Consider the following 72,089-nt stretch of genomic DNA (forward strand, 5'->3'; position numbering starts at 1 on the left):
TGGAAGCTCTTTCTGTGTCACTTCACCTCTTCGAGTATCTCTCGAGCTTGAGACGATCTGCAATGCTTGTCCTATTGTGATCGGAGGAAGAGAATTCTCTGCTTCCTTGATAGTGATTCCGGACCACATCATGCTGTGATTGAATGTTTTGACATGATAGTATTTTTTTCATGATCCCAGGGAGCCAGTTTTTCGTTATCGTTGTCTTAAGTCAGATAATGTCATGAGGACATGAGTCTTGGCACATATTGAGTATGTGGATAAGGAGGTAGTTATCGCATACATTGTTGTGGTGTCCGAGTAGTGAGGTGTTTCAGAAGATACCGGGTTTACCTCCTCAGAGAGTTGTTGATTTCTGCATTGATGTTGTACCTGGTACTCCACCTATGTCGAAGGCACCTTATCGAATGGGACAGAATGAACTTAAAGAGTTGAAGGTGCAGATGGATGGGTTATTGGACCAAGTGTTCATTAGACCTAGTGTCTCACCTTGGGGTGTGTCGGTGTTGTTCGTGAAGAAGAAAGATGGTTCACTACGGTTGTGTGTGGACTAGGGAATTGAACAAGGTGACCATCAAGAATAGGTCATGTGGTGTTCTCTAATATTGATCTGAGATCTGTTTACCATCAACTCAAGGTGGAGGAGGAGGATATCCCTAAGTCGGTTGTCAGGACTAGGTATGGACACTATGAGTTTGTCGTCATGCCATTTGATCTGAGAAATGCTTCTGCCATTTTTATGAGTTTGAGGAACCAAATCTTTAGTCAATACTTGGAGGAGTTTGTGGTAGTGTCCATTGATAATATCTTGATATACTCCAAGTCTTAAGAGGAGCATGTGATGCATCTGAAAATTGTGTTGCAAACACTAAAGGAAGCAAGGTTGTATGCCAAGCTTGAGAAGTGTGAGTTTTGGAAGGAAGAAGTTAAATTCCTTGGTCATGTGGTCTCGAAGGATGGCGTGTTAGTAGATCCATAAAAGGTGGAGGCAGTGAGGAGTTGGAGTCGTCATAAGACTCCTACCAAGATTCGTAGTTTCCTTGGGTTGACAGGTTACTACCGGAGCTTCATTGAAGGGTTTTCTAGTATTGCGTCGCCTTTGACCAAGTTAACCAAGAATGCTGTTCAGTTTGTGTGCACAGAAGAATGTGAGGAGGCCTTCACAAAGCTAAAGACTAAATTGACTACGGCTCCAGTGTTGACAATTCCCACAAGTGGGTGTGGTTTTGTCATTTATAGTGATGTTTCGCATCAAGGCTTGGGTGTGTGTTTATGCAGTATGGAGTCGTGGTTGCTTATGGCTCTAGACAGCTGAAGGTTCATGAGAAGAACTACCCCACTCACAATCTAGAGCTCGTTGTAGTTGTTTTTGCCTTCAAGATTTGGAGACATTACTTGTATAGTGAGAAATTTCAACTCTTTTATGATCATAAGAGTTTGAAGTACATGTTCTCACAGAAAGAATTGAATATGAGGCACATGAGATGGATGGAACTCCTTAAGGATTATGACTTCACCTTGGAGTATCACCCTGGAAAAGCAAACGTGGTTGCCGATGCCTTGAGCAGGAAACCGATGGCTATGATAGCTTCTCTAATGGTTCAAGAATGGCTTATACTCGAAACTACATCTGATCATGCAGGGTCAGGCACAAGATAGATTCTCACGAGCTAAGTTGGCAGATCTCGTGGTAGATTCACTTGATGAATGTCCATCCGAGTGGAGAGTTGGACCCGATGGAGGTTTGAGGTTCGGGACAAGATTGTGTGTTCTAGATTGTGCAGATCTCAAGGAGGAGGTCCTTCGTGCAGCACACATATCTCGTTATACAGTCCACTGAGGGAGCAACAAGATGTATAAAGACCTCTGTAGACAATTCTAGTGGAATGGGATGAAGAAAGACGTGGCAGAGTTCGTATTAAGGTGCCTTACTTGTCAACAAGTGAAGGCAGAACATCAGCGACCCGCTGGCATGTTGAAGCCATTGCATATTCCTCTTTAGAAGTGGGAGCGAATTTCTATGGACTTTGTGACGGGACTGCCTTAGTCCAGGAAAGGTCATGATGCAATATGGATAATTGTCGATCGATTGACAAAGTCGGCACACTTTCTTCCAGTATCGATGATGTACTCAGTGGATGTGTTAGGGAAGCTATATGTGGATGAGATAGTAAGACTTCATGGAGCTCCTGTTTCTATTGTTTCTGATCGAGATGCACGTTTCACTTCGAAGTTCTTGGGCAGTTTACAGAAGGTTTTGGGTACTACCTTGGATATGAGTACAACATTTTATACTCAAACAAAAAGGGTGAATCAGGCGATGGAGGATATGTTGAAAGATTGTATTCTTGATTTTAAAGGAAGTTGGGAGGATCACCTCAGGTTGATTGAGTTTGCCTACAACAATAGTTACCATTCTAACATCATTATGGCACCTTATAAGGCCCTTTACTGAAGCATTACTTGTATGGTGAGAAATTGCAACTCTTTTCTTATCATAACAGTTTGAAGTATTTGTACTCACAAAAGGAGTTGAACATCAGGCAGAGGAGATGGATGGAATTTCTTAAGGATTATGACTTCACTTTAGAGTATCATCTTGGAAAGGCAAATGTGGTTGTCGATGCCTTGAGTAAGAGACCGAGGGGTATGATAGCTTCTCTCGTAGTTCATGAATGGCTTATGCTCGAGACCGCATCTTAGTTTGATCTTGTGCAATCAAGAGGAGAACCAACGATCTTTTCTAGGTAGTGTTTCAATACAACCTACACTAATTTCAAGGATCATTTAGGGTCAAACACAAGATAGATTCTCACGAGCTAGGTTGGCAGATCTTGTGGTAGATTCGCTCGATGAATGTCCATCTGAGTGGGAAATTGGATTCGATGGAGGTTTGAGGTTTGGGACAAGGTTGTGTGTTCCAGATTGGGCAGATCTCAAAGAGGATGTTCTTCATGTAGCACATCGATCTCGTTATACAGTGCACCCAGGGTGCACCAAAATGTATAAATACCTCCGTAGGGAATTCTGGTGGAATGGCATGAAGAAAGACGTGGCTGAGTTCTATCAAAGTGCCTTACTTAACAGAAGGTGAAGGCAGAGCATCAACGACCCGCTGACATATTGAAGCCATTGCCTATCCCTCTTTGGAAGTGGGAGCAAATTTCCATGGACTTTGTGATAGGATTGCCTAAGTCCGAGAGGGGTCACAATGCAGTGTGGGTGATTGTTGATCGATTGACGAAGTCGGCACACTTTCTTCTGATATCGATGAAGTACTCAGTGGATGTGTTAGGGAAGTTATATATGGATGAAATAGTGAGAATCCATGGTGCACATGTTTCCATTGTTTCGGATAGGGATGCACGTTTCACTTCGAAGTTCTGGGGTAGTTTACAAAAGGCTTTGGGTACTACCTTAGATATGAGTACAACATTTCATCCTCAAACTGTTGGGCAGACAGAACGGGTGAATCAGGTGATTGAGGATATGTTGAGAGCTTGTGTTCTTGATTATAAAAAAAGTTGGAAGGATCACCTAAGGTTGATTGAGTTTGCCTACAAAAATAGTTAACATTCTAGCATCGACATGACACCTTATGAGGTCCTTACGATAGACCATGTAGATCACCTATTTGTTGGGCCGAAGTTGTGATGAAGGGCTAACGGGTCCTGAGGTTGTTCAGGAGACTTCAGAAAAGATCTCGATTATTCGGGATAGGATCCGAACAGCCCAGAGTAGAGAGAAGAGCTATGCAGACTTAAAGAGGAGACATGTCGAGTTTGTGATTGGTGATCATGTATTCCTAAAAGTCTTTCCTATGAAGGGTGTGGTGAGATTTGGCAAGAAGGGAAAGTTAGCTCTAAAGTATGTGGGGCCTTTCGAGATTCTTGAGAAGGTAGGAGTCTTTCCTATCGGCTAGCTTTGCCTACGAACATGTCTAGTGTTCACAACGTCTTTCACATTTCCATGTTGAGGAAGTATGTACTAGATGAGTCACACGTGATTCACAGCTCCATTAAGGTGAAGGAGAACGCCACCTTTGTCGTCGAGCCAGTTCGTATCTTGGATAAGTCAACAAAGAAGCTTTGTGGGAAAGAGGTGGAGTTGGTTAAGGTTTTGTGGAGTCACCATGATGTAGGTGATGCCATATGGGAGCTAGAGTCGGATATGAGGACAAGGTATCCGTAGTTGTTTGTTGAGTAGAGTACTTGACTTTAGGGACGAAATTCCTTTAAGGGGGTAGAATGTAATAACCCGAATTTGCGAGTTTAATTTCTTATAATTCTTGTAAATTATTATGCTTGGTAATTCGAGTGAAATCACATTCTACACCTTCTCATCGATGTCTTTACGAAATAAAAGTGATTTCGGAAATTAAGGTTGAAAAACGTTACATTTTCGGTGGCTCAAGAGTTGACTTTTAATCTGTCGCTCATCTCTGAAAACATCTTTCATGAAAGTCGTAGAGCGCGTCGTTATGACTTTGGAAGAAACCAACCCGTTTGCAAGTTGCTAACAACGGAAGTTTGGTTGCTGTTTTTGGAAAGAGTATAAAGGGCCATTTTTCGAAAGACAACTTTCCAAAATCAGTAACCAACCTGCAGCTTTCCTTTTTTCCCCGACCCCCGTTTATGCACCGAGCGCCTTCTCTGGCGATCTCCCTACTCGACCGGTGGGAGCAGCACCGTACCCCGCGCCGTGTTTCAACTCCACCGAGGGCACACAGCTATTGAGCTCGACGTCGCGCGGCAAGGTTGGGGCACGAGGAGGCGATTGAAAGTCTTCCCTCCTCCGTCTAGACACGAATCCACCGGAAGAGGTGCTCCAATCGAGCTGTTTCATCTCTGATCTTCAACCTTAAATCCGGGTTCTTGCGGCAGCGTTTCCGGCGGTCTCCGGCTGAATTGGAGCTAAATACAAGTATGGTTACGATCTACTCCTTGTGATCTACGTTTTTATATTGGAAGTTTTGTGATTTGTTGAAGTTTGGGAGGAGGTAGTTGTGGTTCACGGAGGAGGTGCAGCGGCAGAGAGTGGGTATTAGCCCTAGGACGGTGGTAGGAAGAAATTGGTTGGTTTTGATGGCTGCAAAGGAGGTCACGCGCGGCTGCTTTGCGTCGCGTGATCACCACGCGCTGCTGTCGATGGCGGTGCATGAACAGTATTTCGTAACCAGTGTTTCATAAACATTAATTCGTGAACAGTGTTTCATAAAAACCGTGAACAGTGTTTTACCTGTAATTATTATTCTCTTGTTTTCTTGTTATATATTGTTGTGTAAGAATCGCTTGGTTTTAGTACATAAACTTGTGTGGAATGTTATATTGTACATGGTTTTAACATTGAGTCTTATTAAAACGTATTCTGGTCTTCGGACTTGGTGATGACATTTAATTGGGAACCAAGCCTTAGTCGGGTGTTGTACCGCATGAGGGGTAACCAGATGAGCTGCCCGGGTCTCATGATTACACATGTTTTAAAAATGATATTTATTGCATTTCCTTGTATAATGTATATTTAAATGTTGGTGTACTTATACGGGTTGAAAAGTTTACCAAGTTTGTGTTTACAATCCCGGTACACCAAATCGATGGTGTAGGGGATAATATTGCAGGTGGAGATTAGCAGGTTCGGAGAGCTTACATGGAGGATTTTCTGAGGGTTTCTCTATTCTGTTTTTGGTGAGGATCGAGTGAATATTACATTTTCAATTGTTTTAATACTCGTGTGTATAAATTGGTGATGTATTATTCAAATTGATAGAGTCATCGTTTGAACTCAGTTTGGATACACTGTTGTTGTAAGATGATTTCAATATATTTGAGATTATTTTAGAATTTTCATTACTCGAATTCAAGTTTTAATCATTCGAAATTTCGGAATCGTGACATTTGGTCGATCTGACGTCAGAGATTAAAATTTCATAAGCAACATTAGAGAAGGCTTTACAAAGAGTAAGGCTCAAAGCAATTGCCTTGGTTGCCTAATTACGTGTAGTTTTTATACACATAATTACTACTTAAATATATTAATTAAGTTAATATTCAAGTCGATTAGTATGTAATTAATCCATTTTCATTTATCTTATAGAAATAAGCGGAGTTTGAAAATTACAAGAAACGGCACAAAAATGGAGCGTTAAGGATGAAAGAAGAAATTAACTTGTTTTGAATTAATTAATCTATTAAATGATTAATTAATCTTGATTAAGAAGTAGTTGAGTTGCCCGGCCACTATGCACGTGAGCATTATTCATCAATTAAACAGTTCTTTGATTTCTTCAGCCAGTCACGGACTGCCATGTGGCATACCATTATGTGACCACACAAAAATCCACTCCTAATCTGTCCGGTGCGGGTATGTAGAAGTGTATAAATGATTTTTTGAATTTTTTGAGAAGTGAGTACGTTTTGGAAACGTCATAATAAAATAATATATGTTTATATCTAAAAATATATTATATAAAACAGTAAATTAATTACTAATATTATAAAAGAACAGTATGATAGAAAAAAAACTCAATAAACATTTCAATAATTAACATGATACTAGTAGTGTAGCTAACTACAAATGATACGCCTCACCTCTCAGTCAATCCATCATACATCTAGCGATGAGTTGCGCACTCCAAATCTGAATGACTTTGCACACACTCTCTCTCTACGCTTCATCCTAGTCTAGCCCCAAAATGCATAACACTGATTTTTCACTCATCTAGTTTCAATTAGTATCTTGTTCCAAATCAAACTCATCTATAATCTTATATGCCCTTGTTGTCTCATACAAAACTAAAAGCTTAAATAAATCCTCAAATCTCATTCAACTTACTTGAACGAGGCTTCAACTGTATGTTTTCTGGGTTTTCATTCAATTTTAAATTTGATTTATGTTCATGAATTATCGAGTTCTTAGAATATGGAGATTTTAAGAGGGATTTATATTAGAGCTGAAAAATAAAATTAAAAAAAAACTATAAAAACCCAATAACCCTCGTGCTTCCAAAATCTTCTTTTTCGGGAGCGCACTTCTGATTCCGATTCTAAAGCGGGAATCAGACCTCTGGTGAAACTTCCATGCATCTCTCTCTCTCTCTCTCTCTCTCTCTCTCTCTCTCTCTCTCCACATTTTATAGGGGTGCTGATTTTTGCACACTATGTACTGATTTTACTTAATCACCCCTAAACTTAATTGTTTCTACCTCTGTACCTGACATGCTTTTTCGAGACATAAACTAAACTTCTATCTCCAAACAGTTTTAAAAATCCAGTTGATCCCAGACGTGACGATCTTCCTTTTCCTATCGTAGGTGGCGAATTCTCTCTCCCTCTCGACTATTAGAGTCAGTGTTGAGTTGATCACGTTCCTACCCAGGTCGTCCTCGTTTAGTGATGCTTATCCATATTCTCTATGGGTTGCGGGGATCTGCCAATACTATGTTGGACTTGTTTGGTTTTGAAGAAAATGTGACTAATGAAGTGAGCAATCCTTTGGGTCGACTAGGTGTGATTAGATTGGTTTGTAGGTCTGCAAATTGAGTGCTCTGTGAAATATGAATTATGAGAATGAGGGCCAAGAAGGAAAACAAAGTCATTGAGTTCTAGGTTTCAAAGTGGAGATTGAACAAGATAGAATCGAGTATGAGACGCGATGGAGTTGTAGACTCACAGTGCATGTTTTGTTGATTAAATTCATTTTATTTTCAAAGGGATTTCTCTCTTAATTTAAGGAAGTGGATTTACAAATCGATAGATCTAATTTAATAGTGTAAGCATAATTTGGGGTTGGTGTTGAATTCATTTTGGTTGGTATTATGTCTGCATCATATTTCTTATGTCATCTATAAAAAAAATCGAATTGGATGGTTGCAGAACCAGAGAGAAGAATAAATCCCAGAATGAATGCAAGATGAGTATTACTGATGATCATGAACCATGCAATTCATTATTATGTATGATTATATCTCTTTACTGTGCTTTTCGGCTGTTTGTTTGCCTCCTAGATACTAATAGTAATTTCCCCAACATCACTCGTTCATTCATTCCCTGGAAAACTCGATATGGAATTGCATAGGCATAGGAGGAAAGTGTGAGAGAGCAAGGAACAAAATCTCCCCGATATTTCCGATATATCCTCCGATATCTCCTTTTTTCAAAAAAGCGATATATCTTAGGGGTAAATATCTTATTTTTTCCCGAATCTACGATATTTCTCCGATAACATAAAATATCTCCGATATTTCTCTGATATTTACAATATATCCGATATATCTTCGATATTTTAGAGAAATATTTGAAAATTTTCACTTAAAAAATTTTTAACTCAATTTGAGGATGTCTCGGACTCTCCTTGACCTGGAGTTTTTGATTAATTAATCACCTTGAACCTCGAGGAATATAAAAAAAAAACTAGAAGAGTAGTCATTCAATCGGCTAATTTTTAATTTTTCGTAAAAGATATCGAGATGAGGAGTAAAAGTTCAAGTCTTAAATCTCAAAAGTCAAGCCATATCAGTGACCAGTGCTCTCTTTAACCTTGAGAGAATCCAAAATAAAATGTCACAACGTAGTCTCACACTCTCATGAAGGTCATAAGAGAATATCCAGAATTTTAGTAACAAGTGTTCTCCTCGAGAAATATAGAAAGAGTAGTAATTTTTATCTCCTTGACGTCCGCTCAAATGATATATAGATAAGGAGTGTGCTCCTCGAGCACTATTAGGGAAAGTAAGAAAACATGAGTCACATTGTAGTCTTTGTCTCCTAGAAGTTCCCTCATACCTTCATAGATTGCTAGCAACCCGTGAACCCATCATGGAAGGATGATAATACTGAAATTTGCCATGTGTATTTTAGCACAAACGGCTTTCTCTTCTGCTTGTGAAAGAAAGTAGAGTACTTTTGTTTTTATTCATATAAAGCAAAGGAACCGTCTTGTATATCAGAAGTTGGAAAAACTCGTATACTACTACTACAACATGAAGTTACGACTACGTGATAAACAAGCAAAGGATAATGTGATCAATGAAAACAACTATATCGATCTACTTCATGTTGCTAGTGAACCACTTCAGAATGACATTGATCCTCTTCATGATTGGATTATGCATGCACACCTCGATGATGAAAATGACAACCCTCCTGCACAAGTCGTAAAAAAAGGCAACTGATTTTGAAATTGATGTAAACAAGGTATTATCTGATGAAGTTGGAGACCCGGGAGATGATTCTGATAATGCTAGTGTGTGGGGCGGTGTAGCAACTCTAGATAGTTCAGATAGTGACGATGATGGCGGTGGTGGTGGTAATGGTGATAATGGTGATGGTAGTGGTGGAAGTCGACAAGGTGGTAGAGATACAAGGTTTGAATATGGATAATTTTATGTAAGTGGAGAATTTGAGCAGTTTACTTGTGAAAGTAATTTTGATCATGTTACCCAAGATGAGAATCATGTATCTAGGTGCAGGAGGAGGACAAGAGGAGTCATTGATGATCAAAATATTGCATCTGATGTTAGTTCAGTTGCCTTAAATTTTGATTCTATCAGTTTAGACACATAGCACAGTGGGATGTCAAACGAATCACATGAAGTCAACTATCAATCTGGTCATCCTATTTACAATTATGGTCAGTTTGGAGACATTTATGATCAATTATCGGTTTGAGTTCATCCTTACTATCTCATTCTCGGAGAAACTGTTAGTAGCTCAAAAGAGATATATGACTATCATGTTAACCATTACAGTTCGTACTATATGGCTCGTATGTCTTGGGCAAAGTATTGTAGTTTTGTTGACCAACGTGCATCTTTTCAAGCACCTAGATAAAATTAATAATTGTATTTGTTTGTATGTAATTCAATAATAAATAAATAAATAATTTCAGAAAATAAACGATATTTTTTTCCAATATCCCCGATATATCCGATATCTTTTTTTTTTAAACGATATATCCCCCAATACCGATATTTTGAACCTTGTGAGAGAGAAGGATCGATATGGAAAAAACGTTTTGTCAGTGGATAAAGAAGTATAAAAAATGTAAAAGGTGTGTAAGATGTAAAACAGGGTGTACCAATATCAGCCCCTTTTATAGTTTACTTAATTTAGTTTGAGGGAATTCAAGACTATTCATCTAAGATCTTTAAGAAACACTAAAGTATCAAGATTTGAGATTTGGGTAAAGTGAGAAGCAATAAATCAAGGCTTTTCATAATTGCTCCGTAGCAATTTGTGACTTGTTCTTGTTGCTTCTCACTCCTCTATACCTTTACCTCTTTAATTGATGTATTGTCTTGTTAGATTTATGGGTAGTGAGTAGTTTCTTTTGGGAGCTAGGATTCTAACTCTAGCTCAATTTTGATGTAATGAACTTAATTCCAAGCAATATATATTGTATTTTCATATGGGTGCATTCTAATTACTATGCTTTTTATTGATTCTTAATGCATGAATTTTGAGAATTAACCACTCTCTTTATTATGTGTTAAAATTTATTATGTGTGATGCAATTGGTGGTTCTTTTGTACACTAGCTTCATGTAATTAGTGTAGTGTGTCAAGTAGTTATTTGATTTAGAACTAGTCATTACTTAAGTTTCTATTTCTTGTACTCTTCGCCTTTAATCATATTATTGTGGCCCTAACACGGCATGATAGTTAGAGTTAGAGAGTTCATTTTTGACACAATCCACCCCAAAAATTATCCTAATATCTGGAATAAGTTGTGCGGGGATCACTATTCAAGGGGTATACCAAACATTTCGGCATAGTCTCCCCTGAAAGTAGCCAACCCTACTTGCACAAAACGACACTCCCAATATCTTAAATCCAACCTCAACAACTAGAGCCACTGTGCTCCCCAAAATTTCCAAACTCCACAACCACATCCCATAAATATAATTCAAAAATACAACACAAGGTACATTACGGAGTATGCAATATTCGTTACTTAATATAATTAGACCACTGAAGCTCGTAGCTCGTCTTAAACCACAACCGCCCAACCCACTTTAAGACAACAATGGTCATTAATCAATGTAAAACATAATTCTCAAAAATCTCATTCCCGAAATAATTATTTAAATGACGGAACTATCTTAACAATTTCTGAGAAGCTCCATCTCAGATAAATATGTTCAAATCAGGCCATACAATGTGGACTAGCCCCGCTAGTTAAAATAATACTATCAAGCCATACAATGTGCCCCTCGAGAAAAATATATACTCTCATACTCCCAATACCATCACGTCGCGGTAACGGAGAGAGTACTGGGCTTTCGTGACATTGTCGGGATACCACATCGCCTCCCAGGTGGAAATGGCTTGTGTGCATTACTTGGGGGTAGCTACTGACACCATAAGGTGGAATATATATAAATGCTAGCATCATCATCATCTCACTGTATGGCCTCAATAACATCATCTCGTAAAATAAATTTCGGAACTCTCATCTCCAAATATATAAGTTGCCCATGTCTCGTTGATTTCAATAGAATTGCCGAGTTGATAGGGTTTTTTGCCTATACCTCGTTGATTCCAATGGTATAGATGAGTTGATAGGGCGTTGTCGAGAGGAATAAAGTGAACCAAAATAATATCAAATACTTAAACCTCAGCCAAGAACTCCCTTCACATGCTCATACGATAACCAACACACATAATTCATACTCTTTCCCAACAACTAACACCTCAATCACATTGCCAGAACTAATACAAATAACCCACAACATATCAATCATCAACAACATATGTAAATTAACCAATATTTAATCTAAAATAATGGTGGCTGCACCCAAACCTTGGTCAAGTTGCACCCAAACCTTGGTCAGGCTGCCTACGTACCATTTTAAAATGGATCAAGTCACTCGTAGTTCAACTAAATAATCAATAGAAATCATTATAGATAAATAAGATAATAACGTCATTAACACCGCAATCATTAGAATATAAATTCATGCATGCATTAATTTAAAATAAAAGTCCGCTGATGAATAAATTCTACCGGTAATTCTAATTCACTAAGACTAGTGTTCTAGAACGAAAACGGAAATAATCCAACGTGTGGATTCCACGATTTATAAACCGAAATCCGTATTTTTGGAAAATCCTAACGATCCTTAAATTTCATCAATTAGTTCTCATAATCTAACAATAAATTTCTTACACCGAAGGGGTTATTTTGAACCCCAAAACTCGGTCGGACAAAGCGACACGCGTCGCCGGCAGTGGCGGCACCAACACTGTTCTGGTGACGACCAATGGTTACCAAATTTCACCATCATAATCTAAACGACATTTTAACAACTTTCTAGTTCATAAAAAGTCCAAATCCAAGCCTAAGTAGTCAAATTTACATAAATATAAAATCGGCACTATTCACATACCCTAGAAATGGAAATTCTTGATTCGAGTACTTACACTTCGATTTGACTCAATTCCTTTTGTGGGAAGTTGGTATGACTGAGACAAGCAAAACCCCCTAAGAATCTCGAAGTATGGTGGGCGAAGGAGGAAGTTCTGTACAAAAAGAGGTTCGGTTGTTGCGAGGCTTCCCGACCTTCCTATAGCCTAACGGCGGCGATTCACGGCATGACACTGCCCCAGACTTGAAGAGGAGGGAACATGCTTTCAAACATGACTGGTGGCGCGCCAATCGGTAACCAGACGGTGGAGAAAGAGCGGTGGCGATTTTTCTGGGTTTTTCGGATGAACAGAAACCCGAGCTGATTTTTCCATTTTTTCTTCCCTTTTCTGATTTCTACCCCTTATTCATACTATTTTTTAAAATTGCCCCACTTCCTTTGTGATTCATAACTTTTTCATACGAACTCCGATTTGGGCGTGCTGCGTGTCTACAAACTCATATCGACGAACTCTATAACTTTCGTCAAGGAAGTTTTCACCAATACCACAAAGATTTAAAAATCAACCTTTGAGCTTACTAACCACTCAATTTACCGTCTTCTAAGTCGTAAAAAAATTGGAACGGCGGTAACACCTGTCATTTGGGTAGAAGTTAATTGACATATAGTGGTTGGTTCAGGATGTGACAATCTTGCCTTAATAGGAAGAGTGGATACCATATGAGAAATTTACCTAGTGACATTGACTGACATTGAGTATGAAACTAAGTAGCCATGACATTCTAGGCAGGAAAAACTATTACATGCTTAAATCCCTGATTTCTAGAACTCTTCGCCTTTAGTTCTTGTATTAGTAGCCCTCATAAGGTACTAGTTCATGAATTAGAGAGTCCACATTTGCCTTAGTCGGAAATGTGAATACCCTAAAGAACATTTGACTTAGTGGCCTTGATCGGTATTAAGTATGAGATTTGGTACTCATATACACACACACACACACACACACACATATATATATATATATATATATATATTTGCTTGAAATGTGTTCATTACATTGAAATTGCTAGATGAATCCCTAGTGCCCAAATCCCCCTCTCTTGTTTAGTTTCATTAATTTTTATTTATTTGTCTTTATTAGCTTTATTTAGTCTTTTCATCTAAACATTCAAATTCCCGAAACTTATCGACTCATTGTAAATAGTCATCACTAGGCTAAAGTTGTGATTAGGCTTTGGTGCGAACCGAGGCCGGGCATTACTAAGGTTTGGTGCCTAATAGCATTTTGTTTATTTTCTTTTCTTTTCCTTTATTTGCACTAGTGACTTTAGGTGCCGATTAACTTAAGATTATGGGTTAACCACTAATCCCCGAGGTACGATAATTTTTGGGCTTCCCTTACCAACGATACGTTCGCTTGCGTGATTTGTGTCCAACTCATTACCTTGACCACAAGCAAGCCCGTTACTGTTCTGTATAAAAACAGGCAATATATATAACTCCTATATCCAGCATTCCAGGTCTACTTCCTACACCCAATTATTATCAGTCTGCCCATGAAAAATACAGACACACACACAACAGAAGGTTGCAGAAAAATATTTTGAATTGGTGATACCAATGTAACCATATTGCCTCTTCAGAGTGATTCAACATCGTCCAGTTCCTACCAATTATTTTGTATATATCAAAGTCGATCAGGCACGCATTGACGCATATATCTCCATAATATGTTCTTCTGGTCATTTCCAATAAAAATATGTTCTTCTTTTGCTGGTAGTGAAATGACTTTTGATTCTATAGTATGTACTGTATTGTGAGTTCCCTTGCATGGTTTGGGGAAAAATGTACATCTAACACAGGTTATTGAGTACTGGATCGCCCATGGAATTTGAAATGTTTACATGAGGCAAGATATGCTACTGTAATCTACTTCTCTGTTTTTTTTCTTCTTTTTTTCCGAATGGAAGAAAATACTAGGCTTATCTATCATATGCTGCTGGTGCTACCATGTGAATCTCATATTTACATAATTAATATAAATACAATCATTTCATGTAAGCCTCATAGTGAGAACAAAAAGAAGGAACAGTTTCATCATCAGTATTGCAGAACCAAAAAAAAAAAAAGGCAGAGCAGATGTGTTTCGACTTTCGAGTCAAAAGAGTTGTATACATATTACTTTTGTATACACTCAATTCATTCATAACAAGTATGTATGTATCATCTCTTTTAAAATTGGATTCTGATGCATGATAGCTTTCTTGCCTAATAATGCTTCTATTAAACGCCGAAACAGGCACTCAACTGCTTCTAGAATATCTGGAATGCTCATCTCAAATTCCAGAATTGCGTTTTGCATATTCTCGACTTGCTTTGTGCAATCAAAGTTTCTTTAGCTTGTGAGTTGTGACTGCTAATGATCTTGATTGTACTGCAGAAACCACCTTCATGGTTCATTTCCACAACTTCATACCCTCACATGCTACTCTTTTGGAGTGCACCAGCTTGGAAAGTTATAGCCAAGGGCTTTACTTTGATCTCAAATTTGAATCAGCTATCTAGTAGAAAAATGAACGAACACAGTGGTGGTGAGTGGTGACTGCATCCATTCCTTTCAGACTGCTGACAACCAGTTGTCTGGTGGTTTTTGTTTGTGCATTTTCTTTCTGTAATTCTTCACATACTTCCTAGAAGCGAGGTACCTTCTTACCTCAGTCATGCATGAAGCTCATGTCATCTCCCTGTATTCTGCGCAAAATTGATCATAGTTCCTGTGTGTATTCCCTTGTTTGTACTAATATATACATTCTTAATGATACCACACACATGCAGTAGCCTCAGAAATTTGTCCAGCAGCTTACTGATCCATTTGCTACTGTATTCTTGAGCTAAAGCTTTCTTACTGAGTGGCAAAAGAAGAAACTTCCCAATGCAATCTTGCAAATCTCTGGACGCCACTGAGGTTCTGAATTACTGCTGATGATAATGAAGAGGTGATTTTCTGAAGCCTCAATCTGCACACATGCTCATAAATTCTGTAACAAATGGGTGTGATGCTGAAAGGCAAGCTGCTTGAACCTAGCATGATTACATGCGCAGCCATTTTAATTTCTTTTGTTGGAAGTGAATTCCTTGCTTGCAGGCAAGTGCTCAATGTGGAGTTCCTTCCTTCCCTTTTCCATCTGCTAATTATATATTACATGGTATTGAAGACAAGAGGAGTTCATCTTCCTCCAACTAAATGAATTTGAACATGAAATCAATCTGGATCCCAAAACTATGTTGACAATGTTTATGCATTGTCCCCCAACCGGCATGCCACCAATCCACCACCCAAGTGTATTATACTTCTGGTGTAGCATGAGTATCTTCAATAGGGTAACAGTATCATATGATTTAATGCAAAATTAACCATCAAATATTAAGGTCATGAGACTCATGACTCATGAGTGATATTGTACAGTTTGTATCTTCTGCACTATATTAAAAATCGTGCTTATAGCTCTTCTACACAGCATTCCAGCCATGCCTGTCTGCTTCCCTGGAAACGAATGCTGCATCACTCTGATTAGACTAATAATATTAGTTTGTAACAAAACGTTTACATTAATTTAACACAATCATGTGGTCTGTGTATTTCTGAATCATTCATCATTTTTTAAATCCAATCAAATCCCTACCAACTGGTTCTAAGTCATATGCATTTCCCATTGCTTCTGCTTGTATATATGCATTTTCCCATCTGCTACTTATTCTGTATATCTCACAAAGCATTTTAGACAACAACCTTACATAGATTAACAAGATGCCTATCAGCCGTGTGTGTTTGACTAGACAACTTGACGTACAGGTCTGAACAGATGCTCGGTTTCCAACAACAATGATGAAGATTATCTATAAGACAAGGTGATCAAAAATTAGCTGTGGATCTTGAACGATATATAGGTGTCTTGTACAGAAAAAGAAGAAGGTGTGAAACTAATGTTTTGGTTCATTTCTTGTAATACAAACGGTCAATGCCACTCGTGCTCTTGCAACACAAAATGGCTGGTAATCTGGAGAGTTGGTGATAAGGAAACAGGAGCAGGACATTGTTGAGAACTTAAGTTGGCTAAGATCCATGGTTTTCGCATCACCACGTTGTAATAAGCACTTAGTTAATGGCATTGCACAATCGCTGTCCAATAAATTAATTATGATGCATGATTAATGTTACACTATAATACCACACTGGTGAGATTATTCAGAAAAAATAAATCAGTTCTAATGAGTTGGCATGCTGGTGTGGCCAGAGACATTGCTAAACCATTTCTAGGGAATATTTTGATCTAAATCAAAACAACATTACCTCACACTGGTGATTGTTGTAGTAGATGAGATTCCTGTCCCCCTCCTCAACCAACACTATATATGAAGCAGATGCAGCAGGAAATAAACCATCAGTTTCAAATTTTACTCAAACTTAAATCATCTCATAAACCACAGAAAAGAAAATGTCTTACCACACTCGCTCAAACAGCGGCCCCTTAGGTCCACACCCCATCATTCAAGAGGTTGATGAACATTTGTGCAGATTGAGGTCTTCAGAAGCCACATCCACATCATCATCATCAATAAGCCACAAACTAAGTGCTCTCCAAGACTTGCATGAGTGTGTTGATAGGTTGGTTCAATTACCACTCACCCAACAAGCCTTGGCACAAGAGAAGCATCAGAAGTGGACTAATGAGCTATTAGATGGATCTCTTAGGCTCTTAGATATTTGTGGCATTGCCAAGGATTCACTGTTTCAAACCAAAGGATCCATTCAAGACCTTCAATCAATCATTCGACGGAGGCATGGAGATGAATCAGCAGTACTCACAAGCGAGGCTAGGAAATACTTAACCTCAAGGAAGATGGTGAAGAAAACAATCCGAAAGGCTTCGGCAAATCTTAAGGCAAACAGATCTACTTTTTCTTCGCTTGAAAACAACCAAAAAACCATCACTATTGCTAGCAAGCTTAGAGATGTTGAAGCAATCACTCTGACAGTGTTTGAATCAGTGCTCTCCTTCATTTATGGACCAAAGTCAAAGCCTAGCAGCTGGTCTTTCGTTTCCAGCATTGTGCATTCTAAGCGAATAGTTTGTGAAGAAGCAGAAGTAAATGAATTTGCAGAGGTGGATGCTGCTTTTAAGTCTCTAAAGAGTGTACATGTACAGAACCAGCTTAGCAATCTGGAGTCATGCATTGAAGACCAAGAAGAAGGACTCGAGTCCCTATTTAGGCAATTGATCAAAAATAGAGTCTCTCTTCTCAACATTCTCAACCACTAGATCTTAGCTCTCTTGGTCAATTCTGTACATGGAAATCAAATTACAAGTATACTACACCTGATATCAAATTGATATATTCTTTTGCCCAAATTATTAGCACTGCTCTTTCTCTCTTCGAAAGCATTCATAATCATGGTTCCTAAAATTATAGCTACACCCTAATGATCCTATGCATATTGTCTATCAGTGGGAAAATATATATATGTAATAACCCGAATTTTTTCGGAACTATTATCGAGTTGATTTCCAATTTATAAAGTTTGTGAAATGCATTTAAACGACTTTTGTTTGCTTAGCGAAGCGGTAAATCGAAAACGGAAACGTTATCGGAACGTTTATTTAGAAAAAAACATTACGTTCCGCGACTTGAATATCGACTTTTATTCCATCGCTCGATTGTGAAAACTTCCTTCACGAAAGTTGTAGAGCTCGTCGATACGAGTTTGTGGACGCATTATGCGTTCGAATCAGACGTCGAACGTGAAAGTTATTAACGTCGGAAGTTCGTTTCCGATTTTGGAAGTGAGTATAAATAGAATATTTTAGGGATTAGGGTTTCCATTTCTGGAAACTCTTCATCCGCCTCCCCTTTTCTCTCTCTTCCCGATCTCACCTCTCCCTCAAATCGCCTCCGGCGATCTCCTCAGCCGGAGCGACGTGGTCCTCACCGCCACACCCTACGGCCTCGCAAGGTCCTCCACAAGCGACCCCGAGCTCGCCGCGCCACGCCTCGCCGCCGTTAGCTTCCTCGAGACAACCCGAAGCTCAGAGGTTACGCCCGCCGCTCCACGCATCTTCGCTGGCGAAGCTAGGGCACGGGGACTAACTCGTTGTCGCTGCTTCTCCTCCTTGGAACCACCTGCGACCAATCGAGGCGCAGATCGTGCCACCGTCGCACTCTCGGCTCAACCTCCACCATCGCCTGGTTCTAGCTCCTCCGGCAACATCACGGTGGCTTCGAGTAACGATTGAGGTAAAGGATTGATTAATTGAGTGTGTGTGATTGAAATTTGTTGGTTTTTGAGTGATTTTGTGGAGATCGGAGATCGGAGAAGGAGGGTGGATTACCGCCACATTAAGCGGCGCATGTGGGAGCGTGAGGTGGTGTAGGGCAGCCTTGGGCCGTGCAGGGATGGAGGAGGAAGAAAAAGAGAGGATTTGGGCGGCGGTGGCGTGCTACGGGCCGGCCTTAGGCTCGGCGCGTGGGCCCCACGCGCTGCCACAGTGAGTGGCGCGTGAGCGCCACGTGCGGTCACCAGCGAGTGTCACATGTACCCCACGCGCCGCCACATGCAGCGGCGCGTGAACAGTGATTCGACAGTAAATTTGTAAAATTTATTTTTACAACGGTGAATGTAAAAAGGTGATTTACGTACTGTAAATGTAAATTTATTTTACGTACGGTAAATATAAATATAAATTACTTTCAGTAAAAGTAAAAAGTAATTTCAGAAGGGTAAATCAGTAATTAATATTTACTGAGACAGTATTTATATTTGAATAGTATTCGTACGTACAGAAATACGTAAACAATATGTATACGTACATGAATATGTAATTAATGTGTATTTGTACAGAAATACGGAAATAGTAAATACGTGAATATTAACTCCGTGAACAGTAATTTCGTAAAACCAGAAATTGCTTAACAGTAACTTATTATTACTGTTTCGGCATTCAAGGTTTACGTAACGATTCTAAATTATGTTCTTATCTTTTCAAGGTGATCGATAAATCAAGGAAATGAATTACTTTCAGGAATTGTGGAATTACGCTCAAGTTTATAAGGTGAGTAAAATATCACATATTTACGAATCTACCCCTACGGAGATTCAAGATTTTGCAGAGTTTTAAAGATTGAAATACGACATGTATATGATATAGTGGAATATATAGATATTTTTGTATAAATGGTAAATAGGTACATATATATATATATATAGTTTACTATATTATAGACTGTTATGATTTCGTTGTGAATATGTCATTTTGATGACGAGATTATATATTGAGCATGTTGATGCGATTTGTACAATATAATGAGATGATTATTGTACGTGGTTTTAACATTGAGATTTGTTAAAACGTTTTGTCTTCGGACGTGATTTTGTCTACGGACGTGAATTGTCTTCGGACATGATTTGTCTTCGGACGTGATTTTGTCTACAGACGTGAATTGTCTTCGGACGTGATTTGTCTTCAGACGTGATTTGTCTTCGGACGTGATTTTGTCTACGGATGTGATTTGTCTTCAGATGTGATTTGTCCTCGGACGTGATTTTGTCTACGGACGTGTGATGTCCTTGGACGTGTTTTGTCTTCGGACGTGATTTTGTCTACGGACGTGTTATGTCTTCGGACGAGTTTTGTCTTCGGACGTGTTTGGCATGTCGGAACCTAGCCTTTGGCCGGGCGAAAGTTACGATACAGTTAGAGCTCTAGTCTGTCTGCCGGAGTACTGCATGTGAGGTAACCGATGGGTTATCGGCTCATGAGTACTCATATTTTTGGACGTTGGGTAGCAGGAGGTTGCCCAATGTCGGCGGTGTACTACGTGAGGGATAACAGAGGTGTACCAGCGTTCATTAGTACCCGTATTATAAATGCATTTGGGTAAACAGAGGGGTTGCCCAATTTCTCATGAGCACTTTCATTTTCATATTTTGGACAACCAGATGGGCCGTCCATTGACTCATGAGTGCATTTATATTTGATGTTTTTGTGGATTTCCGTATATATTGATATGCAAGTTTTATTGTTGTTTTTACTCATACGAGCTGTAAAGCTTACCGGGTTTGTGTTTACAATCCCGGTGCACCAATTCGATGGTGTAGTGGATAACTCCGCAGGTGTGGATTAGCGGGAATTGACGGACCGCTCAGAGGACTTGAAGATATTTAGTTCCAGCTTGTGTGAGGATTTTGTGTGACTTTCTTGTGAGGTTTTTGTGAGGATTATACATTTCCATTTGTTATAATGTCGATTTATAATTTGGTTTGTAATAATCGGTTTGACTGAGTTGTATTTTGAACTCAGAGATGATCCGCTATGGCATTTAAAAGGATTTCGATTCATTGAGATTGTTTTAGTGTTTTTCATGACTTCGAAATTTGAGTTTCATGCTCGAAATTTTGGGATCGTGACAATATCCTACTAAGATAATGAAATTGATTAGTTAATTGCAATTCTGCAAAGCCAAGTCAGAGAGGTAAATCCCCACGTCGTACGGGATTTCTGAATACAATTACAGGGCCGAGGGGTAATTCATATGAACATCACAAAAAGTTTTGGTTATAAATATTCCAATTTCTTAAGGGAGAACATTAATCTATGATCAATGACTTACTGAAGTAGTCTCTATTCAGCTAATTTCAACAAAGTATCTTTTCAATCAAAATCTAAGCACTAACTACTATTTCAGGAAGTTACGTTTGAGGAGCCAATTTGGCTATAATTCCTATGAACATGACTAGCTACAAGCTATATATGTCCCGAAATCTACCAAGCAAATGGCAATGACCTTAACAGTTTCCAGGAGCATCACTGATAGGCAAATAACATATTACAAAAGTAGCACACAGTACATGGAATCATTTCAATGATCAGACTTAGAACCTCAACTGTAGTAGTATAGGTAAACAGGGATTTGCCCCAGATTAATAATGCTCTAATGAACTACCTAAAAATGTCACAACAACTAGCTAGGTTACTGTCCTTATACTTTACCGGCGGCCAGAAAAATAACGAAACCATTGGTCTAAGGTACTAAAATTATTAATTAAGTAATTAGGATTGGCACAAAGTTTTATCACTTTTATATATATATACTAGATCAACTTAGGAAAACATAAGTAAAATATGGGGATAATCAGAGAGCACAGAACAGAAACAACAACTGAAAATATAAGAAAACAATGAATCAACAGATTAAAAAGCCTTCTCTTCTCTTTGTTGGAAAAAAAAAAAAGGCCCGGCAGAAACTCGCATTACCATTACTTGCTCATAAAATTGTCCCTCAAAGAATCATATGGCACTATGGCAGGCTGAGATCTCCAACACTTCGAATTGAATTGATATTTTCTCTGGTTTTCTTTCTGTTGGGGAACAGGGTATATAAGATGAATTACAAATAATCAAATACATGTAAGAAAGATGGCTTAGATGCATGCATGGTTTACGCATCTCCACATATAAGTAAACAAAGAGTCAGTGACACTCGTGCAATTGCTGTCCAATATATTAATCACCATGAACGATTGGTACATTATGATACCACACGATGGTGGCATAATTCAGCAAATTAATCCAGCTCATGAGCTGGTATGCTTGTGCAGGAAGAGACAATGCAATAAGGATTAGCTATGGAACGTTTAGATCTAAATCGAAATCATGTTACCCAGCACTGATGATTGGAGTAGTTGAGGTTCCTTGTCCCCCTCGAAAATCAACATAAAGACATGTAGAAGGAAATAACTCATCAGTTTCAACTTTCAACTTTCAATTGTACATCCACTACAAAGACTTCTCATCTCAAATCACCAAAAGAAAATGGCTTACCACACTCGCTCTAACAGCTTCCCCTCCAGGCCACACCCCATCCTTCAAGAAGTTGATGAACATTTGTGCAGACTGAGGTCTGCCGAAGCCACATCCACATCTTCATCATCAATAAGCCACAAACTAAGTGGTCTCCAAGACCTTCATGAGTGTGTTGATAGGTTGCTTCAGTTGCCTCTCAATCAACAAGCCTTGGCACAAGAGCAACATCAGAAATGGGCAAACGAGCTATTAGATGGCTCTCTTCAGCTTTTGGATGTCTGCAGCGTTGCCAAGGATGCCCTTTCACAAACCAAGGAGTGCATACAAGACCTTCAATCAATCATTCGAAGAAGGCATGGAGATGAATCTGCAGTGCTCCCAAGCGAGGCTAGGAAATACTTAACCTCCAGGAAGACACTTAAAAAGGTACTCCACAAGGCTTTGGACAACTTGAAGGCAACAGCAAGCAGATCCGCTTTCTCTTCCATCCACAAGGAAGACGTCACCATTGTTAACAAGCTGAGAGAGGTTGAAGGATTCACTGCCTCAGCCTTTGAATCAGTGCTGTCCTTCATCTCTGGGCCAAAGTCCAAGCCTAGCAGCTGGTCTTTGGTTTCCAAGATAGTCCAATCAAAGAAAGTAGCTTGTGAGGAAGACACAAAAGTAAATGAATTCGCCGAGGTGGATGCTGCAGTAAAGTCACTGAAGAGTGCACACATCCAGCTTAACAATCTGGAGTCATGCATTCAAGACCAAGAAGAAGCACTTGACAGTCTATTTAGGCAATTAATCAAAACTAGAGTCTCTCTTCTGAATATCCTAAGCCATTAGATATTGGCTTCTAGATCAACTTTGTACATGATAGACATACATACATAATGAGATATACTTCTTTTGCTCATTTTATTTGAACATATCCCCTTTCACTTCAATTTTATTTGAACACTCACAAGATGCGAATGAATGAACTTCGAGTGAAAAGAATTTGAAAAATTAGTATGCCCTCAAAAAGAGAACTGTAAATTGTAAACGCTCAGTATTAACTGTGAATCTAGATGGTAGATTAGAGGATTTTTCATTATTCAGATTGAAACTATCACATGGAGTTTCTGCAAGCAAATATAAATAGACAAGGCTGTTAAGATTCTAAGTGTCTGAAGGAAGATAATCAATAAATCATAACAAATTATATATAAAGCAAAGGAGACATTATTTTCACATGCATTAACGTATTTAGCAAAAAACAGATGCTTCTTGTTTTCTGTTTGAGGGACAATTTCTGAAATAAGTTAAAGAATCAAAATGAAATATTCAGAAGGTTTCATAACACACTTACACTTCATATCAATTAACTATTTCATGAGAAGTGGCTTCATTTATGCCTTAATTATAGATTTGATAACTAAATCGCAGAGGCAATTTATCATAAAAAAAAATTAAATAAACAGGAGAGAAAATAATACAGATGGGTGAGTAACATACTTGTATTTTCTTGGAAATGAGAAAAATATGTATGTCATTCCACTAGTGCTTTGCTTAATTTAGCACAATATTTTTTTCAAAATATACAACATTGGATCATGTAGCATTCCAAATGTTTAGTTATACTGGTGCCAGAGATGGGGAACACTACAAAATCATACTCAGATAACAATTTGAAAGAAAGTGAATTGTCTTACCTTTTAGAATCGGAGAGGGGTGGGAGGAGGACTTGTTTCTCCCCATCAGACATTTGTAAAATATGGAGATGCTGAATGCCGAAGGTAAATCAGTAGCAGTATATCATATTCGAAAGAGGGCCTTGCTTCTGCAACACACTCAAAATGACATCAAGTTAATTTCCAGTTTATCCCAGGAAAATGACTATACACAGATTCTATATTTTATTAAGACTGACTAATTAATGGAAATAAAAATGGGAGACTCAGATCCTAAACTAGCTCATGTAATCATAAACATACTTGTTTCTGGTTTTCATTCTGTTGGGAAACAGCCTACCTAAAATTAATAACTAAAACTTACATAAGATGCATGATTGTCGCCTCACCACACTAGAAAACACAGGCTTAGTGCAGCTCGTGCCATTGCTGTCCAACAAGTTGACTATGATTATATACATTAGGAGCTTAAATGCAAAATTAAGCAGGTGATGAGTTGGTTTGCTGGTGAATCAAGAGACATCTGCCTAGGGAACATTTAAATTTAAAAGAAATCATGTTACCTCACTGATGATTGTGGTGAATGAGATTCCATGTTCCCGTCTAAACCAAGCCTATATATTAAGCAGCTACAGCCTACAGATGGACAGCAACTCATCATTCTAAGCTGTACATTAACTGCATCTATAAACTCTTCTACTCTTTCTTCCAAATCACAAAGAGAAATGGCTTTCCACACTCGATCTAACAGCTTCCCCTCAAGGCCACACCCCATCCTTCAAGAAGTTGATGAACACTTGTGCAGACTGAGGTCTTCTGAAGCCACATCCACATCTTCATCATCAATAAGCCACAAACTAAGTGGTCTCCAAGACCTTCATGAGTGTGTCGATAGGTTGCTTCAATTGCCCCTCCACCAAGCCTTAGCACAAGAGCAACATCAGAAATGGGCTAATGAGCTATTAGATGGCTCTCTTCAGCTTTTGGATGTTTGCAGCGTTGCCAAGGATGCCCTTTCACAAACCAAGGAGTGCATACAAGACCTTCAATCAATCATTCGAAGAAGGCATGGAGATGAATCTGCAGTGCTCACAAGCGAGGCTAGGAAATACTTAACCTCCAGGAAGACAGTTAGAAAGGTACTCCACAAGGCTTTGGACAACCTGAAGGCATGCTCTTCCTTCAACAAGGAAGAAGTCACCATTGTTTGCAAGCTAAGAGAGGTTGCAGCAGTCACTGTCTCTGTATTTGAATCAGTTCTGTCCTTCATCTCTGGGCCATCCAAGCCTAGCAGCTGGTCATTGGTTTCCAAGATAGTACAGTTAAAGAAAGTAGCTTGTGAGGAAGAAGCAAAAGTAAACGAATTCGCAGAGGTGGATGCTGCACTAAAGTCACTCAAGAGTGCACACAATCAGCTTAACAATCTGGAGTCATGCATTCAAGACCAAGAAGAAGGACTTGAAACCCTGTTTAGGCAATTGCTCAAAACTAGAGTCTCCCTTCTCAACATCCTAAACCACTAGACATTAGATCTTAGATCAATTTTGTACATGAAAGATATACATAAATGTCAAATTAATATACACATTGAGATACACTCATTTTTTGCTTCAATTGCCAGTTTTGCCACTACTCTTTTGTTCTTATTTATGTAAAAACATAATAGTTCATTCTCAAAAAAAAAAATGCAAAAACAGAATAGTTCAGGTTGCCATGTTTGATTGTTGAGTACGATCTACCAGTTCTAATATAAACTGAGAACTACAGAGAATGTAATTTTCCAAGTTAATATCCACTCTACCATCGATCAGGTTTCATATACTTCCTATAATCATCCTAATTATCTAGGACGAGATTATCAATCTAGAATACCAAAAGATATGGAAGAAAAATTCCTTATCCAATATAACGAACATTCACTGCATGAAACTTACCCCAAATATACTATGCTGGGATCGGAGGTAATTCTGATCGGGCTTGTTCAAATTTTGGTAGTATCAAATGTCAAGGCTGTCAGGCTTCCAATTGTCTCAGTGGAGATCATTAATCAAATGGCATCCAGGGCTGGTATTAGGATTCAAACATCAAACAGTGCTGCTATCCAGGGATTCAATTTTATGAGAAAAAAATATGGATCGATCGCTGGTGTTTAACAGTTTAAGTTATATGGGCTAGCTTGTACTTATTCCTAATTGGTCTCGTAATTTAATATTTGGGTCACCATATATTTGTTAGGAGGATTTTGAAGTGCGGACGTCCGTGTACGGATTCTTCGATTCCGGCGACCGCAAGCCACAACGGCGGGGCAGACCACAACAGCTACACTCCCCACTTTCAAGCGGTCCTGTCTGTGACAGTCAGAGCTCCATCGGCAACCGGAATTGCAAAATCGCCAAAATCTACCCAAAAACTTGATTTTTGCAAATTCCAGCCGTCGTGGGTTATTGATGGAGCTCCGGCCGGCACAGACGGGATCGCCAGGAGGTGGGTAGTGTGGTTGTGCTGATCCGCCGCGCCGTTGCGGCCTGATGTCGCCGGAATCAGGACGTCCGCACCTGAAACGGCCTAATATTTGTTAATGTCACTCTACCATTTTCTGTGTTCACCATATTTCTTTTTTCAACCCTTATTGCAAGGTTTCCGCTGAATTATTTATTACTCCACAGTTAACACGAAGCCAAACTCCTCGATGTCAATGAGTATCGTTTTTATTTGATGTTCTTATTGTTTGTGCATTTCCATGTATAAATTATATATTAGCAAATCTCACAGTACGATCAGTACCCTTCCTATTACAATGAGAAAATGTGCTGCTACATACCATTTTCTGTAATATGAAAACACGATGCAGCGTCCAAAGAATCAAGATAATGCAGATTGCAGATCTTGCCTGCTCCTTCTGCAACAATAATATCTGATATGGCCGGAAGAAATGTGCATTATGATTAAATGAATGCAAAATTTAAATAGCTCATTCATGACTTGGTATGCTGCTGGTTGGGAGCCGACATTGCAAAAACATTACCTAGAGAACGTTCAGATCCAGATCAATAACATGTTACCTCTAACTAGTGATTGATGTAGATGAGATTCCTTGTCCCCTTCCTTAACCAACATTATATATTAAGCAGGGGCATATGGAAAGAACCCATCAGCTTCAATTGCACATAGTCTACAATTTCTTCTATCATCTCAGAGATAACAAACAAGAAATGGCTTACCACACTCGCTCTAACAGCTTCCCCTCAAGGCCACACCCTCTCATTCAAGAAGTTGATGAGCACTTGAGGCGATTGAGGTCTTCCAAAGCCACATCCACATCTTCATCATCAATAAGCAACAGATTAAACAGCCTGCAAGACCTGCTTGATTGTGTAGATAGGTTGCTTCAGTTGCAAGGTACCCAACAAGCATTAGCACAAAAGCAACAGCAGAAATGGGCCAATGAGCTATTAGATGGCTCTCTCCACCTCTTGGATATTTGCAGCACCGCAAAGGATGCCCTCTCGCAAACAAAGGAGTCCGTACAAGACCTTCAATCATTAATTCAAAGAAATCGGGGAGATGAAACTGGATTCACAAGTGTGGTCAGGAAATACTTGAGCTCTCGGAAGATAGTGAAGAAGTCAATCCACAAGGCCATGGGAAATCTGAAGGGAATGGAAAAAAAATTCCCTCTCTCTTCCACCAACAAGGACCAACAGACTATCACCATTGTCAGCAAGCTGAGAGATGTTGAAGCAGTCACTGTCACAGTTATTGAATCAGTGCTGGCCTTCATCTCTGGACCAAAGTCAAAGCCTAGAAATTGGTCTTTGGTTTCCAAGATTGTGCAGTCTAAGAGAATAGCTTGTGATGAAGAAGAAATAGTAAATGAATTTGCAGAGGTAGATGCTGCATTGAAGTCACTCAAGAGTGCAGAAAATTCACAGAACCAGCTTAAAAATCTGGAATTATGCATTCAGGATCAAGAAGAAGGAATCGAGTGCCTATTTAGACAAATGATCAATACTAGAGTCTCCCTTCTTAACATCCTTAGCCACTAGACTAGATTTTCAATCAATATTGTACAAGGATAACATATGCATCCATGTATAGTACAATTCTAATGTCAGATTGATATACATTTTGATATCCTTCAATTCCCTGCTCAAATCGCCACTACGTATTTTAATTTATTTATTCAATTTCGATATAATCCAACTGCAGGATGAAAATAAACCAACTAGTCAGAACAAGGCAAAAAAAATTTTGCTGTCAATAAAAAAACTGTAAAATGTAAATTCTCATCAACTGATAATCTGAAAGGTAAACTGCAATAATTGTTCCTTATGATTTATGATTGAGGTTTTTGGCAAGAAAATTATATCACTTGACAAGGCTGTTAATATTCCAATTGTCTCAAGCAAGATAATCAATAATTAACAACTAATCGTATTCAAATGGAAAAATAAACTTAATTATCACTTGCTTTAAGCATTAAACATGTATTTGCTGTTTTCTGTTTGAGGGACAATTTCTGGAAGTATCAAACTTAGATATTGGAGAGAGCTTGATTACATCAAAACTTAAGTCAATTTAACTATTTCTTGAGAGGGGGTTTAATTTGTGCCTAAATTGCACATAACATGTAGGATTACAGAGAAAATTTATTTAGCAAAGAGAAAGGGGGCTTGCCATTGGATCACACCATAAGCATTGCCTTTTCTGGGAAATGAATAAAAGGCGGATTGCTTAGTTTATCAATAAGAAATAGCATGGGTTATTTTGGCTAAGAATCAGGGAGACAGGGAAAACGCATGTTCAGAAAATAAATTCACCAAATATGAACCTTCTTACCAATTTCTTCAGTATTGAAGATGATAAGGATATCTCAATAGTCTTCTATACAATATGGTAATCATCTTAAAATCTTCTAATTTTTCATGATACTTGTTTCTGGTTTCTTTTTGTTGGGGGAACAGCCTATGTAAGACTAATAAACTAATAATCACATACATAAGATGTATGGTTTTCATGATGTATGGTTTTCTCAATGCCACTCGTGCAATCGCTGTCCAATAAGTTGGCTACGATTGAATACTTGTTGCATTATTATAGAACAATTTGAGATTTTATATGCAAAATAGATCACTTCTGAGTTGGTAGGCTGGTGCAGGAACAGACATAGCATAAACATTGCCCGGAGAAGATCCAAATCGAAATCATGTCACCTCACACCTCACACTGATGATTGAGGTGGATGGAGGTTCAATGTACCACTTCTAAACCAACCCTATATATTAAGCAGCTACAATTGGAAGAACTCATCAATCTTAAGTTGTGCCATTAACTACTGCACCTACAAGCTCTACTATTCCTTCACACAAATAAAAAAAATGGCTTACCACACTCGCTCTAACAGCTTCCCATCAAGGCCTCACCCCATCATTCAAGAAGTTGAGGAACATTTGTGCAGATTGAGCTCTTTTGAAGCCACATCCAAATCTTCATCATCAATAAGCAACAAACTAAATGGCCTGCAAGACTTGCTCCATTGTGTTGATAGGTTTCTTCAGTTGCAAGGCACCCAACAAGCATTAGCAGAAGAGAAACAAGAGAAATGGGCTAATGAGCTATTAGATGGCTCTCTCTGGCTCTTGGATATTTGCAGCACTGCAAAGGATGCCTTGTCCCAAACCAAGGAGTGCATGCAAGACCTTCAATCAATCATCAGAAGAAAGAGGGGAGGCGAAATTGGACTCACAAGTGAGGTCAGAAAATACTTGAGCTCTCGAAAGATGGTGAAGAAGTCAATTCACAAGGCTATAGGAAATCTGAAGGAAATGAAAAACAGATGCAGAATCTCATCCACCAACAAGGACCAAGAGACTATCGCCATTGTTAACAAGCTGAGAGATGTTGAAGCAGTCACTCTCACAGTATTTGAATCAGTGTTGTCCTTCATCTCCGGGCCAAAGTCAAAGCCTAGCGGCTGGTCTTTTGTTTCCAACATTGTGCAGTCTAAGAGAATAGCATGTGACGAAGAAACGACTGTAAATGAATTTTCAGAGGTTGATGCTGCCTTGAAGTCACTAAAGAGTGCAGAAAATGCACAGAACCAGCTTAGCGATCTGGAATCATGCATTCAAGATCAGGAGGAAGGACTTCAGTGCTTATTTAGGCAATTGATCAAAACTAGAGTCTCCCTTCTGAATATCCTGAGCCAATAGATACTAGATAGTACCTTTTTGATCCAATTTGTATATTAAAAAAACATCAAACACATGTATACTCTTCTGATACCAAATATTAATTGATACACTCTTCTGCTCAAATTTTCGTTGTTGTTTGTGATACATTTAAAAGAATTCTATCTTCTACTAACATGGTTAATTTTAGCAAGCAGTATGTACTGTAACTTCCTAATTTTCCAATTACAAGATGATAAATTAGCTGTGTATACATAAGAACATTAGAAAAACAGCTTATTCTTAAAAAGAATAAAATGTAACGTTGTAAACTGATCGACAATCTGAATGGTAAATTCCTGGAATTTTCATCATCATGATTGAAGCGGCACATGAGGTTCTTGCAAGCAAATTATATCAATTGGCAACGCTGTTATGATTCTAAATGTCTCAGGGAAGATAATCTATAATTATTAACTAATTGTATGATCAGTAAGCTATTAATTAAGCAGTACACATACGCTTGCTGTTTCTGTGTGAGGAACAGCTTATAAAGAATTCAAATATTGTAATAAAGTGACACATGGTTCACATCCAAAACCTAATAGCAATAGATGGAGTGGCCCAAATCCTTATAAACTCACAAACTAGGTCTCAATTCCTAATGTGATTTGTAATGCCCCAAACTGCATCTCACCAGCTTAAGTACGTTACAGTGTCACGAATCGATAAAACGTAAACCGAAACCTGATTTATATTTTAAAAAAATGCAAGACAATTTTTGTTTAACAACTTTTAGAGGTAAAATCTTTATTTTCAAAGATATATTTGTTCGTCCAGACCTTGTTATAACTGACAACACGAAATAACGAATTCTAGAAAAGAATTCCAATAAAGCTAAACAAGAACTAGCTTTAACCAAGTTACAGGAATCACAAACAATGAACAGATTCCAAAATGGAACCATTGAATATATGATTTAAGAAACCTGGATTACACACTCTGCTTCATCCTCCTCTATCCCATACCAATGCACAATACATACAGACACACTGATGTAGGGTGTCTCGATTAGCTTTGAAAAACATATATTTGGCATGCCAGTGTAAAAATCAACTTAAAGAATTAAATAAATGATAGACTTTCATAAACATGTTTTGACTCGAGAATCGGTGCAAGATTCTCAAAACATGGGCCGAAAATCCAAATAGTAACTGATGGCTGGTCCTATAAACCAATTACACGGCCTTACCTCAAATATACTGTAATAGGTAAGTGTAGCAAGAGCGTCTGCTACCAAGCTACAGAACGTTTCGAGTCCGTCTTTAAGATCGGAACCCACACAACCAGTGTAACTAAATCCTCCAGAGGTTTAAGGGATCGAACCTAAAAAAATCAGTGTCACCTCTCGCTCTTAAGCCATCACATCTCTCACAGTTTGGTTAATACATTCGTATATAAAACAACCAAACCACAACATGAACCATTTATAAATAAAAATGTGGAAAACTCTAATCGAGATAAATAATGAACCCCTACCTAGATTCCAATGCTTTCCCTCGCTTACTCTGCGAGTTACAAGCTTTCCACTTCCGTTCACCGGGTAACTGGAGTTCCTAGTCCGACATAATAGTCATTAAGATAATATTGATACACTTATCGATAAAACCAAGCAATCACGACGATAAATCGTCCAAATAATATTTTCTGATAAAACAGGATTGATCATGTTAACCATTCAAGGCTAGAATGCCTTGCTAGCAATTTCCATGATAATATCAGGTATGCCCAATTTACTAAGGACACCCATTTGTACTTGTATCTTTCCAAACAAAACAACAAAGAGTTCTGCTGATTTTCATTTCTAAATACATGGTCAAATTACTACAACATTCTTCCACATAGTAATGAGGAGATTACCATGTACACCCAATTCTACCTTATATGCAAAGTCTATCGCATAATAATCTCATTAGATTACTATGATCACCCATTGCTTAATTTCAAAATCTTCCTTAAGGAAAATGGTGCCCAGAATGTTGAGGGCACGCCACCCTTGTGTTCCAACTTCCAAACCTAACTAATCACTGGAAATATACAATTTTATTCCCAAGTAACAAACTAACAATTGTCCAATTGTCCATAATGACATGATCATAATCTTCACCTTCCCGGACTAACAACGTGAATCAACATCTTAAATATCCAAAAGCAACAACCAATGGAAAGCTGTCCATTTACAGTTGAATTAAGAACTGAAAAACCCCTTCACAAAAGAATCCAATACATATATATTTAATCCATCCTCAACCATATAACAATCTGACCAAACAATGACTACAGATTTTCTAGTCTGCACTTCACTTCCAAATATGAAGCCACCACACAAACTAACCAACTCAGTACCAACCAAGCTTCACAGATTGTAGAACACAGTTATCAAAGTAGCCTATAATTAACCTATCTTTTCATTCAAAACTGCAATTACCTTTAATATTGCAACCAGAAGCTTTCTCAATGAATTGATGGGCAAGAAACTATCTGGTACCTTCAATTTAATTAAGGAACCTTGGAGTTCAGCTGCTAATCCACTTCAAGCTCAGCCACAGCACAAGGAAGGAAGAAATCGAGCCAAGAAGCCGAACCAGTCCCGATGTCGGAGAACATCAAAATCCAGAAATTAAGTTTATCAAAACTTCATCAAATCCAAAAACTACACATACAAACTGGCTTATCACGAAGAGGATATGAAGATTCGTACCAAAAGCTATCGAATTGGTGGCTAGAAACGCAGGTGCCACCTTGAAGCTCGACACTGTTCACTGTGAGTTCTCCTTCCACTGGAGCAGGGGAAGCGTCGGCGACGTCGAAGTAGGTTGAACAGCGGCATTGCGACGACTGGAGTGAAGCTGACGGCGGAGGAAGGACGGTGCTGTGTCGTCGGGGTCGCGGGGAAGGAGGAGCAGAGTCAATGACTCGGTCTTTTTCTCCCAAAATGCTTCAAAATTTATCCTTTTCCCAATGTATATAATCAGCCCCTTTTCTTAATCCAAAGGTGGAGATAATTTGATCAATTTCTACGGCTCAGATCATACCGTAACTATTTTCTGATTTCTTCAAGTAATTTCTTTATATTTTCAAACATCGGAAAATTATTATAAATACATCGGTCATCTAGAGAATTCATCGAACATTCTCAAGTACTTGTCGTAACGTGTACGACTCTTAATTCAACAGATTCACTTATCTGAAAATTTTGAAAAATAATCTCGAGTATTTTCTTTAATTAATCACCGAGATCGTAATATAGTCACTAACGATCTCAACTTAGCTCGTTAATATTTCTGATGCTCACAATATTCTTAACACACCCCCGTACGTTTGGCGAATTTTCAAGTCATACACATGGACAACATTTTGGGTGACTTGAAGTGCGTATAGTCATTTGGGCTTCACACATAAACATGGGTAACCCGTTCTAATACCATGATAAAGTGATATGGGGTTCACATCCAAAACTAATTGGTAATGGATGGAGCGACTCAAATCCTTATAAACCCACAAATTAGATCATAATTCCCAATGCGAGATGTATATTCTCAGCATATTAGATAATATAATTATTCTTGTCAGTGAGCTAGCGCACATTGGTCTTGATATCAATTATAAACTAACTAATCTAGAGACATGGCTTCATTTGTGCTTCTTGTAGATATCTAAATTCTAAGGTTACATAGGCAATTCTTGATGTAAAATCAAAGAAGTAGATAAGAAGAAAACATGTATAAATGAAGCATGGTATGTCACAATCCCAAAAATTGAATAATAAAATTTCGATTTAGAGTTGTGATAAACCACAAATAATCCCGAAATAGTTATTTGTCAAAGGTGCATCTCATACAACTCATGTTACATTACCAAATATTTACATCATGAACAAAAGGAAATGGAACGCTTCCTCCCTACTCACTAATCCGAATGATAAGCCACAAGAGAGTCATGTAACACTAATCGGACTGAAATGGTGGAATGCTCTAATCTGAAGAAGAATAATGACTATGAAGTCATTTAATATAACCCACGAGCATGGTATAATTAAACGGAACCTATCTAATCCAAAATCTATGTCAGATAACTAAACGGAAGAATAATGACTATGAACTCATTTCATATAACCCACGAGCATGGTAATTATACGGAACCTATCTATTCCAAAATTTATGTCAGATAGAATTGTACACAACCTAATTCTCATCCATCCGGTTGTTATTCATTTGGCACTAAGCCTAATTCTCATCTATATGTTAAATTTGACAGATTGAATTTACAAGGAAAGACAACTTGTAAGGAGATCATGAGGTGCCAGACCCCAGTTTTTGGTCTACAAGTTTTGCCACAGAATTGGTTAAACTAAAGACATGTACCTGTTTAGCAGCTTCAAGCAGAGATGCGCCACTGGGCCTTGTATCTCTTGCCAATAATATCTCCACCTACAAGCGACGATGATATTCAAGACTGACCTGAACAAGATGTTTCGGAGTTACTTGTAAGAGCTTCTAACATTCCCAATTTGTAAACCTTGGATTGAAAAATCCAGGCATCGGCTCTGAACCCAGCCGTTCCGTATGATAACTTCACTCCTGAATCAAAGTTCCATACTTGAGTACTTGACTAACTGATACATAATTTGACCAAGAATCAAAATCGAAAAGAATAAAGATTCAATTTTTAACAAAACCCTAGAATTCAATTTGGGTGTTTAATTGATCGAAGAAAGAAAGAAATAAAGGGGGAAGAATTTACTTCAAATTCAAGCTTGGCCGTTATGTTCAAACTTATAAAAACTGGCCTATGTAACGCCTCTTTTCTTTCTAGTTTTTTTTTTGTTACAAGCAATTCAGTAAAGAAAAAAAGAGGAAAATAACTTTAACCCTTCCAACTGTCCCTGAAACTCTCGAGTCTGAGCCTCTGAGGGAAAGTCCAGAAAGTTCTTAAACTTATGATCATGTCATATGGAATATATTTGCAAACAAAACTATCATTTCAACGCTGTCAAGATTCCAATATGAGATGATAAACAATCAACCACCAAGCATAGGTGGAGGACATAATTCTCACTTCCATGGCATTCTCTTGCTTAGTGACAGCGGAACAATCCATTGGCCCAACCATTTCTCAATCATTGTTTGACCACTTTATCTTACTGCATATATATGACCCAAAAAGAAGAGAGAAAAACACATTCATGGTGCAACACAAGTTGTTTCTCTATAAATACATCCTCAATTGTATAGACAATTATGATTCCCAACTCAGATTTATACAAATTTTGGTAGCCTCAACAACAGTTGCCAATTGGTAGTGATCAAATCATGGATGTTACCACTTATTACAAGTTTGATTATCATGATCCCCTGCCACCTCTTTGCCTCTTTTCTTCTAGTGTAGTTGCTTCATTTAACATGTCACCGGCGTCCTTGTGCATGTCCAGTTTGGCAAGAGCAACTGATTGCATGTAGAAGGCTGTCGGCCAGTCTGGATACACACATTGAGCTTGCATTGCATCTCGAAGGGCAGCATCTGGTTGCTCATTTAACAGATAGCATAAACTGCGTCGTGCAAAAACAGTGGGGGACACCATAGTTCCAACATCTATGAACTGCAGAGAAAATAGACACCAGAGTTGGCCAATCATCAAAGGTCTACTGGCACTTATTAGATTTTAAAATGTTTTGGCGGAAAACATGGTAACAGTTGATGATAGAAAACTTTCTACTGCTATGACCTTCCACCAATCTCCCAGAATATAATACATACTGTGCATATGATATTGTGACATATCTCCAGCCAATAATACTATAACCAAAATGGAAATCTAAAACACACTTACAAAATTATACCTGGGAGTAACAGTCAATGGCAGCTTTAAAATCTTTGTCACGAAAAGCATAGTCTCCTCGCTTCCTCGCCTCCAGCATGTCTCTCATCTGTTGAGTCCACTCTTGAAAAGATAACTGTATCCATGCAAATTCAAAAGAGATGTCTTAGCATAAGTGGGTGAACAAGCATTTGCAAGAGCAACCAACTACCTTATTAGAGTTTATTAATTACCTCATTGGTTCCTTCGTCATCTCGGTAATGGGCCATAACCAAGATCTGATGGATTGCTGTGAGGTCCATTCGAGAGCAGGCCTCACCCATTGCTGAAAGGGGCCGTTGCGGGGTTGGTGGGGCTTGCTCGTGCTTTGGAATTCCAAGCATGACATAAGATGGAACCTGCATCCCAGAATTTGATAATGAGATTCTCTAAAAGAAATTAAGTAGACCAGTAGTGCTCCTCCATCAACGCACAGCTACCATAACACATAATTGACAATTTGTTTTTTTGACAACCATAATTGACAACTTTATGAGGCTATCAAAAAATTTGGCTAACTTAATAGTGCCAGCAGTTGTAAAATTACTACCAAATAATTTAGCAGTATTTGCACTTATAAAGGAGTTATAGCTAATCCTAGAACAAACTAACTAAAGTGTCTTACATCAGGTTTAGTCTGCAGCGGAGCGAGTGTCGCAACAAGATCCTTTCTATTGGGACGTTCTCTGGGCTCATATTGCAAACATTGGGAGGCAAGATTGACAACCACTGTAGCTTCTTCAGTAGAAAAATTCCCCTCCAAATGTGAATCCATTAAGAGAATGATATTCTTCCCCCGTATCATATCGAGAGCCTGAATACATACACAAATAGACATCAGATACATGCTAGTGGATCAATAACGTACAAATATTGCAGAGTCGAATATATGCTACTTTTAAAATACTTTCAAATCTTCAAAAGAACTTGTATATTTATAAAACTTCAAGGTAGTGTTTCCCATATGTACATATACATTACAGGTGTGGCATATCCTAAGAAAACAATCAACTTCAGAAAATAACAGAAAATGATTAAAAAGTCAAACCAACACAAAGCAATAGCAATATTTTCTTCTTGATCTTGTAACATGATGAAGATGACATCAAGTTTAGATTATTGTTTTCGATTTGGAGGTCCAATGTTAAGCAACCCTCTTTTTTTCCTTTTGTTCTTAAGATTCCTACTATTCTTACGAACTGGCATAAAGGACCTGGGCTTGAAACTGGGAACTTTTGCCAAACCCTACGTGGAGGCAGGAAACTCTAGCAGATAGCTGGGTAGATACCAAGAGACTGTTTGAACCTCAGACCAGAGAGGAGTAATTCATGTGCTAACCATTGCTTCGCAGCCCTTTGGTGGTCACAAGTGAAACTTTTAAGTAAATTGATGATTATTAATTTTCACGATGGGAATGGTTATGCAATTACAGAAAGGGGGCACTTGTATTGTATGCCATCAGGATTAGTGAATGATGTGGAGACGTAATTAAAGTTACATAAAGCAAGGTTGTTGGTCAGGTTTAGTTATTTGCTATGAATTGAGAAGGTTATGAGGACAACAAAATATATATACCAACATGAATGAGAAATTGGATAAAGGATATTGTTATTATAACAATCAAGTTAGTACTTATAGGAACAATACAAAATATTCAAAATCAATTAGCTTTTAAGTGACGATTCTAAGTTGAGACACTTGAATATGACTGTAGAAAGACAAGGTATATTGTATATTTTGTTGTAACATGTGCATAATTAACAAGTAATTGAGATGATCCAACTTACATGACTTGGGGGGATATGCTTTCCACTTAGCAAATCTAATAGGACAGTGCCAAAGCTGTAGATAACACTTTCTGGAGTGACCCTTCCTACAATTGTTAAATAACAATGGATGTCAGGGAACCCAATCAGATTAAATCTTTAGACAAGAAACTTGATTACAACACAAAGGTCATATCTAGACCATAATAGGTATTACCATTCCTTAGGTACTCCGGTGGTGTATAGGCCAAATTTGTGCTATAACTCTTCCCATCCCTACTATTTCTCATTAAGCCAAAACATGAAAGCCGTGGATCACCATCCTACAAATCCATCCAACATGCTACATGATCATCTTAAACAATACCAAACACTGAAGTAACCTAACATCCATGTGTACTTAACTTAGATATCATTATGTTTGAGGATGAATTACCTCATCAAAGAGAATTCTATACGCATTCAAATCATGGTATAACGGACGGCCCTCAGTACTACAATAATCTAAAGCTTCAGCTATGTGAAAAGCAACTCTTAAACGCATGGCCCACTCAATAGTTTGATTCTCCCCTGCCAGAAAGAAACAGAGACCGAAAAATTAACTTAAGCTAGAACAGAAATGCAGCCACTATCTCTGAATTTAATAGAAGAAGACTCAAAAAGTCAACTCACATCATTTCAATCAGAAATCAACATAGGACACGAAGAGGAATAGGCAACATCATTATTCTAAACCAATTTAACAGCATTGCAAGTTGTGCATTGCCACATTCAATAGAATACTGTGTGAAAATCACCTTGCCACAACTTTGAAAAACGAAATACAATTTCAAAACATCCTAGGATTAGCAATATCAATACGATACACAATGCAAAACAAATTAGCGAAGCAACACTGGCAGAACAAATCAAACCAACGAAAATTAATGACATAACCATTTCATTAATGCATCTAGGACATGTGCATTTCAATGTTTGATAGCTTAAGCATCAGCCATGGAACCAAGTAATTAGTGCTACTCCACAAAAGGGTCACCAAGAAATCATATTAACGAACCTAAAGTTGCATTCTTGTATACTAAGCTAAACCTTAAACTCGAAATAAGAAACAAAGAGATTAAGACACATACAGTGAAACAAATGCTTGGCTAAAGTATCAGTAGGCATGTACTCAGCAACAAGCAGCCTCTCGTCACCATCACAGCAGTAACCAATTAGATTCGCAAGCCTCCTATGCCTCAGCTTCCCCACACCCCAAGCTTCATCCTACACCAAACCAAACAAAAATTAAAAATCAAAACCTACAATATATCTCCACATATTAGTTAACAAAATCAAAACAGAAACCCAAAAAAAAAAAAGCAAACTAATCTGCGAAACCATACAGCAAACTGCTTGGGATCGGGCCACGCAAGCTTGGTGAACTTCTTGACAGCGATCCAACGGCGGTTGTTGAGCCGGCCCTTGTACACAACGTTGGGGGCTTTCTCGCCGCTCTCGGAGACTATGTAGTCGGAGCTGAAGTTGTTGGTGGCGGTTTTGAGGTCGGAGAAGGAGAATTCCGAGAAGGGTGGGGTGGCGCCGGAATCCGGGTCGGATCCGGCGGGAAGAGTCGCGTGGTGGGTCGGGGCCCGGGCGCCGCTGTGGGCTTGTTGGTGGTGGTTGGTGGGGGCTTTCTCTGGGTGAGTCTCGGTTGTAAGGAACTTAGAATCACAGCAACCCATGACTGTTTGGGTTTCTGGGGTTTCAGGGGTGAGGTTAAAACCAGGGCAAAACCATGAGCTGGTGGAGTGCTTTGTGGGTTAGAGAGAGAAGAAGAAGAAGAAGAAGAAGAAAGACAAGGACAGAGAGGTTTTTTGGAAGTGTGCTGTGTCAGCTTAGCTTGGCTTCCTGGTAGTTTAATGTAAACTGAAGCAGCTGCCTCCAGTTATATTACAGTGTTTGATTTAGTTACCTTTTATCCTCCATTTTGTTTCCTCCCAAATGCAGTAAGAATTGTAATTTTTTTTCTTAATGAAGTATGGTGGGTTGTATTTATGGGATAAATACAGAGTAGTAAAGTTGTCCTACTGAACCTAACATAAAATGGGATAAATGATTCTACAAATCAGGTAATAAGAAAAAAATTAGACAGAAGAAATTTGTATAAACTATAAAGCAACAACTAAAATTTTCCATTATTAATTTTGTCTTTTATATTTATTTTCTTTGAGGGCGTGAAGAACATTTAGAGTATGGTCAAATCAGGAGTTTACATCCGTATATGTTATGTAAATCTAATTCCAAAAATTGTTGTATGAGCAAACATGGTTAACCTATCAAAAATAGACAAAATCTTATTTCTCCAATGGTGGGAATGCGTTAGCCACCAATCTCATTTCCTTCATTTGGAAGTATGTAGTTCTTACTAATGACATATTATTTAGTGAATTAAAAGAAATTTTGTGAGATTGGTTGCATTAATCAGCGGGATGGTTTAGTTATGAATTGTCTTGGTAATTGTCTTGTATTCTTTCTCCGTTGTTTGACATAGCTGTCGATCATATTCGTCTGGTTCCTAATCAAATTAAGAGTTTATTCAGTTTACATTCTAGTGATAAAAATCTTTTTTTCAGAAACAGTTATATGAGCAAACAATAGTTGACTTGTCAATTTACACGCATAAAAATAGAATAAAATCTAGTTTCTCCAATGGGAATTTGCTACATATCTCATTGCCTTCAGTTAGAAGCATGTATTTTTACTATTGACTTATTTTTCAGTCAATTAGAGCATTTTTAACAATTCTTCTTAAAATTCTATATTATAAAAGATGAAAACACTAAATCTCTATAAAAAAAACAACTCTAACAACTTCTCTATTCTATTGTATAAAATTAAATGCAAATGTGTATAATTAAATAAAAATCAAATTGAATCTCATAATGCCATGATTTATACCAAGACCAAATAATGAGTGATAAATCATTCTTTTTTGGGTTATTTTTTAGGATGGTGAGTTTTTTTTTTTGTATAAATAAAGTTTAAAGATTGTTTTCAAAATTGTAACGATTTTGAAAATTCTACAAATCTACAAATCTAGAGATTTTGTTTTTCTCTCTTTCCACTTTCTTTATTATAAAATACGGTTTACATGAGTTGTTAAAGCTAAAAATTTATGTTTTTCCTCTATAATAGAAATTATTTGGGTTTTAGATGAGTTGTTGGAGATGTTCTTAAAAGATAACTTGTGGGGTTTAAACATTCTTGGATTCCAGTCATTCAACCAATGATAATATCATTATCGTAGTTTAAAAAACTAATTGTGATATATCACCAACCCCTGTTTCTAAAATGTCATTAAAACTATATTGGATTGACATACTTATCCATGAAGACCTATGAATTTACAATTCACACTCATTTGTATTCCTTTATATCTCCTTAAACCCATAAGATTTTACCCTACAAAAAGAGATATATGAGGGTTTATGCCACCAAAGAAATGAGCCTGAAGTGGGTGTTAGTTTAGTTTGCAAGAATTTTTCTTTAAACAAATCCCATGTTTCTTGGTGTTAGTTGAGCCCAAAAATCAGAGTATATGATGCATCTCCTCCACCATAGTAAAAACTAGAAAGGCAAATTGCAGAATCAAGCAATCTTCTCTAATTCTCCTCTTATTGTTTTCAGCTTTCAAAATCTTGAATGGAACATATAATCCCATGACCTGTTACATTGTACCATAATTGAACTCCGCATGCACAATTATTGATTCACAAGGCAAAAAAGGTAAATGATTTTTGAGTACTATAGTACTTGAACATCAATAGGCAGATACCATAACTTGTTTGGTTGTTGGATAGGGTTTTTAAATGCTCATTTACATTTCTAAGCATATATTCTCTGCCCATAATATAATAGATCTTAACTTTCCTTGTGGAGACAAATCATTATATGCCACTTTTAATGTCCAATCCATTCAATAATGTAATCCCCAAAATCCCTTTTTGTATTATCACACAACTGTACAAGTGTAACCCACATTTCCTATGAATGATGAGTACAAGTTTTGCATGTCTTTTTCTGGTCATTTGGTAATCAAATTATTGTGATCACCATCATCATATTTTAATACATTTAGTGTGAATACACTTCTTCATTATAATTTACTCTCTTTTTTCATACTCCTACAATATCAGTGAAATTTTAACACTGTTATTTAGATTAGTTAGCCAACAAGCCATGGCTAGTAACCCTTGCAATTTACTTGATCTCTTGCATCTCAAGATTAGCATTGTGATGGTAAAAATCATAAAGCTAGCTCATTTCTCAAGAATGGGGCATTGTTTGGAGCTAGATCAAATCTATATGCAGATTCTGCACAGTTGCCAAAGGGAAAAGGGAAACAAAATGGAGTATAAGGATGTCATTCAGTGTTTGGTGGAGATTGATGAAAAGTGAGAAATTCACTCCAGGTGAATTGAGAAAAAGACTGCCCTTTCCTCCTTCCCTTAAAAAAAGCATCAGTTAGGCAGCCCAAGACCTATCCATAAACAACTGTTATTCATCCCATGATAGTCACAAGCTTTAAACACACATTCTAGTAGTAAACTAATTCGATTAGGATTGTGTCCTGGTCAAAAAACCACCTGATGTTACTATACCATATTAACAAAATCTATGATATACTAGATTGAACTCTAAACACGAGTAGTTTTATACCTAAATTATTGGACGAAAAAAATATCTCATTTGAAATGGAGAGAACATTACGGTGATGATCACTACTTGAACTCGAAATATCTTCAAATAGAACTGGAGGAAAGATCACTACTGGTATTTTGGTTTTCATTCTCGTGCGACCACTAATTTTTTTGAGATTTGAACTTAGATGTCGAGCGTTGTTAGTTATTTCAATTAACCAAGGATCTAAAATACGGTCTAAAAGTCGTTTTAAGATTGTCGGAAGTGTTATGTCTACCAACCAGTGGTCGCTCTTGGCCCAAAGTCGATGCTGGTTTGATGAAGACAGTCTGTGGTGTATTTGATGAAGAAGACACACTTCCTAAGGTATCCTAAAGCAAAGGATTAAGCATGAACGCACTTAACTAAAGTGGGCTCAGCATTATCACTTCAGAATTTTCCACCACTCTAGTATTTAATTAACGTAAAGATTTCTAGACCCATGAAAGTGATTCATTCTGTGGAGAAGCACCGAACCTGTATGCTTCACCAGAAATCACCACTGCATTTTGTCAACTGAGCTCTTAGTCTCCTCCTTCGGCAGTCAGCCGTAAGAACACGGCGTCGGCTGGGAAACTGACACTCACAAAACAAAAGCAAATTCATCAATGTCTAAGGCTATGGTTTTGACACACATCAAATTCTTGAAAGAGACTAGAACCCATTCACACTACAAAGTCCCTAGTATACACATTGCAAATACATTAGGGCACTAGGAATTCACCGAAAAAATCAAATTTTATTAGGTTCACTTGTTATTGAAGGTCGCTTTGCTCGGAGGCCAAAGTATTCTGTACAATAATTAATATAAATGAAATGCTAGGGAGAAATTAACAAGGAAAAGAATGAAATATATTATACAGATATATATCTACCTAATTTTGGGCATAGATGGGACTTGCGTCACTCCCCCAACACTGAATCTCATCATACAAAATTGAAAACGACATCCGCTTACTTGAATTATTTTGGCCCAGAAGTGCACCTCTTGCTACTTTTGGTGTGTAAAAGTGGAGCTCCTCTTGGTCCCCTTTCCATACTCATGCTGCCAGCCAATATTGCAATATTTATGTCAAAGAGATGAGCCCCTTCTCTGATTTCATTTCCACAAATACTGCGATGGACTCATAGAGATGTTAGAATTGCTCGTAATGCAATTCTACCAGTAAACTTTGCACCACTTGGTGCAGAATCATGTCTTGTCAGGAAGATGACCAAGTTGGATCAACAGCAATAAGTTCATCCATTGCTGGCCACATCTAACTTTTGCCCCGACTCTTCGTTTTGTCCATCCAACTGTACTGGTTGTCTCATTAAACTAAAACTCTAAGGAGTCAACCCAGGTAATACTTGATTTCCACCCTCCAGCATTCAGGGTGCAATATCTCCAAAATATAAGCGCCACCCCAAATTATGGCTTTCTTCCAGAAGCATTAAAAATTCAGCTGTAGCAGCCCATCAGATGGCAAGAACAAATGGAGTGTAAGGTTTCCCCCAAGATATTGAATTCTTGAACTCCACATTGAAAGGAATCGTCAAAATTACTTCTCACGGGCAAGCCCTATGAAACCCTCTCATGTGCCCCGGCAAGCCTTTCTTCTTCACTGCGCTGCAAAAGCTCCTCGTAAGCTTTTGTGGAGACATCCGTAAACCTTTCCATGGCCTCAAAAATTCGTTGCAGGCTAGCCTGTAAAGTACTATTTCTAGTCTCACTTTGATATACAATCTGTCCACCTGTAACTGGGGGATAGTCAACATCCCCCGAGACTAGCACCACTTTCTTGTCCAATGCTTGAATCTCCTTCTGAAGCTTTTGATCCTTTTTATCCAAGTTCTTAAATTTCTTTTGCAGATCTTGATTTTCTGTCATTCTCTGGCGCATCTCAAGCTTACCTTGTTCCCAATTCTGAAGCACACTCATCGTGAAAACACGCATAGAGTCGACTACCTCTCTTTCTGATATCCTTTCCAAAGCTTGTGACCACTGGTTACAGATTACAAAAACAGGAGGCGCACCTAGCCTACCGGGTGAGAAGGGAACTATTCCATCTGCTGTTTCTTCAGGTTCATACAGAAGACACTTTAAAAGCCAGTTATTTAAAGCTCTCACATAACCCTTTTGAGCACTAATCCAAGTCGAGAATCTGAAAGTCCAGTTAACAAGCTCATGCTCGAATTGCAAGGTAGCATCAACATGAGCATCACTTAGCTTCTTTCCAGATCCAATAGGACCTAAACCCCTGGCTTCTTTGATTGCTAGGCACTGATTACGATGGCATTCAAGCATAGATTTCCACATCCTGGTTAACCTGATATACACAAAATCCATAGTAAGAAAATAGAGTAAAAGCATTAGATATAATATGACATGCGTAGATGATTTGTGAGCTGGGGATACAGAACAAGTGAACCAGCAGTTTAAATAGTGAATATAGACCCTTACCAAACAAAATGACAAATAGGTGAGAATTACTTGTTCATGAATAGGACATATCATTAAAATGTGGAAGGCCACAATAATAACTGTCATTCAGAATTCATCCTGTAGTAAGATCTACACTTACCACTACCAAAAATTCTACCATATACCTACTTCTGCAAAATAAACTTCCTAGCCCACTCGTGTTTATCAATCTATGAATTCCCACTATATCATCACCCGGTCATCCTCCCTCTTATCAACTTCAAGAAAGACAGACCCTTTGCAGAAAGCAAACTTTGGTTTCCTTTATTATTATTAATCCAACATCTTCAGTTCTTATAGAAACAATTATACTGGTAGGTCTTTTTCAAGGCACCAATAAATGAAATTCCATGTTTTGGTACAAGTTTACAGATTTGTACTGGTTTAATAAGTTTCTACACGAGGACCCTAACAGAAATTAAATCAACAATCTACATGCACTAATTAAGGACAAATATTCACTGCAATGGTTGTTGGTTCACGAACACATCACAACCAGCAAAAGAAGTAACAGAACTTTGGTAGAACGACATACCCTTGAATTAATTCGTTTAATTGTGGCCATAATTCTTCATCCCTGATCTTATTTATGGTCACAGATATCTTGTCAACAACTTGAATCGCAATTTTAATTTTTGTGGACAAGCTCCTTATCAAAGTTCGAGTTGTATCTACTTTCGAGGCTTCTGCTCCCTTTTCATCTAAACGCTTCAGCCTACGGCACTTCCTGTCATGGACTACCCGCATCTTTTCCTCGGCCTGAATATAAGAATAACAGTCACATTCACAAACAGGAGGGCCAGAAATTAGGAGCACACCCAGTGCCTCATGCTAAACCACTATAAACTAAGAATGAGGAAATCATAAATGTCCGTGTCAAACAAATGTAACAGAAACTTTGTTATAATTTATTCAGACAGTCCCATATTGGACAAAGCGTAGCCTACTTTTTAGAAGGTGAATCATGATACATTTGTTTTTGTAACAAGAGGCCCTTCGGCCAGCCAGCAAAGCTGATCTGGTCAAATTTCTAGGGAAGCAATTCCTTTTACTCTTAGATCCAGATTTGAATTCCACATACGGTCAAGAATCACATGCACTATAAAGTTATTGTGTAGGATGATTCAAAAGGCATAAAAATTAAGGGGAAAAAATCGAAAATGGAGATAGTAACAAAAACGAAAAGGAAACCAACATACCTTGACTTCGTTGTACAGTTTCTTCTCCCAAAGATAGAGCTTGTGCAAGGTAGAAGACAGATTTCTCGACCTCATCATCAATTCTTCATCAAACCCCAATTGAGCAGCACCAACTTCAGAGGACGATGCCTCGTTGGAAGTAGACGGCTGCGACGACACAAGTGACAGCATCTTGGAAGTAACTGAACCCAAAACAAACAGCTCAAAAGTCAAATCTCAGATAACTAGAGATTCAATTTAACAAATCAGAACACATTACCGAATAGACAAGCAAACTAAAACAAATCAAGAAATCACATTTCCAATTTTACTACCTACCATGTTTCCGATTATACGGATGCTTCCCCACCTCCAGCATCGTAGCAATCTCATTCCCGGACTCGGAAGCTCTCTGAAACTGAGCCTGAATCTCTCTAGCCACATCATAAGCATCCCGAGACCCCGGCTTGAAGCCTCCACCGCCTCCTCCTCCTCCACCGGAGCTTCGGTGATCCTCACGCTTCTCCTCCTCATCCACAACCTTCTTATCCACCACATGGACCTCATACTCCACTCCACCCTCATTCTCCACACTCGGCCTAGTCTGGTACAGCGAGGCCTGAGCTTCCACCTCCTCCTCCTCCTCCACCGCCTTCGAAGCATGCTTATGCTGCTTCCCTTCCTTGTGGTGCTCCCTGTGAACTTCCTTCACCACTTCCTGCTGGTACTGGCTCCGGTGGCCAGTATATTCCTCATCTTCCAAATCAGGAATACCTTCCGCCTCTCTCACCTCCCTCAAGTCCCGGCCCGGCGTGTACGCCGAGTAGTACCTCTCAATGCTCTCAAACGGGTTTATAAAGTCCCACGCCGAAGCTCTCGGCGGCGATGGCGGCGGAGGCGGCGGCTTTTGCTGTGAAACTGGCGCACCGTAAGGCGGCGCGGGTGAGGAATTACCATAGTACCCTCCGCCGCCACCGTAATTGCCGCCTCCTCCATAATTGGAATACCCGGAATAGGGATAAGGATTAGCTACTGCGCCGCCCCCACCGCCACCGTCTTGGTAAGGATAAGGATAGTCAGAAGAATTGGAGGATTCGCCGACGTGGTAGACGTTTTCGGGGCTCATCGGTTTCTGCTGGTACACGACGGACGGCGTGGCCTTGTTCCTCATGTAGTTCATGTGCATATAGCCCTGCGGCGGGTACGCGTTCGTGTTCATCATGTTGTTTAATCCGTCTCCCTCGTCCATGTACTGCGCGCCGCCGTCGTGGAGGTGGAGCGGCGAGGAGTGGTCGGAATGGTGGAGGGAGCCGAGGGAGTCGTCGTCGTCGTCGGAGTCGGAGTGGAAGTGGAGGTGGGAGCCGGAATTGGACCTGGAGTGGTTCGGGGGGGAGGAGGTTTTGGCGGCGCCTTTGCGGACGGGAGGGAGGTTGAGAGTGGGGGAAGGAGGCTCGCCGGAGGAGTTGGTGGTTTCTTGGTCGATGAAGTGAGTGAGAGACTGGCCGATGCCGCGGAGGGAGTGGATGTAATTTATGTGGGCCTCAGCGAGGGCGTAGCGCTGGTGAATGGCCTCGTCGAGGAAGCCGCACCGCTCGCGGCAGAGCGCCACGGCGGGGAGGTCGTCGAGCTTGGAGCTCGTGCAGCCCATAATAATTAATTAAAACAAAAGAAAGAGAACGACTTTAGGGGAATAGGTGGGGGGAGGAGTAGTGGGTCAAGGTTGGATCAGGAGAACCATGGCTGGATTGTGATGGGTGGAAGAATTGAGAAGAGGGAGGGGATTCTGGGTGTCACAGAGTTTTAGGGTTTGTGATTAGAGAGAGAGAGAGAGAGAAGAGAGAAAAGGTAAAGGGGTAAAGAACGGGAATCTTTGCCAGCAAGGAGTTTATCGTCGGTTTGTAGCAGAGACGCAGAAAGCAGAAAGAGAGAGAGTGAACAGTGGGTTTGTGTTTATGTGTGACTGAGAGAGAGAGAGAGAGAGAGAGCGTCGGTGTTTGAAGACCATTTCTTTATTTTGTTGGGTCTGCAACTCTGTACTGTACCATCTACAGCACCAAATCGTTTAAGATATAAAACTGGGGGATTAGTACCGGAAATGAGGTTAGGTTGGTTTTTTCTGAGAAAGATTGTTAGGACCGGGAGGACACTGTATATTGGGGGGCTTTGAACTATGACCTTATTATATGAAGAAGCTAAGGTTAACAAAGACTGAGACTTTGGGAAGAAGAAGAAGACTCTTCCGTGTATTTGGGTTTGGTTTTGACGGGGAGTTTGACGCCTGTTTCTGCAAGTTTTCTCGCGGGTACCCGCCGTTGTTAATATATGTAAGACTTTACCTTCTTCCCAAGTTTTATATCGGACTCGGAGGTTTCTTCTTCGGTTTCAACTGTGGAAAGTGATATTAGTCACATTTCTTTGGTTTTTTGCATTTTCAAGCATCATGGATCAAAATTCCTCATGACTTGTGGTTTACTGAGCTTTTACACAAACTCTTACACATGAGAAAAATTCTTAGTTTATTATTTTTAAGTGTCGGTGAGAATTTATTAAATAATCTGAAAGTTTCGAACTACAAAATAGTTATTATTTGAATCAATATGATCTTAGATTTCATTGAATTTGATACATTTTTCTTTGTTTCTAATAGAATTGAAGGTAACTATCATTGTAACGTGACATGTGGTAGTTCAGAACTACTTTATAATTTATTTGTATTCAAAATAACACTTCGGCTCTCTGTATTATTTTCCTATTAATTTTATTGGTTGTACTCATCTGAGATGACTTAATAATTTTTCCACTTATTTTTTTTATCTATATGAACAATCGTGATCAAATTTTGTCTACAACTTGATTTTGTCTGAGCTTTAACTTGATTACCATTTTCTTTTCATACTATAAATAAGCAAAAAAAAAAATCAGATTTGTAACTAGAACAATGTCAAATTTTCAATCAATGTAGGATCAAAATCTTATTGGGTATTTAGTTACCTAATTTCAGCTACAAATCCAAGCTACAAGCATACAACCAGTTGCCAGTTACAACTCAAGTATTAGCTGCCCATTTTTACCAAATATAACACAGAATCAATGTGAACTTAAATTACATTTCACCAAAATTGAAACCAATGATGTCACTTTGACCATCAGAACATGATAAATGGGTTGTCGCTCATCTAACTTGAGTGACATTTTCATGAGAATAGCATGAGCCTTCTTTGTAGAGGGAGGCACTAGGTGTGCATATTTTCACCAAATAAAGGGTTAGAGAAGAAAAAAAGTGTCTAATGAAATCAATGGACATTACCAGAAAGACGTAGGGAGAAAGGGGAAAAGGTTAAAAGGATATAAATTGTAATATGGGTTTGGCATATAACAGCATCAATGATTTATAGGGTTTAGGGTAGTAGGATAGGTATGATGAGGTAAAGGTGAAAAGAAAAATTGGGACCATATAACAAGATTTGCAGTCCTTTAAAAAAAAAAAGAAAAAAAACATGATTTCCAGTTTCATTTCATGGGGCTTGAAATTGTGCATTGTACAATTGTACCAATGTGCAAAAGGAAACAAATGATCAAAGCTAAGAACCCAATTGAATTGGAGCAGAAGGTAGGTTTCATCTCTTCAATTCTAAATGAAAAATCTGTTACTGAAACAATTTCAACACACAATCTCTTTCAATTTGACTGGTATGTTGTTGTACCTTTTCTTGGACTAGTTCTACAGTCGAATGACAAAATCCATTATACATGAATGCAATTTGATCAATCATGATCACTTTGTTCATTGTTTTAGAAGTAGTGATAAATCATACAATGTAATCTAGTGCTTTATGTAAATGTAAAATAATCTTCAATTCCCATACGCCCTTCTTAAATTTGCCGTGTTAAATTCTATTTCTATGATTTCATTTCCACGAGGCGTGGACGAAAGGAAATAGTCTATGACACCTACTTTTGTCAAGTTCTTCCGTAACACTGAAATAGTACATAATTGCAAGAATTGTCGCAAGAATTCACATTTTGTAAACAGCAAGTAGCATATTGGTGTCTCCATCTCTAAATGAAGCCTTGCATAACAGGTGCGAAATCCTTAAGGAGGGTAGTTAGATTTGAGTTACTATCATTCCTAAAATGGCCTAAACCTTACAACTTTTTCAGTCGTTTTTTTTTCCAGTGTTTCTTTACCTTTCAAAACTGCTGCTGCAAGAACCATCCTAAAAACGCATAATTCATGGGTTAACCTTTTTTAATCTACCGGAATCTCTTTACCATATTTTAATTCAAAACCCCCACCCTGACAAAAGCTTCCATCAGAATGTTATAAATTCCCATACTATATATATGCTTTGCATATGCACTTCTGAAATCTGAATATGCTCCCAACAAGCTAGACCCCCTTTTCCAATGCCAAGGTAGAGAATATAAATTTCTCAGAATTTGGTTGTACCTAATTAGAATTCGGAGGTGAAAAGTTCTGGTCTTTGGTTGAGACATACCAAAAGAAGAACTATAATATACAGTCTCATAATTAAGCAAAATGTGTCAAAATTCTCCAGTATAATATTAGAGGCAGACTGGCAATTTGGGCAATACAATCTGATTTTGAGTCTTTGTTTGAGATAAAACATGTCAAAGAGGTTTCAATTTCAACAAGCAAAGTCACAATCAAGCATCGACCACCTTAATTCTTATATATTTGATGTATGTAATAAAGAAATGAAATTAGAGTAGACGTATTAGAAACAAATTTATCGCTCACTTTTTTTGTGCTCATCTCATGCCCACCTCAAAATAAATGACAAGTGTCGTTTTTCTTAATAAATTTATAATCATGGTTATTATAAAAGACACTTAATATTTATTAGATCAGATTTTCATTTTGGTGTTCTGCAGCATCTTGGCTACGAAGGCATTGCCGTCTTCTGGCTTAAAGGTTTCTCTCGAAACCAGAATCAAGCAACCTTGGACTCATTGGACGCAACTGTTTGGCTTCTTCTTTTTTTTTCCCCTTCCAAATGGCTTCACCAGAAAGCACCTCTCATCCATCCCTTTCCTCATCATTCCCAACCCACTTGATGTGTTTCATGAAATGAACTACGCCCTCCAATAATTGATGAATCAATTGTTAACAAATTGGTACTTTGAACTTCTTCCGGGGTGATATATTGGTGACAAACTTATCGTATTGGATCGTAACTCTATCGTTAAGCTTGCTTGAACGAAAATATAATCTAGATCAATTTATAAGTCTCATTTAAACTTGTGCGACAGACTTCGATTAAATCACAAAACTAGAGGACGTGGAACTTAAACTGCTTGCATAATAATAACCTAACTTGCTCGCAAAATAATTTATGCAAAAGACTATATATGCAACAAAATTTGTTTCATAAGCATTTGATGAAGTGAAATATGAGATTAAAAATTGTATGATTAAGGAAAATCTTAGATGGTATAAACGAGTGGAATCATGAACTTTCAAAATTGTAAATCAAAATAGCTACTATTCTAGAAGTCTCCACAATTCAATTATATTTTTCTCTTTTCTTTTTGAATAACTATTCTCTTATATTATTGTATCAAGCTAGTAATTGTTCATATATATCAAAATTATATCCAACATATATAATAATTAAGTATAAGAAAAGTCTATAACATGTTAATGTAATTAAGGCATGCACACAATCATCGTAAATTTGTAAAATGAGAAAGAATTAGTCCAAAAGGTAGTAACATGAGTTTGTAAAGTGGTAAATCTTCATAGTTGCCTCTTAAATTCTCAATTGGTAAAATGTGTTCTTAGAGAGGTAACAATGAGTTCTCTGAATAAAAGTTGGTGTTGCACACGATAGCCAACCTAGTATGATGACATTTCAATGAACTTACTTCTCTTTAAATTAATTAGTATGTCAATTCTGGATACAAAAGGTGTTCGTTTAGAACAACAATAATATATCATGCATGACAAAGAGAAAACGTACATAACACTAACATGTTGACAAAGAAACATACTCCTAGATACGATTATTAGTTCTTAAAACAATTTCAATGTCCTCGCTAGCTTTGATTGATAGCAAATTTCTTAATCAAATGTATTATTAGTACCACTAATACTACCACCTTTTCTCCTCAAAGACCAAAACCTCTTTGATTTGGAATATTCAAAATTCCAACACACGAGTGCACGTGGGGAAGAGTTGGTCCAAGTTAGAGACTGTCCATACATTATATAAGGTAGTAACAACATTTGGCCTAAATATATATATATATATATATATATATATATATATATATCCACCCACCCATGCTAAGGTGCCCGGCCAGTTTAGTATCATTAATTATGTACAATTTTCAGGGTGTCATGCATCACTGTTCTACTTGAAAGATGATTCCAATTTTCCAATTATGTCATTTAAAAAGTTTGTAATGAGACACCAAGTGGAATATTTTCTTTTTGGTTCAATGACCTGTCTCCCTTCCCCTATTTGTGAAATGCTATTTTAAATTTCATCTTGATCTACTTGTCAAAAAAATAATTATCATCTTGAATCTTGATCTAATACTTACAAAATAATTGTACCTATATATGTACGTACTTATCATTTGATTTTTGTTTAATGATACTTTTTTTACTAGTGAGCATGCATTATCGATCACACGAAGCTCACCGGCCTTTAGATTAAGATTTTATTTACCGCTTACTAACATTTTCAGTTTTCAATTTTTTATCAGTAAATCATTTCTATAAATTTTCAGCTAATGAATTAACATTTGAACTTAGATACTATGTTAATATAGAATTTATATATCAACATTGTAAATCAAAGATGGTTTAGCTCAATTCCTTTGCTTACTTGGGGGCCTTCTTTATTGAACGGCATAAATAGTAGCTATAGAAACACTCTTTCTTAATTGGTTCCTAGTTGAGTATATATTTATTGTACATATATCTGATAATATTTCAAATCAGAAGTTTGGACTTAATGTTCTCATATATTCGTCAATCCTTGAGTGTAACCGCACATGCATATGTCCCTCTGTTACAAAAAACAAAAACTATATTTGTTACGACCTTAATCTTTTACGATTCGTGGCAATAATAGTTTCATCTTTTTCTCGGAACGAGAGTCGTACTACGTGTGACGACTCTAAAAGTTGACTTTTCGTTGCGTAAGTTTTCTGAGAAAACTTCCTTCACGAAAGTCGTAGAGCTCATTAATACGATTTCGTGGACACGCGACATGCCTAAATCGGAATTAGTATGAAGAATTTACGAATCAAGATGTATTTGGGGCATTTTTAGAATTTAGTATAAATATGGGGTGAAAATCAGAAAAATGGGGATAATTCGAATTTCGGGATTTTCGCACAACTGTTCACCGATTTTCGTCCGAATTTTCTCCGGCGCCGTTCTCCGCCGTCCGGCCACCGATCGGGGCGCCACCGGTCCCGTTCGAACCGTCTCGCCGTCCTCCGTCGATTGGGACTAGCCCCGACGCCTGCCGACCGCCGTGCACGACGCAGCAACGCCCGAAAGATCCGGCCAAAGTCAACGCCGTCGTGCAGCCGTTTTCCGGCGACTCCGGAACTCGGGGTTACCTTCATTCGACTTGGTTTTCCATTCTGGGCACGAATCGAGTGGAGTTGGGCGACGAATCGAGCTGGATCGCGAAGTGGGTATTCGGTGCACTGTTCCGACCTTCCTCCGCGTTTTCCGGCCACTTCCCGGCCGATCAGGGCTTCGACGCCGTCGTGAAAAAGGTATGGTTTCTCGTGATCTACAACTTTGATGTTGGAGTCGAGTCGTTTTGGTGAGGTCGAAGAGGGGTGGCGCGTGGGGTGACCTTTTTGGGGCAGTAGGGTACCCCTTTATGTAGCATTCGTCGTTACGAACTCATAGACATTTAATCGACGTATTTGGTTGTAGAATGTTGTTAGAAAACTTAATTATCGTATAAAAGATTAATGTGATTGTTGTGTGTTTGGTAGATGATGATTATGATAATGTTGTGTATGTATGATGTGTGGATGTGTGTGATAGACGAATCAGAATGATTATGGGATTTGCATGATTATGATTACTTGTGTCGACACCAGGATACGGTTGTGGTGATACGAATCGGTTTAGTGGTGAGGTCGGGTCGTTATGATAAATAGTTGAACTACGAATGGCTTGATCCCTCGTAGAGGATACGTAGGCAGCCCAAACAAGGTTTGGATGCAGCCACAATTATGTTAGATTAGATATCGGTTTACGTTTGCAAACATCCAATTTTAATGCTAGGTTCTGACTGTGAGCGGACTTCTATTTGGAATTATATTGCATGCATGAATAATTATTAAGGTAATTTGGCGTTATATGAGTTTAATGGTTTTTCTGGATTAATTGAGATGGTATTTAGTTGTCTTGAATATATATATATATATATATATATATATATATATATATGAGATATATATATTTATAACGCCTGATTTGTTTTGATCGGAGATTGGGGATTTTTATTCGAGAACAGGGTTCTCAGGATTTGTATAATTATATTGAGATTTATACGTACGGTTGGGAACCGTATTCGTTCTAATTATTCTTATCTGGTATCCTCTCCTTTAACTAGTTAAAGGGGGCACGATCAACGGATAAGAATGATTTTCTATCTTATTCTGGTATCCTCTCCTTTAATCCTATAAAGGAGGTACGATCAACGGAATCATATTCCATTCTATCTTTAGCAACATCAAAAAGGAGGCATGATCAACGAATATGAATGATATTTATTTTTGTGACTATGTTAGCATATTGTTCTACTTTTCCGCCTGAGAGGCGATGCCGCCTGGAGGGCGAGGTTATGTGATATCACTATTCTGCCTGGAGGGCGATGCCGCCCGAGGGGCGAGGTTACTTGATAGTACTTTTCCGCCTGAGGGCGATGCAGCCCAAGGGGCGAGGTTACGTGATATCACTTTTCCGCCGGGAGGGCGATGCCGCCCGAGGGGCGAGGTTACCTGATATCATTTTTTCCGCCTGGTCGGCGATGCCGCCTGAGAGGCGAGGATATATAGCCGGCTAGGATAGGATGATTCAATACTCTCTCAGTGAACGTGACGTGATGGTATTGAAAACTTGAGATTTGATATGTATATATATATATATATATATTTTGGCCGGGGGCCTATGGTACGATATTGTTATATTGTTGCGACTAGCGGGGCTAGTTAGCTTCTAGCTATTTGTAATTATTTATGTGGACTAGCGGGGCTAGTCGAGTCTCTAGAAGGATCATATATTATTAGTTTGACTAGCGGGGCTAGTCTATTTTTTATATTTGCCGAATGATTATTCGAGATTGAGAAATCCCCTAAATTGATTAGATAGTTCCGAGATTTTAGTAATTATTTCGGGAATTATATATTACGTTAAATAACGACTTTGGTGGTCGTAACGTGGGTTGGGAGGTTGTGGTAAGAGGAGCGGAAAGCTCGAGGGATCGATCGAGGTTTTGTGTTCTAACGTCTCATAGCGTAATGGACGTCCTTATGAATGTTATAGGTTGAGAAATTTTATTGTTGATATATTTGTGATTTGTGTTTGAGGAGAATGTGAAATTATGGGGAGCAGATGGCTCCAGGTGTCAGTGTGGTTTTGAGATATTAGAAGTGTCGTTTCCGTACAGGTAGGGTTGGCTACTTTCAGGGGAGACTATGCCGAAATTTTGGTAAATCTCCTTTGATAGTGATCCCCGCACGATCTGCCTCGGAAGTATGGTACTTTTTTTTGGGCGGGTCGTGTCAATATCTTTTATAAAAACAATTATATATGAGTGTTATATTTGCACCACCAATATTACTTAGCATACCTCCATTACTTAATACACCTCATTTTTATTTTTTAAACTACTTAAAAACCTAAGTACACTTCCGAATCTTTACCAAAATACCCTCTGACTAACTCTATGACCTGAGTAGCACGAATACGGACACGAGTGTCCGTATTCGACACAATACGATACGAGGACACGGCAAATCAAATTTTTTTTGGACACGGACACGTTAATTAACTATTATTTATAATATATATGAATATTAAAAAATTAAACATAAGTGATATATTTTCTTAATTTAAAATATTTAAATAAAGGGTTAAACCAATGACTAAAAATATTGATTTTTGAGGAAAATTTGACATTATAAAAAAAGATAGTAATAAACTTTTTAAAAAATATGATTTATATTCTATAGAACTATTTAGATTGTTATATATGTTAAATAGTGCATAACTGTTAACAAAAACATTTCAGTAGAAATTGTGAGGAGTTCCCCATGTGCATTGACAACCCAAGCTCGAATCACACCATTTGCATTTTTATCTGAATTTATTGCATTTGTGTGTCCAATTTGGAGAATACGTGTGTCCATTTGAGATACGACGTGTCCATTACGTATCCGAAAAAAAATACGTGTGTATGTACATATTATACGTGTGTCTGGCCGTATCGTGTCCGTATCCGTGTCAGACACACGATACGTGAGTGAATGCACGTGTTTGTGCTACATAGTCTATAACTTTATATCTAACAATATGTCATTGTTTCCATTACATTTGTAAAGGTCTAAACTTGCTTGGACACCCTACGAATTTTGAAGAGATATATGAATACTTAATCATGATGTTCTAACCTCTTTTTTTGTTACAAAAGATTCATACTATAACTTTGGTGTATAATTTTTTTTCCCAACCGCTTACCCGAAATTAGGGATGCAAGCAAAGTTTTTGGGTTGTGTATTTAGATTAATAAGGTGTATGAATATCATATGATGACATTGAAGAACAACAATTACAAGGTTATTGTTATTTTCTTTTTAATATTTATCTATTTGTCCTTAAATGTCTTTTTATTGAGTTGAGCTAATCAAATGAAAGATTGTGGATGTATACACAACAATATTAGAGATGCAAATAGAACCCCCAATTAAGTTGAGCTAGCCTCGTGCCCGTGCGATGTACGTATTTTGATTCCACGGGTCTTTTTATGTAATTATGTTTCTTACAAATGATGTTTTGGTAAAATATTGATAAAATATTTTCATTTTTACATAATTGTCCTTTTATCTATGTGTGATGATAAAATTAGAGAGGGGTAGATTCAAAAGTTCATAATTTGATGAAGTTTTGGGTGTTTGGTTTATAGTAGTAGAGATGAAATGAATATATGATATTAACAGCTTATCAGCTTATTACCATCTCTTGTATACGCATTTTGAAGTATGACACATAATACTACTCTTTCATAGTTTACATAAGAGTTCAGCTAGAGAGAGTCACCTAGCCCACTCAATCTTTGTTTTTAAGGATTACAAAATGTCGCATATATGATTGAATGAGAGGAATGATGAAGATTGAAGTACGCCCAAAGTTGTTCAATCTTGTCAAAGGAAAACCCTTTGGCTCAATCCAAGTGAGAAAACCTTTATGTTCTTCGATATTAGGGTGGCTAGCCAGCTTTAAGTCCACATCATTCAAATGAATGATACAATGGTGATGAAGGAAATGCCATCCAATGCGGAGGATTGTTACTGATGAGATTAACACATGGAATCTTAGGACATTGTTTTTCTAAGCTACGTACGTACTATCATTATATGCTTAATTTTCCTCATCTTTTTTGTCAATTGTCGCATGCATAATTGAAATAAAAGAGGGAAAATTATCAAAAGCAGAGTTCAATCCAATGTATTCCACAGTGGTTGAACATAACGATTAATCTTGAAAATCACAACAATTGATGGTGGTTTATCTACTCAGTTAAATTATTATCCTTTTCTTTTCTAAAGTATCAAAAAGTACATTTGCAAGAAAATTTAGGATTATTTAGGTACGTAGCTGCATGGAACATCTATTGAAAAATTAAAGTTGAATGTTCAGCAACTTGATTTTGAGGGAAATGAATCGAATTCATTGAGGATACCGTCATCAACCTCAAGAATCAAACCATTCATAGAGTGACTATTCACTCCAAAGGCTAATTAACAACAACAATAAATAGATGCGCACTACATATACACTAAGCGCTTATGCAAAGCCAGACAAAATCATATAAATTCGTCCAAAACAACGAAATAGCTATTAACACCTTCCCCTGAACGGGGTAATTTCCGGCCAAATCTCCTATGATTCCTGCCGTTGGACCGGTGACCGGTAGCCTGGTAACTTCGGGAGTCATGACAGTTAGCAAGGTAGCAACATCTCTCATCGAAACCTCGCCATTGACGCCGCCCAATGTGTCAGACATGAACAATAAATGCATCTTATGCTGGTCCTCATTCCCACATTGGAGGAAGGGTCCATCACTTCCCCAATGCGCCTATAAATGGTCCACGTAAATTACCAAAAAATGTAACGTATTCTAAAGTCTTTAATTCTCTAACTTAAATTCTGTTCCATATCCTAACTTAAGTTTCGAAAAGTCAAAGGTCGGCGCACCATGACCCTTTGCCTTGACACGTGTTGTGTGCAGGTCTCACTGAGCTGACACATCGAAATACAAGGCTACGAGAAATTAGGTCACCGAATTTAGCACTCGTAACAATAACCATACTCAAACTTCTTGAACCCTAAAATCAATAAACTCAAACAGTTGAGCCTAAGACACCGATTGTGACATTAATTGATTAAAAAAATTAGGGTTTTATCGAAAAAAAAAATTAGGGTTAGCAGAGAATCTCTCTTCGTGTTGGTTTCGCACTGCTGACAAGTTCTTTATTTTCACCCATATCCAAACGTAATCGAGGGGGTACCATTATTATATCTAAGAAGTCATCATAAACATTAAGCAGGATCATTGCTCGCTGGAAACTCTAATGTCATCCATTCTTGACTCAAACCACATAATCGTTCATTAGAGAATATGCAAACATGAACTTATCACCACCCTGATATCCAATAGACAAGTTAATCTCCAAATCGATCGACCGGTCTGCGCTACGAAAGGAATGGAAGAGCACAGCCCTAACCGTATTCAATTATTGAGGTATTCCCATGAGGTATCAGCGCCGAGCCAAAAAAAATCTTTCTCCGGACACTGAAGACCGAGTTACTCAACCTTCTTTTGCTTGCGGGGGAGGAGGTCATTTTCTCCACGAAAGTTTCAGCTATTGTGAGCAAGAAAACTATGCTTAGTTAAACCTAAAGATCTGTATCCAACACGGAACTCTGGATCCGGATAAATGATCGTGTATCTAGCAGTATCATGAATGTTTTCCTGCGTTGCATAGGATACATGTTAAATAGGAGAAATGGTTGATCGGGAAATATATTTTCACCACCCCAAGTTGTTCAGCACATATAATCTGCAAGATTTTAGCATTTTAGGTTTTAAGTCTGTTATTTCCCCCCACCTGAAACACAAAGTAACAGAGAGAGGGGTCGAAGACCTTGATTACATAAACAGATCGAGCTATGTTGTAGTCTCTCTATATACCAACCCAGAACGATTACCAACCCCATAACATTAACCACCACCATGCTCAAGTCGTTTTCACTTAATCGGATATCGTATAATTGCACCATGTCGTTTTCACTCACTCAATTACACCATGTCGATCTCCAACTTCCAGCTAGGGTTTCCTCAAGATCGAACAGTAAATGGAAAAGGAGCTAGATCGATAGAGTATTTGTGGCCCTTGTCCGGAAAACTTCGGTCATTAGAGCATTCATATTTGTATTTGAATTATGAGTTGAGAGGTGGTATTGGTGTTGGAAGCCACCCTCCGTTGTAGAGTAGAGAAAGGCCGAGAGGAAATGAGAGAAAATTGAAGGAGTGGCCAATTAAAAGAGAGAATAGATGATAGAGCTAGAAGGTTTTAGAGTTTCTCTCTTATATACCAATGCTGCTAATGTCTAAATATATTGTCCCTTAATTAACTCATGAGGATTTCCAACGTAATATGAGATTTCCATAGATCACGATTTCTTCTTACGAACCCTAAATCGTGCATAATGCTCACCTGCTAGGTCTCCACGAACTCTTAATATCCTCAACTTGTTTGCAAAGAGAAATTATTCGAAAGAGATATGAAAGAAAAAAAAAATCAACTTTTAGAGTTCCTTACGGTTAAACAATGATTGACAAACAATAAGTTTTACTCCATCTGACAAAATTTTACAAAGAGGTGAATTCGGTTCGGATTGTATCAATGTAACTTGTAAATAATCACCAAGTAACTTAATAATCACCAAGTAACTTAAAAGTGATTGCTAAGTCAAAATTAGTGATCACCAAGTTAGTGCGGTCGTCAATTCACTCTATTGCAAATCTATAAGAAACCACAAAAGAGAAAACACACTTTTATACACCTTACTTTATAGTTTATAGTAAGTTAGCTAATTTATAATAAGATCAATATATTTATTTTGATATATAATAAGATCAATATTGTTATGATGATTGTCAACTAAAAGAATCCAATGGTACTAGATAGCTAGTACCTACCAAATGTGGGTGTGGACATCTCATAACACATCTCCATGTGACTAACATCTCAAGAAAATGTGGTTGTGGAGACATAGTCACACTCACACTCTGTACACTAATACATATATGATGATTTGTCCTTGAGCTAGATTTATATGTGCGTGATTGCAGAATCAAATCTTCAGGGCATGCACTGCACTCCATTATATTACACAGTACGTGCATGTAGCTAGTTTGATACTCATCTTCTAAAAAATAGATAAAAAAGAAGTTTGATCGATAATAATCACGTAGCTCCGTATTTCTGTAAATCTGTAGCTAACAATCATGCAACAAACAGCAGTGGCTCAACCCTCGATCATTACGCTTTATATAGTACGTTATACGACAAATCAAACCAGACAACAACGGTGGGAATTAGTGATCATCATCATTTATGCAATCTGATCTAATTGCTATTCCAGACCGGCTCTGTACTCCATTTTTTTTGTTTTTCATATATTAGTTACTTGTACGTACCTCACTTAAGCTAGAGACCTCTATAAAGAATTTGTTCCTCTTCAGTTACCCTAGCTAATTAACATCTTCTCTGTACGTAAAACTATAACATCAGCAAGAATAGTGAACAAGTGAAGTCAGTATATCAACCTGAACTGCTGAATATGTGAAACCCTTTGTCTTTGATTATCTTCAATATTTTCAATTTGAACTTCTTTAAGACACAGGAACAGACTCTCTCTCTCTCTCTCTCTCTCTGCAGAGAGCCAGAGAGGGAGACATACAGTACAGATTACTGCAACACAGTTAATTATAAATACATAGTGTTTCTGATTTGATTCTGGATTGTAATTAAGCATGTGCAAGCATATAAAAACACATTTCCGAGAAAGTTAGAAAAAAAGCTTTTACTGTGTCTGATAAAAACTGAGAAACGCTGCAGATATGATCATGGGTCAACAATCTCTTTCATCAATTTCTTCGTACCTCTCTGAATCTCTGAAAACCCTCGCAAACTAGCATGAAATGTATAGTTGTTACTGAAAAGGAATGTTAGTCCATTTCCACTTTCGGTTTTTCATATAATTTGTTTAATCAAGTAAAATATTGAAGCTTTGCATGCATGTTGGTCGCTTATAGTTTAATTAGCAGGTAATGGTTTGTAAATGCTCGAGACATCATTCTGGATGCCCTCATGTACGATCAGTGTTCTAAATATCGGATATATTGGCCGATATATCGGTGATATTTAGAAAACGATACGATATCGGTATATCGGTTGAATATATTGGTCAACGGTCAAATATCGGTCAAACTTTGATTATTTATTTATTTTTCAATTTTTTTAATTTTTTAATATTTATTTCCTCTCTTTTTTTGAAAAATTTATATATATGTTTTTTCATTTTTTCATATATATTTTTAATTTATATATATTTTAAATATATATGATGAATTTCAAGCCTAAATAATCATTCTTAAATACCTATTTTTATTATTAAGTGTCGTTCATGTATTTTAATTGTCACAAAATCAACTATTTATTTATTTTAGTTTACTTAGTACCGTTTTTTTAGTTTATTTGGTACATATTGACGTATAATTTTATAAATTTTATTGAAAATAAGAAAATCAGATAAAACCGATATATATCGATATATTCCCGATATATCTCTGATAGATCGTTTTACCCCTCGACCGATATGATACTGATAAGCGATATTTAGACCATTGTGTATGATTCAGTAATAAAAGTTTCTCCATATTTCCAAAAAAAAAACAAGAAGAAAATATTAAAAGCTCTTGCTGTGTTTCTTAATTCCCCTAAAATTGCATAGAGAGTTAAACTACTCTCTCTCTAGCTGATTAATTGGTTAAATGTTTCTGGGATAACTTGAAGCAAGTGGTTAAAGGTAATGGAACTCGGCAAAAGCTGAAGTAGCAAGCTAGTCAAATAAAGCTAGAGTGAGAATATGCACGCTGCCATACCAATAATCTATAAAGCCTAAAGTATAGGGAACATTGTGCAGGGTTTCTGATTCAAGAGGATCCTCCTTTCCCATTCCACTATAAGCACACATAGAGTGAAGAAACTAATGGTAATGGGATTATAATTTTCTTACAGAAATTTGGGAAAGTTATCTAAAATTCCAATTCCCAAATCAATATTCAAGCGCTACTGAGTACTGACTGCACCACTTCAATATTGTGGGTCTCATACATTGATTGGCAGAAACCTTAATTAGGGTTTAGATGCAACACATAAAGAAGGGCAAAGGGGACCATATATCATTGCATCAACATTGTACAAAATAACATAATGTATTAAGTATTAGTAAGTCGCTAATATAATTTTTTTACTAAATGACTAAATTACAAGGAGCCTCATTCGTCTTTTAATTGATCAATTAGTTGTTTTTATTCTGAATAACTTGTATGAAGGCCAGCTACTTCATTAGTCTCTAGTGGTCAAAGTTCATTTACTATATTTGGCTAGGCACTCTTTCAAGAACCTAGGGAAAAGTCCTAAATTGAAGGGAACAACCTAAGTAGCACGGATACGGATACGAGTGTTCGTATTCGACAAAATACGATACGAGGACACGGAAAATTAATTTTTTTTACACGGACACGTGGTGGACACGTTAATTAACTATTATTTTTAATATTTAGATATATTTAATAATTAAAAAAATTGTGCTACACTTATTAATATGTCATAGGTATATACAAGGAGCCATTGCATATAAATGATATAATTCTCTATACTTGTTTACGTAAGAATGAAGCATATAATTTGTGGTCAAACTTTAATAATTATTTTTACTGAAGTCAATTTCATGGTAATTAATTGGAATTGACATGTGTTTGTATAATTGTATAATTTGTATTTGTGCTGTACACGTCTCCTTACACCAAAATCACGTGATGGGTGCTTTGTACAATTATCTACTCTTATGTTGACCTCTTAATCTTTTATCCAGCAGATCCCACATCAACCTCACCAACAAGATCCCAGATCGACCTCACCACCATCGTTTCTTCATTCCTCAACACCAAATTAATCCCAATCCATAAATCGGCATTTGATTCAAGTAAGGTAGAAATTAGAAAGTGAAAGAGAAAGAGAAGAGAGACTTCAACTGATGAGATCGGCGCTAGCGGTGGTGATGACAGGAGAAAGAGACTCGGCAATGACGGGGGTGGGGTCGAAGTTGGAGGTCGGAGATCGAGAGTCAAACTTGTTGGCATAGCGATTCTGAGTTTCTGACAGAGAAGACGCAAGGATAACAAGCCGTGTCCTCTGCGGATACATCCGTGTCCGAAGTTGAATTCGTGTGTCCGAGGCGTGTCCGAAATTGAATTCGCGTGTCCGACCGTATTTTAACGTGTCCGTGTCCGTGTCCATGTCGGACACATGATACGTGATCAATGCAGCGTGTCCGTGCTACTTAGGGAACAACTGGACAACCAAGATAGGAAAGAGCCCAGTTCTGAATAAAAAGTAAGAAGCAATAGGCATACGAATGACCTGAGTACTTAATCGAGTTCTGCTACTCTATTAAATGAATATCTTCTTATCTGATAAGCAGATTCCATGATCATCAACAAAGTCATACAAACAACCTCATTGTACATATACTTTCTCAGCAAAGCTCATTAGAAAATAAATGACAGTGTCAATGAGAATTCTAATATCTTTGGTTGGATACTACACACATGAGGCATAATGTTTCAACAATTTTCTAATAAAAAAACTAAAGTACACAACCCAGATACTCAAAAGACAAAAGGAGAAATTAACAAAACCTTCTTCCAGTTGTATAGAATTTTCAATGTGCAAGCTCTAGCTATCACCTACAAAAATAGATAACAAAGGATAAGTAATAATGAGCAAAGTAAAACAAAAGAACATAAAACAAAATGCTTTTCAACTAATGGAGGTAATGAATTGAAATTGAAATGGCAATTTGTTATACAAAGAGAACGTCCTTTGTGATCAGAATAACAATTTGGTGTACATCAAAGACATGGTTTTAGTTTTGAATAAATGGATGTATTTTCAAATCAAATTAGCGAAATTTACAGTTATGAACTCTAAGAAGCATAAGAGAGGATTCAACTTTCTCAATCAATAAGCTCTAAAGCAAAACAAAATGAGAAAATTGTGATGGACTGTTACTGAAACAAACAAAAGACAATTCCAATTACATTTGGAACACAAAACACATGATATAGTCTGATATATCCCATATCTATCAAACTAACTGAATTATGAGAGCATTAAGCATAGATCGAGAGCTGACAAACAGCAGGAGTAAATCGTTACAACACTGTAGGATGTGAACAGTGCCGCAGGTGAACAGTAAATGTCACACCTGAAGTTGTTCAATGACCACACTGATCCTTTTTCCCCTCTCCAATCCCAACAAAGAATAGGAGTAAAGTCGTCACAACACTGTAGGATGTGAACAGGAATCAGCACTTCGCTTTATTAATAGAGATCTCTCAATTGAGTCATCGTAATCACTCCATCCATTTTTTTTTACTATGTAAAGCAGTAAAACGGTTCTATCATTACATATTAGAGGTAGCTTTTGTTAACTGATTAAATTTGTGTCTATGTCATGTAAATGTATGATCGAGCGAAACAAAATTATCGAGCCTTGCAGTATTAAATCTAAATGATCTAACCACGAAGACACTTATATTTTCATAAATGAAAGCTCAACTTTGTAGTGATTAATATTGTCACAACCCCAAATTTCAAATAATAAAATTAAAAAATTTAAGGTGTGATGAACTCCAGAATAATTCCGAAATACTTAAGAGTTATTACAAATAACTAAGTTTCAAGAACTGAGTTCGAATGTTGAACTCATACAACTCAAATTACATCATCAAATTTTACAACTTGAAACCAAAAGGAAATGGAAAATTCACTCTAACTTGCTAGAACTATGTGGAAACTACTAAGGTCATGTCCTCACCCTCTAGCAATCACAATGCCGCTAGTACCTCAACCCCGATGTCCCTCACATGCAAGATCAACCACTACAATATGAATTGGTGCACCGGGTTGTAAACAAACTCAGTAAGCTCTAAAAGCTCGTATGAGTAAACCGAAAACTAAATGACATCATACAACTTATAAGTTATCTTCTAAATAGGATAAGAATAAAGCAACTTCTCCAAATGGGACCACGATAATTTCCACACTAGTATACCGGAGGAGACACTCTCCTCCTAAAAACACACACGTGCGTTTAACAAATACTCGACAACTCATAGGCAAGTAGGAGGTATCAGTTAACCCCACTTCCTAAACACACTCAGCGTAAAGACCAACGTCATTACACATAACACATAGGCAATCAGGCTAGATCTCTATTCGTACCCACTCACCCGGCCAAGGTGTGGGTCATTTATGTCTAAAGATTCCTTTCGCCACATAGGAGGGATCAAATGTCTCATTTGCCAGTTAGGAGAGACCATAAACAACTCCACAACATAGATCTTTTTCGCCACTAAGGAGAGATCTCACATACACCTACCACGTTGGTTACCAAACCAATGTTTTCACCTAAGTACAATATTATCACAAGCAACAACAATTTCACACTACCATTCATAGATTACTACTAGCAAGGTAATTGTTGATTTATAAACAAGTCACCTCTAACATGCAAGTACTACGAGTCCTTATAGCAACTCAATAGTCATATCCCCATTTACTTGACTACTTTTCATGAACAAGCACAAATGTATCCACTTGACTCACCAACAATAATTTGTCTTCATATGGGAAACATTAGTGTAATTTTATAAAGAAATTCATTTTACTTACCTATGAACAGTAGATGATCAAGTTCATATGATTTTTCAAAAAAAATGCATTTTTCCAATAATTTCTCATTAATTAAGGCTATAAGAAAAATATGTTTCATAAAGATTTTACTCACCCTTCGAAATCACTAGCATCACATATCACACAACTCCACTACAATGATACATGAACATGACATAATATAACATAGAAAACTTATATATATATTATTATTACCATTAAATACACATTGATAGGAGCACAAAATGTGACGTTCTTAATGTATATATGCTCTATTTTTATGCTTTGTTACTTCTTATTTAATTATTTTAGGTTCATATTTGATATTTGTATGTTCTAAGGAGAGCTATTTCGAAAGTGAATGATTTGATGATGAAATTGTGCTAAGTGTTAGAACTCCTTATTGAGCTAGGATTCCTTACTCAACTAGGACTCTACTTTCCTATTTTCATTCTTTCCTATTCCTTAATCGTCGATTTTTTTTCAGGAAAGACAAATCATACTTGGAAAGGAAGTAGAGAGGCCGTGATGCATTCCTAGTGAGACAATGAAATCATGTCCGAGTTGAAGAAGGAGAAGAAGAGGCCGGCCTAGCTACCCCTAGTTGGACCAAAAGAATGATGCCGTGCAGCCCTTATATGGTCTCCCTATTGAATTTGGTTTCCTACATCAAGTTGGATTTGGAGTACATGAATCAAAATCCATAACAAAGAGGATTTCAGCTTCCTAATTGGATTCTATCTCCTAAATAGGACGGCAAGAGGGCTTCCTAGACTCCTATATATATAGGCTCGGCCTCTCCATTCAGATCATCAACCTTGTACACAAGCACAAACCTAGCTCTGCCGAATTAATCCCTCACCCTTCCAAGAAATCCTAAAACCGATTCCACCATTCCCCACCTTAATCTATAGCCTTGAAGCACGATTGTGAAGAGGTTACATTCCCCTAGTAGTCTTGGCTACACCTTGTAGGATCGATTGATTGATAAAGTGTAACTATGATTCTCTCTTTGTTTCAATTCGGTTTTTGGTTTTTCTTGTTCTTGGATGAGCTTGCGATTTGTGTAGTGTAATCTTGTTTCAATTTTGTCTATGAAATAGCTACTTGATTCAATTTATATAAAGGATTCGAATCCATGTTTTGGTTTTATGAACTTTCTGTTTTGGTTTCTGCCGTGTACTATGTATGATCAATTTCGATTTCTAAGTGTTATGTATACGATTGTAGCATGATATTTAGGTTGTTGGATTAAAGACATGCTATGAACATGTTTATTCTTTTCTATATGATTTTCGAAATTGCATGATTGGGGGTTAAGTAGGTGACATACTTGATGAATTCGATATGCATGGCTTTGGGATTGTATGGTGAGATGAACATGTTAGATTTCAATGAAGCCGAGTGGCAAGACTTGAATGTGTTAAGTGTCTATTCATATAGGTTACTGATTTGGAACTTAGATTGCATGATCCAACCTTAGTTGTTCATGGACTAGTCTCGGCCTGATTCTAAAGATGGACATATAACTTGTTTCGATTTCTTTATGTGACTTGTTTTGTTGATTGTTTATGTGTTGGTTGGTTGATCACATGTACATATTAGTTTAGGTTTTATTTTCTGTTTTTATCTTTGATACTGATCATATATCAAAACTCTTTTATATCTTTATGAATTCGTTGTTAAATGTTTGTGATTCTAAGTCCTGGCTGGATCCCCGGTTTGTGAACGATACCCTCTTGCTTTATATTACTAACGATGCTTACAGGGTTAAATATTGATGTCGAGTAATCGAGAATTCATCACACATATAAATAAGCCATATTATATCAATCATCACAATAACCAATAAGCCATATTATATCAATCATCACAATAACCAACGTAGAAATTTCATATCTATGGCACATGACATAATACAATATAATTTAGCAAATTACACATATATAAGTCAACTACGTTATATCAACCATCTCAATAACTTAAAATTTCTACACCGATGACATGATCATTTCACAATATAAATAGCAATGTATACTTGTATATTATCCTTACCATTTAATATACATATTTAAATCAGACATACTATATCAACATCCACATGCATAATCCGTTTTCATTCTCAATCATTAACCAAAGTCCCTACTCACCAAACCTTTTAAACAAAATTATTTTATTAAAAAATCTCATTTTACTTACACATGAACCGTATGCGATCAAGTTCATGTAATATTTAAATAATATATATTTGAATTCACAATTTATAAGATAGTGAAATGTGGACTATTTTAATAATTCAATATAAATTTGTAACAAGTGAGGTTTACTCACCTCTTACTCCCACTACGCCTTCAATATCACAAATGCAAGTTTTACGCTTCTAATCAATCACCTAAGTGACAAATTGACATTTAGACACTAAACAAAACAATAACACACAACTTGAACCTAAAACTCCACTCTTAACTCTAAACCCAAAGATTGTCGAAGCGGCAACCTTTCTCCAAAACCTACCAGGGTCATCGGAGAACCAATCTCCTAACAACATAACACAACACAACAATGTCAACTTCCACCTTCACAACTTAAACCGAAAGTAAACACACATTTAACAACAAGCAACATGCTCAAAGTTAACCCAACCTATACAAATCATATATGCACATGTTTGTATCGACAAACACGACCCAATAGAACAAACCATTACTCTAAACAAAGCCAGAAGCGTTGCCCTAAGCGGTTGCGCGTGGGCCCCACACACCGACACTCCAACCTTCTCAAAACCAATCGACCCCAACATCAAACTTATATATCACATTGAGATAAACACTTTTTATACCTGGAGATAAACTTGGTTTGGCCAGAAAGTGGTAGGAAATTGGCTAAGATGCTGACGGTGGTCTTGAGTTTCAAATACCGAGTTGTGGGTCGAATCGAGCATTCCAATGGCTGAAAACGTTCCCAGAGGAGAGGTTAAGGTCGGAAATGAGTGACCTTAGGCTGAGACAACGCCAGATTACGCAGCAGCCACATCGTCCACAGTGGCCAGACCTTGCGGGTGTTGCAGCTCCTTCCACGGTCACCGGCGTGGCTCGAGGCTAGGCTCAATCGAAAGGTAGGATGGCAGCGGTTCGAATGGGACCGGTGGCAGCTAGATTGATGGCCGAACGGAGGAGAAATTCCAGCAAGACCGCACGGCTTCATGGAGTCATAGCGGCGGCTAGGTGATGAGGGGCGGTGTGCCGCCACCTCAGGGTTGAAGAGGGTGGTCGTGTGGTTCCAACGTGACCGGTGTCGGCCAGATTGGTGACTAGATAGCAGAGGGAAAAGACAGAGAAGGAAACTGAAAAATAGAGAGAGAAGGAGGAGGGAGATAGTCGGGGGGAAAGAGAGAGAAAAAGGGAGGCGGCCTTTTGTTTGAATTTTCTGATTTTTTGCTCTAAGGTTCCCTTTTTTCTACTTCTATTTTTACTACTTTCAAAAATGCCCAACATCATTTTTGATTCGTAACTTTTTTGTTCGACGTCCAATTTATGTGTGTCACGTGTCTACGAACTTGTATCGACGATCTCTACGACTTTCATGAATAAGATTTTTAGAGATGAGCGTTAAGCAAAAAGTCAACTCTTGATCATTTTTCAGGCTTTCGATTCTCAAAATCGATTCGACTTCAAACAACGACTAAATCAAATGTGTAGAATGCGATTTTACTCAAATCACCATTTAATAATTTCGGAGAAATTACAAGAAATGCGAATTGAAAATTCGGGTGATTACAAATACCGACACAACACTGAGACCAATTAATTAAAATCAAACATGGATTTTAATTGCAGTAATTAGTCTCATTTGTTTGTTTCTTTATGTTAATCAAGTTTTTTTTTTTGGCTTTCACTTCCTCTTTTTCTATCATTCTTCGTCTTGGTCTCTAAATGGTCTGATGCATAATGTCACCTCTTTCAAATGTTGATGAAAACTAATGTGTGTAAAAGCTAGGGAGTGGGATCGATCTAGGCGTAGTTAAGGATATAGTGTTGCAGTAGGACTATTGTTTCTTTTTTTATATTGCTTCTATAACAGAGCTTCACTTCTATATACTAATGTACATTAATGACTGCAACAATGGGAAGTAGACATATTGTAGATATGTAATTGAAGTTCCTGTCAAGATTTAACATTTGTGATATATATTTTTCACAAGTTCACAACAACCTAATTACTAAACACAACTACAGTTAAATTAATCAACCAGAAAATCCCGTTGCAACGCGCGGGCGCATTACCTAGTTGTAGTAAATTTTTCTTTGCATCATTCAACACTGTTAATAGCAACACTGTACGTGAATACTTAAAGAATCAAGTCTGAGATTTATGTGCCTATCAATGGAAAACAACAAACAACATGGAGCAGGAATCGTAGCTGTTAATTAATATCACTCAAATTCCGAACTAGAAAGAAGAGAAAAAAAAACAGAAAATAAGAAACAGACAGCCAAGAGAAAATGACCTAACTCTATAATTGCTGTACTTTGCTTCATACCAGTTGATCAGCTTTAGAATTCATTATTGCTTGAAGTCAAAACAAAAAGAATACAGGCAGGCATGCATGTTCACGATAGTAAAATATTTCAGACAAAAAAAAGATAGTTATAAGAATAGGAGAGTGAGAGATAGAGAGAGCCCTCACAAAGGAGTAGAATATATACATGCATTTTTCATAAGGAGAACTACTGTTATTCTAAAGTCACAATTATGGTGGGTACGTGGCACTTGGCTTTTTTGAATAGTTTTGGCCACTTGATTGATAATATATCTAAAGGTGATAAATATTAAAAAAGATGTGACATGATGACCGGTCACTTACAAAATTTTTCCTTTTAACGATCAATTAATAATAACATATTAATTTTCTTGCTAATTAACCACGTCATTTTAAGATATTTAAATTAGTTTTGATTTTCTTCTAACTTTTCCTTTTAACTTTTAATTGATTTTCAGATTTTATTCATTAATTTATTTTTCCTTTTAATGGTCAACTAATTGCTTCTATTTTAATAACCTATTAATTTTCTTAGGCTTTTTCTTAAATACTATCATGATTAACCACATCGATTTAGAAAATCAAAATTCTTCTAACTTATATTAAAGTCGGCCAAAGATTATCGGGTTTGGTAAGTGAAAACAATAATTTTGATGATAATTATATCAACGTACATGCTAGCTACATAAACATGCGACAATGATGACTAAATCACTTTACTATGATACTTAGTATATCATTAGATGTACTCGCGCACCTAACCTATTGTCTGATCCCCTTCACTATATTTCACTTCCTGCCTCTATACCACTGAGAAGTTCAATTTGCTGATGAAGATCGATGATAATTAATATTGAATTACTTGATCATATAAAAAATTGAGTGAATTCAGACTTGAACCACCAAAGGCAAACCCTCGCTTGACTCTAAACCGTACTTATTTGTTTACGTAAAATACAAACCATAGGGCTCTAATTTTGATAGAATACGATTTTGTACCCAAATCTCTAACAGTATACTAAAAATTTGATTGACCACAACTTTCTCATAAAACTTCATTTTGTAGCTACGTACTACGACTCTTGGTCCGCTCGATAATCTAAAGTGAGTAAATCTACCTTTTAGAATCCAATTG

General features: G+C 37.6%; 7 protein-coding genes and 1 long non-coding RNA gene across 9 annotated transcripts; 5 read left to right on the forward strand and 3 right to left on the reverse strand.

Annotated features, from left to right (window-relative positions):
* Window positions 1–16,859: 16,859 nt before the first annotated feature.
* Window positions 16,860–17,684, forward strand: LOC126784034 (uncharacterized). Its single transcript, XM_050509540.1, has one exon. It carries the CDS (start codon window positions 16,860–16,862, stop codon window positions 17,682–17,684), a length of 825 nt encoding a protein of 274 aa, XP_050365497.1.
* Window positions 17,685–22,130: 4,446 nt separating this feature from the next.
* Window positions 22,131–23,999, forward strand: LOC126782706 (uncharacterized). Its single transcript, XM_050508004.1, has one exon. The coding sequence runs from the start codon at window positions 22,233–22,235 to the stop codon at window positions 23,052–23,054; it is 822 nt and encodes a 273-aa protein (XP_050363961.1). The 5' UTR covers window positions 22,131–22,232; the 3' UTR covers window positions 23,055–23,999.
* A 451-nt stretch (window positions 24,000–24,450) lies between these two features.
* On the forward strand, window positions 24,451–25,404 carry LOC126782703 (uncharacterized). The gene has a single exon (XM_050508001.1). It carries the CDS (start codon window positions 24,475–24,477, stop codon window positions 25,402–25,404), a length of 930 nt encoding a protein of 309 aa, XP_050363958.1. The 5' UTR covers window positions 24,451–24,474.
* Window positions 25,405–27,093: 1,689 nt separating this feature from the next.
* On the forward strand, window positions 27,094–27,927 carry LOC126784035 (uncharacterized). Its single transcript, XM_050509541.1, has one exon. It carries the CDS (start codon window positions 27,094–27,096, stop codon window positions 27,925–27,927), a length of 834 nt encoding a protein of 277 aa, XP_050365498.1.
* Window positions 27,928–28,996: 1,069 nt separating this feature from the next.
* Window positions 28,997–30,093, forward strand: LOC126784037 (uncharacterized). Its single transcript, XM_050509542.1, has one exon. The coding sequence runs from the start codon at window positions 29,260–29,262 to the stop codon at window positions 30,091–30,093; it is 834 nt and encodes a 277-aa protein (XP_050365499.1). The 5' UTR covers window positions 28,997–29,259.
* Window positions 30,094–32,236: 2,143 nt separating this feature from the next.
* On the reverse strand, window positions 32,237–33,031 carry LOC126782713 (uncharacterized). The gene is made up of 2 exons (XR_007670794.1): window positions 32,813–33,031; window positions 32,237–32,642 (listed from the first exon to the last, which is right to left on the reverse strand). It is a non-coding gene; the product is annotated as an uncharacterized LOC126782713 (long non-coding RNA).
* A 2,262-nt stretch (window positions 33,032–35,293) lies between these two features.
* LOC126782682 (serine/threonine-protein kinase BSK1-like) lies at window positions 35,294–39,615 on the reverse strand. Its single transcript, XM_050507979.1, has 9 exons — window positions 39,120–39,615; window positions 38,865–39,000; window positions 38,171–38,304; window positions 37,952–38,057; window positions 37,756–37,841; window positions 36,594–36,782; window positions 36,163–36,327; window positions 35,952–36,065; window positions 35,294–35,710 (listed from the first exon to the last, which is right to left on the reverse strand). The coding sequence occupies exons 1-9, from the start codon at window positions 39,456–39,458 to the stop codon at window positions 35,456–35,458; spliced, it is 1,524 nt and encodes a 507-aa protein (XP_050363936.1). The 5' UTR covers window positions 39,459–39,615; the 3' UTR covers window positions 35,294–35,455.
* Window positions 39,616–42,660: 3,045 nt separating this feature from the next.
* Window positions 42,661–48,405, reverse strand: LOC126782671 (protein ALTERED PHOSPHATE STARVATION RESPONSE 1-like). 2 transcript variants are annotated; one of them, XR_007670786.1, is made up of 5 exons: window positions 46,438–48,405; window positions 46,120–46,301; window positions 45,456–45,679; window positions 43,332–44,765; window positions 42,661–43,032 (listed from the first exon to the last, which is right to left on the reverse strand). XR_007670786.1 is itself a non-coding variant. In XM_050507967.1 (4 exons), the coding sequence occupies exons 1-4, from the start codon at window positions 47,744–47,746 to the stop codon at window positions 44,018–44,020; spliced, it is 2,463 nt and encodes an 820-aa protein (XP_050363924.1). In that variant the 5' UTR covers window positions 47,747–48,405; the 3' UTR covers window positions 43,176–44,017. The 2 variants fall into 2 exon arrangements, 1 of the variants encoding a protein (XP_050363924.1); XM_050507967.1 differs by lacking the exon at window positions 42,661–43,032 and having other exon boundaries at window positions 43,176–44,765.
* Between the last annotated feature and the right edge of the window lie 23,684 nt (window positions 48,406–72,089).

Source organism: Argentina anserina, chromosome 2, assembly GCF_933775445.1.
Source record: "Argentina anserina chromosome 2, drPotAnse1.1, whole genome shotgun sequence".
NCBI lineage: Eukaryota > Viridiplantae > Streptophyta > Magnoliopsida > Rosales > Rosaceae > Argentina > Argentina anserina.

Bases quoted from the DNA above. Each gene is read 5' to 3' on its own strand.
- LOC126782706 (XM_050508004.1), top strand. From the start codon at position 22,233: ATGGCTTACCACACTCGCTCTAACAGCTTCCCCTCCAGGCCACACCCC.
- LOC126782682 (XM_050507979.1), bottom strand. From the start codon at position 39,458: ATGGGTTGCTGTGATTCTAAGTTCCTTACAACCGAGACTCACCCAGAG. The intron at 36,783-37,755 runs GTAAGTTGGATC...GTATGTATTCAG, and splicing joins AGCATATCCCCCCAAGTCAT to GCTCTCGATATGATACGGGG. The intron at 36,328-36,593 runs GTAAGACACTTT...TCTGGGATGCAG, and splicing joins CGCTGCAGACTAAACCTGAT to GTTCCATCTTATGTCATGCT.
- LOC126784035 (XM_050509541.1), top strand. From the start codon at position 27,094: ATGGCTTACCACACTCGCTCTAACAGCTTCCCCTCAAGGCCACACCCT.
- LOC126782703 (XM_050508001.1), top strand. From the start codon at position 24,475: ATGTTCCCGTCTAAACCAAGCCTATATATTAAGCAGCTACAGCCTACA.
- LOC126784034 (XM_050509540.1), top strand. From the start codon at position 16,860: ATGTCTTACCACACTCGCTCAAACAGCGGCCCCTTAGGTCCACACCCC.
- LOC126784037 (XM_050509542.1), top strand. From the start codon at position 29,260: ATGGCTTACCACACTCGCTCTAACAGCTTCCCATCAAGGCCTCACCCC.
- LOC126782671 (XM_050507967.1), bottom strand. From the start codon at position 47,746: ATGGGCTGCACGAGCTCCAAGCTCGACGACCTCCCCGCCGTGGCGCTC. The intron at 46,302-46,437 runs GTAGGTAGTAAA...TTTTGGGTTCAG, and splicing joins TCCGTATAATCGGAAACATG to TTACTTCCAAGATGCTGTCA. The intron at 45,680-46,119 runs GTATGTTGGTTT...TCTTATATTCAG, and splicing joins AACTGTACAACGAAGTCAAG to GCCGAGGAAAAGATGCGGGT.